This window comes from Cibotium barometz, chromosome 37 (genome assembly GCF_041138505.1).
Source record: "Cibotium barometz isolate CiBa-2024 chromosome 37, ASM4113850v1, whole genome shotgun sequence".
In the NCBI taxonomy this organism is placed as follows: domain Eukaryota; kingdom Viridiplantae; phylum Streptophyta; class Polypodiopsida; order Cyatheales; family Cibotiaceae; genus Cibotium; species Cibotium barometz.
Window position 1 is genome coordinate 45,683,521 of NC_141082.1, and position 72,089 is coordinate 45,755,609.

Below are 72,089 nucleotides of genomic sequence, written 5' to 3' on the forward strand. Positions count from 1 at the left end.
CAGACCGACTACACTTCATTCCCACATGACTAAAGCATGTATTGGGGCACCAATAGGACACATACCTTATGTAGCACATCTACCCCCACCAAGGTTTAGATCAATTCATCCTCATGCAATGCCATGCGCTGCACCTCCACCTACCCCTATAGTTACTCCTATTATGCTAGCACCATCTCTACCCACCATAGACCCAATTGCTTTTGCACATGCCGTAGGAAGAGCAGTAGCGCATAGTGCTTTTTGTTAGAGATAGTGGTTGACATATCCATGGAAAGGCTTCCCAAATAGCCAAGCTAACTCATAAACTCACTAAAGATGGTGAGATGTCATGTGAATCAGGATGTAAATGAATGATATAGGATGGATGTGGATGTATGTGAAAGGATGGATGTGGATGTATGTGAAGAATGAATGTGGATGTATGTGAAGAATGGAAGTGGATGTATGTGAAAGAATGGATGTGGATGTATGTATGTGAAAGGATGGATGTGGATATAGGTGAAAGGATAGATGTGGATGTGTATGTGATAAGTATGGATGTGGATGTATGTGGAAGAATATATGTAGATGTGAATGTGATGAATATGAACGAGAATAGAGGCGATGAGATGTGATGTAAATTAGATAGATATGAATGATAAGGGATGTGAATGAATGATATGGGATGTGAATAAATGTGATGGCATGTGAGTCAGGATGTGAATGAATGATATGGGATGTGAATGAATGTGATGGCATGTGAGTCAGGATGTGAATGAATGATAAGGGATGTGAATGAATGTGATAGCCTATGAATCGGGATGTGAATGAATGATAAGGGATGTTAATGAATGTGATGGCATGTGAATCGGGATATGAATGAATGATATGGGATGTGAATGGATGTGATGGGATGTGAATGGATGTGATGGGATGTGAATCGGGATAGATGTGAATGAATGCGATGTGGTCTAAATGAGATGTGTTGTGAATGAATGTGATGTGGTTTGAATGAGATGTGATGTGAGTGAATGTGATGTGAGTGAATGTGATGTGATCTGAATAAGATGTGATGTGAGTGAATGTGGTCTGAATAAGATGTGATGTGAACACTATATTCGTGAGTTTGGGAATTTCCCAACTCTCATTTTTTGAATGCTAAAAAAGTGGAACCTGGATAACATGCCTATAAGTTTTTCAAAACCATATCATGTGACCTATTGTTGGAAAGCGCTTGGAAAATGGAATCTAGTGAGCTATAGAGCACTCAATTTGGAGTAATGGTATTCAAGTTATGATTAATCCAAAGATTTGACCACATGTCCCAAACTTATGGGAAATTCCCATATTCCCCAATATGGTGTTTGTGAGTGAATGTGATGTGGTCTGAATGAGATGTGACTTGAGTGAATGTGATGTGGTCTGAATGGATGAGATGTGAATGAATGTGATGTGATGAGATGTTTGATATGGGTAAATGCGAGTGGATGAGATCCGATGAGGATAATTGAGGAAAGAAGTGATGAGATGGAAAAGATGTGATTGGATGAGAATGGAAATTTATATGAAATGAATGTGGATTAAGTAATGTTGATCAATGTGGAAAGACGAGAGTTCGTTATAGAAATTGTATTTATGACCTGTTTTTAAATGACTGTTTTATGTCAAGAATACTGGGGAAGCATTTTGACCGTCTTGTGAATGAGGTCGTGTGGAGACCTAGCTGATAAAGTTGCAACAGCTGACGGAGAGTCAACGGAGGACGTCGTTTAGCAAGGTCAGTCGCGAGGTCTTGACCAGCCTCGGTTTGATTTAAATGGTGAGCTTCTGGTACGGTGGATGAGGGACCAAGGAAGCGGCCTATGAGTGAAGTGCTAGGTGACCTGCGAAGGATCCTAGAGGGTGTTGACCATACGGTGCTCGGGCTCTGGGTCGCCGAAGATACCCACAAGTACGTCGGGGAAGATATTGAATAAGGAGTAAGAGTTGTTTTCTGAATTCGGGCATGGATCTGGTTGATTGACCTTGCTGGTCCTCAACGGATTTGTCCATGGCTCTTTTATATGGATCCGCGTTGGTTGATCTTGCGGATCTTGAACGGAGATTCCATTTTGATATGTGAATATATTGCCGGTTAGTATGAGCTAGGAACTATCGAAAAGGCCCCTGAGTGGACTGGTGGTGAGCGTTCTGGTTTTGCCAATGATGCCATAGGTACACCGATGAAGGAATGATTGGAAATAATGATTTAACCAGAGATTTTGTGAATTATGATAAGTGATACAATGGTTTCATTAAATGATTGTTTTTAAAGATAGCTGATTCTGTGAAAAAGGTAATTTCATATTAGGTGTGTAAGTGGTGTGACTAGTTTTAAGTTTGCATGAATATCTGGCTAGGGGACCTGGAAACTCTTTTCCCTGGTACCCGGGACAAAACCTAACTAAATTTCTAATTGGATCCCATCACTACAGTGGCTGGCAACCCATGGGACTGGCTGGACTGATGGATCCTTAAAATGAGACTCAATTCTGTTATGGTACGATAGATGAAGTAAATCTCGGATAAACATTGTTCTATGGACAAGAATCAACGGCTGTGCCTCTCAATGAGGAAAAAAGCATTGGTCTCTATGATCCAAGTGCAATGTTTTCCTTGATCTGACTTTGATACTATGGATTTGATCAGATCAATTCAGTTAGTTGAGGCTTTTGACTACGTTAGAGAAAAGTTATCTTGGAGGAATCACCTGTGCTTTCCGGGCAAGGGAAGTTTTTCCGGTTCGGTTTTGGAAGAACCGATGGATTAGTCTCTTGTTCGGATATCCGTGGGTGAGGCCCCGAGCATGGGACCTTGCCCCGTGCAAGAAGTGCTACTTCTGCTGCTAGCGCCCTTGAATTCATTGCGCGGTGGGGAGACAAGGATCTCACAGTAATGGGAGTCCTTGATGGTGGTACAGGAGTTAGTATAATAGCCAAATAAATGTTAGGAAAAAAATGGCCAAACCTAGGCATGAAGTCTTAGACATTGTGGTTAAAATGGCTGATGGTAATGTTCCCAAAAACCAATGGAAATATTATGCAACCTAAAGATTAAGGTGTCGAAACATCGGGTTAGGCATACATTCATTGTGATGGAATTTTCCAAGCAACCTAGTTCTTATGAAATGATCTTAGGAAGACCATTTATGTGTGAAGCTAAAATGGTCCATGATTAGTCCAAAAACCATGTCTACCTATAATTTGATGACTGCATCCTTAGAGTAGGCCTCATGAGACTAGTCGCATACATCGAATGGGTAGTGGTGGGCTATTTGATTAGAGATCTGATACTACCATCCATTCAACCCCTTTCCAATATTTCTATACTTTTCAGAGAAGAGACTGGTGTAGGGAAGGACCCACCCTTCAAAGATGCTAAAAAAAATCTATTAATCCTAAAGATGATCTAAATTGGATACATATGATGGCTACAATCAATAGCTAACCTGAACTAGAGGATCTGCATAAGTTACACCTGATGGTGAGGAGCTCCCTAAGGTTGTGCCCCTATGAGAATGATTCAGGATCTACCTTCTGAGGCCGAGAGGATTGGTTATAGTAAACTTGAGTCCACATGGGATGAATTAAGCTCAAGCAACAATAGTGGTGAGGAGTTTGAAACAGTGGAGTACTGAAAGCAACACCAACTCCTCAATTACCACAAGAAAAACAAATCTGACAACATCAAAAGAAATTGCACAGAGTAGCTCTGAATATGATACGGATTCCCAATCTGAAGAACGATATGAAGTTCTTTAAAACACCAAGGAGCATCTTTGAAGATGGTGGAGACGTAAACACTATGTAGCCAATCATCATAGAAGGTTGTAAGAGAGGACAACTACTGTCCAATGGCTACAATATGCGGGTGAATTCGATGCACATCACAAGTTTAAATAACAACTAGAGAGAGGAATTACAAAGAATTATGTATTGCAAACCTCCTTCCACTAAGTTGATAGCTAAAAAATGATGTTGTAGATGAACCAAAACTTAATCATTATGCACGAGGCAAAAAAAAAACAAAGAGTTGGCCTAGAAAGAGAGGGAAGTGGAAGTTGCACCTAAGGTAGCTGAAGAAAATCAAGAACCAACACCTAACTCGTGCCCTGCCCGAGAGCATTATAAATCTTTTACAATCGGGGACCAGAAGATAGTGTTTGATAATGCCACACACAAACCAACAAGTGAGGCAGAAGGAGTTTATGATGGTCCTACTGATGTTAAAGAAGTAGACTTGGCTGAACCTGGGGAGACTCTAAGCCATTGTTTATCGAAAAGGAAGTTATTCCAAATTAAGAAGCTGAACTTATTAATCTCCTCAAGGAATATAAGGATTTCTTTGCATGGACTTACCATGATATGAAGGGAATGGACTTACCATGATGTGAATGGAATGTCTACTAAGGTTGTGTACCACACAGTCTCCATATTACCAAACCACTAAACCTGTCCATCAGCAACCTTATCCAATGAATCCAAAGTATGCTAACACTGTTAAAGAAGATATAGACAAGCTCATCAAATGTGGATTTATCTATGAAATTGATCATTTGGACTGGGTGTCACCCATTGTGGTTGTGCCTAAAAAGAATGAGAAATTATGAGTATGTGTCATTCTCAAAAAGGTCACCCTAGTAACAAGCCAAGATTATTACCCCTTGTCATTCAAAACACATACTCAAATGAGTAGCCAGGAATCATAAACCTTCTTGGATGCATATTCAGGGTATAACCAAATTTTCATTACTCCGGAGGATCCAACAAAAACTTCTTTTGCTACACAACACGGAGTTCATGCTTATAGAGTTATGCCATTTGGCTTAACAAATGCACCAGCCACATTCCAATGCTTATGAATACTGCATTTAGAGATTTTTGAAGGACAATTCTTGAAGCTTTCTTAGATGATTTATGGATTCATTTGTCATGGAAGGAGCATTTATCCTGTTTTTATGAAAGGTATTTGAATGATGCAAACTTTATTGCCTATCTTTAAACCCATTTAAATGCTAATTTTGGGTTAAACACAAAGTCATCACATAGGACATATAGTGTCTAAAAATGGGATTTCCATAGATGATATTAAAATTAAAATGCTCTTAAAATTACCCCCCACCAAGGAACTATAAGGGAGTCTAAAGATTTATGGGACATGTAGGCTACTATCCTCTTCTATGTCATAATTGTGTGTCTCTTGTACAAGCTTCTCATTATATTTGAGTGGACAAAAGAATACCAACAAGACTATAACACGTAAAGCAATATTTGGCTAGTGCTCCCATATTGTGAGTGCCAAACTGAGATGTTATCTTCCATGTGCATATTGATGCTTCTAACTTTGCAATTAGATGCATCCTAGCCCACAACTAGGTGAACACAAGCTAGACTACCCTATACATTTTGCCAGTCGACAGTTATGTCAGGTTGAGCTGAATTATACCACCATAGAGCATGAAGGTTTAGGAATGATATATGTCATGAAGAAATTCTGACATTACCTTAGCTACTAATTATTTTTTCTATGCTGATTATCATCAAGACTTGCTATACCTTGTCAACAAACCGTGCTCCACAAGAAGAATCACTACGAGGTTGTTGATTCTTCTCAAATTTGATTTCACAATGGTGGTTTATCTTGGATTTAATGTAATTCCTTTAAGTTCATTGTTGATCACACAATAGCCAAAAATAACTTGCAAAATCAGATTCTTCATAATACATCTCTTACACTTGAGGAAATGTCTTCATCGATGTGCATGTTCATTGGTTTCCCATATTAGATTCATCTCCAGATACCTTGGTAACCAAATCTTGGTACATCCATGGGTCTAAGACCCAAACAATCCCTAGGATTTTTATTTCACCACTTCCGTACTATTTTAGGAGCCATGGGTCATGGCCTTTTTTCCGAGGTCCACATCACAAGACCTCGTTTCTCGGTCACCTATTACTAAAAGCCCTTCTACTCCTGATTATCCTTCATAGAACACATCAGTGTGTTATATAGGAGTGGCATCTTTTCCTTCATTGAATGCGTCAGTGTGTGAGATATAGGAGTGGCGTCTTTTCCTCTCATGGGAGGCTATCCCCACCCAAAATTTCTTTTAATTTGCATACATAAAAGGCAAGGAATATAAACCCTAGTCAGTCATTCCAATGTCTCAGATTTTCACATCTTAAATATTTATTTATGGCTCCATCCCTAGGATAAGAGTCTCCAAGAGTATTCAGCAATGGTTCCTTATATCCTTACTTCCTTTTCTAATCGCATTAGATCTTTATTTGTAGTTCTGTCGTTAGGAAAAGAGTCTCCAAGAGTATTCAATAGGGGTTCCTTATATCTTTACTTCCTTTTTCAATCACATGAGAAATTAAAAAAAAATCCCCTAAGATAATGATTTAGGTTGATAATGATTTAGATCTAAAATAGGTTACGTGCCAGGGACCTACTAGTGTTGCACATGTGTAAGCCTTGTCGCCCCCATTAAGGAAATCTAATCCCCAAATGATTTAACTTAAATTTTAGGATTTGCAAACCGTGCTCACCTCCTTCACTAGTCTTTTTAACATTTATTAAGGCAAGGAGAACCCTCCTTCTCTAGTCTTTTTAAAATTTATTAAGGCAAGGAGAACCCTTCTCATTATAAACAATTATGGATTTGAATCAAAATGGAGACAAAAGCATAGTATTCTAGCATGTATAGACAATTAAAGAAGATAATTTTCTTTTTACTTTCAAACCTACTTAGAAGAAAAGATAATTACTTCTACTTGTACATCAAAGTCTAGTAACATCCTAGCTATAATCTTACTCACACAACCAATCATTAGAACATCTTACATAAGTATGAATAAACCTTCACATGCATAGGCATTGCTTGTATCAGCATACTTATGTATAGACATTGCATGTTTGAGCATACATGTGTATAAACATTGTTGGCATAAGCATACACATGTATAGACAATGCATGTTTGAGCATACATGTGTATAAACATTGTTGGCATAAGCATACCTGTGTATAGACAATGCATATATGGGTATACACACACATAGACATACCTAGAATTTTTCACATCAAGATGATTTCACTCTAAGAAAGTGTAAACTAATTCCAAAGCATGTCTAACTTAAATCATAATAGGTCAAATCGCATTATAGAACCTAATTCTCATTGTCATTATGATTAAGAATTTAAGAAAATCATGGGATTTTTAAATTCTCGTGCTCTTGTACAAGACTTCATTCCCCTACTAGCATAATCCTATAAAAGAGCTACCTTATCACACACTTACTTAAATCCATACACATGTATTGGTCCCACTTACCTAAGAATTCACTTGCATTAACATCACTTACTTAAATGCATACACATGTATTGGTGTCCCACTTACCTAAGAATTCACTTGCATTAACATCACTTATTTAAATGCATACACATGTATTAACATCACTCACATAAGCATATACATGCATTAATATCACTCACATAAGCATAAACATGCATTGGTATCATAAATACAATGCATTGGTATCACTCACATAAGCATATACATGCATTGGTACAATGAAAAACATGGAAAATTATACTTAGAACATATTCAACTAAAGCCAAATTATCACTCTTCTCTCCCACATATATAATCTTGAATAAGGAAGGAAAATCATGGAGGGATCAATTTTCCAGGCCTTCATACATACCAGCATATAGCCCTACTTTGGCTTACACATGCACTTCAAAGAAATAATTAAACACTTACACACTTAATAAGACTTGAATTAATTTTTAATAAAAAAACCTAATCTCATCAAGAAATGGATATGACACCAAGATCTTAACACAAATTAATTCAACTAGGTATATAGAGGTTTTAAAATCTAGAGATAATATGGGGGTACCTTAATGAATTTGGGGTAGAGAGATGAAGGGTGTTCGATGTTGGAAAGAAGCAAAAAGCTGACGAAAGATTGATTTGATCCACCAACAATTATCACAAGTCTTTAATTTTTACCTTAAAAAAGATAACCTTAATTTACCTTATGAATGATCAAGGAGACCTGCCCCTGTACCACATGTACTTGGCAAGATTAGAGAGAGGGTAATTCACTTCTTTTGCTACAACTTTTAGGGATTCTTAGGAGTGATCTAATTAAAATTAATTGAGCCACTTAGCAAGGGTAATTAGCATATAATTGATGAAATCAATTGGGTAAAGCAATTAGCATAGGAAGAGCTTGAGCGAGGCACTCATGTGAAGGATGTTAGCTTTCATGGTGGATCAAACATGATGACGAATTTGATGATGAAGGCACCATTAAGCTAAGAAAAAAGAGGATTAAGGCTAATCACATGAAAAAGATAATCACAACCATGGTACTAGAGATTTTAAACAATCCCGGATTGACTCTTACATTTCCTATTTTACACCTACATAATAGCGAACTTGATCCCACATATGAACTTGGGGTCATTCTAGCCTAGACAGAGTATCACACACACCTACATAGCAACCTTGATCCCACATATGAACCTGGGTCATCCTAGCCCCCCCAGACAAAGTATCACACACACCAAGGTTTAAAAGAAAAGGTTGAATGACATAATTACAAGTTTAATTTCACCAAACATTATAGTAAACCAAGTTTTTTTCTTTTTTATTGAAGGGCTTAGAAATTCTCAAAATATCGCCTAAGCATGCTAAAGCACCTAAAAATTATCTGCAATGAAGGCTTCAACCATAATCCCCTAGATATTCAAGACCTCTCTGGGGAACCTACATCACACAAGACTATATCAATTTCTTATTAAATTCTGGGTAGAGTTTCTAACAAGATTTAGCATTTAATTTAAGCACTATATTTTTAAATTACTAATGGTTCATATTGTCAAGGGGTTACCTTACATGCATTGTCTGAAATATGTGAGCCTTATCACGAAGGACAAAGGCAAGAAGTTCCTTCCTACTACTAGTGGTAAGAATCGTTGTCTTTAAAATGTAATTTTTCTTCTAGGCATAAAGAAGAATCTGCCTTTTAGTGCCCACTCTAGCAAGGGGAAATAGAGAACCTAAGGTTGAACACATTCATGTTTTTGGTTGTTTGGCATATGCTCATGTGTCAGCACCACAAAGCGAGACTAAGCTTGATGATAAGATAGTGAAATGCATTTTTAGTAGCCATAGTTCAGAAACCAATGGCTATTGCCTCTACAATCCTCTTACCAAGAAATCATAGTCAGTAGGAATGTGTCTTTTGCAAAGGATTCTATCTATCCCATGATGAAATTCAATAAACGTACCTATGCCAATTCCTCAGACATGTTTGCTGGTTTGTTGCTAGTGCCAGTGTTTGTTGATACTTAATAGATTTTGCCTATTGTTTCTAATTTCTTGCAAGGAGAAATGCTCAACAAATTGATGCACCAACTTTTGATTAGCTAGAGGATGTAATAAATTCTGAAAGATCAGCTCTAGTGTATATGAAGCTACCTGCATGCTTATATAATGATCTAAAAAGATTTCATTAGAGATTTAAAAAACCAAACTCGTTTTCCACAGTGTTATGGCTCACCCTAACCCTCCTTGAAACACATCCAATAATAGATTACCTAGTGAGCTGCAACTATCGTGAGGATCTTTCCAATGGCCAAGCTCATAACCCTTAAGGTCTCCAAGCTCTACAACTCCTTGAGAAGAAATTCCACCATGCCTCCCACAAGCGTTGTCACACCACCCCATTGCACTATGGGTACTCCTCCCTCCTCTCACCTCACATTAGTCACACACACTCACTATCATGCATTAGGGAGAGGTATTAGCAAGAGGATTAGCAAGAGTAAGACTCAATTGCACAATGGGAGAGTATGTTGTATTATGAGAGATATTCACCTATATACATGGCCATAAGTGTTCACACTCACTTAAACTATGGCCGCCGGCCGAGAACTTTAGGCTCATAAGAGGCCTAATGCTATTACAATGACTACTCTCATAATATATCCATGAAGTACATCACTTAGGACCTCATCCTAACTTGCTACCACACACTCTTGAAGTGGGGATTGCCATAAATACTCCGTCACACCATTATGGGTGCACGTCCAAGTTGTAGCTTTGGACACCATTGCATCATATCTTGAATGTATCACCCTTTGGTGTATCTACCTTGATGTAAGATAATAGTGGTATCTCTTGTTAACCCTAGGAATGGGTTAACACACAATCATGAATAAATACTTGAGATATTCATGTTAAAAAGATGTCAAAATTTTGAGACACAATTTGTTATAATGGTTCACTTACGTAAAAGAAGACGAGATCAAGTTGAAAGGCACTGTACTTGATAACTTACACCGAATGAATAACAAGACTGGTTTTTCATGGTGTGAATATATTAAGATGTTCATGTTTAAAAAATGCTAGCATTCGAAGTCATAAAGAGATTAGAATGGTCATCTAAGTCAATAGAAGATTTAGACAATGTGTAAAGTGTCATTCTTGAATATTTTTCCTGATGTGAAAAACTAGATTGGTTTATCATGGCATGAATATCTTGAGATATTTACATCTAAAAAAATAGTATTTTCTTGACCATTTTCGTGCATGTTAGTATTACATAGATCACTCACATGATGAGGGGAGGTTAGTAGATCATGCAAATTTTTATACTTTTGTGATATGAATAACCAGGGCACTTATTCACGTGTCACTTTTCAATAAACTTATACCTAATGAAAATTAGTATTTTGGTGAAAAATGGTGCTAGATGGATGTGCTAAGGTTAGAGAAGATGAAAAACATGAGATTTGGCTGATTCTTGAGACTTAGACTTGGCATAAAAAGCCAAATTGGTTTTTCATAGTGCGAATATCTTAAGATATTCATGCAAAATTTTTTGTCAGCAAAACAGATAGAAAATACATGTGTATTCAAGGAAATGTAGTGAACTTTACATCTCTTTTTGGGTTCTTTTCGGGGTGAATGATAGTGCAAAGTAGTGTAACAAACATGACATCACATAAGTAACTTCAAAATGCACACCTAGGATTTATGACCCCTTTGACATATACGACCAAGAAGAATGTTAACACTTATTAGCCAGCGTCGACACCATCCACTGGAAACTGTCAATTCATTTGGCGGTTGACATTAAAAATGTTAATATTGTATATTTTACGTGTATGATCATCGCTTTTTTATGAACGGTGCACCATGGGATTATCAATGGAGATTACATGCTTAAGTGTTTGCACAAGCCTAGGTAGCCGTGGATACCATGGATCTATATTTGAAGTATGGCCGGCCAAGGTGTGAATGATGGGGGCCAAGATAAGGGTCAATTTGTATTCTCACCATTCATTCTCTTATGCATTACCAATACAGTTCTCTTCTTCTCTACTCTCTTACTATCTTTCTTGCCTATTTCAATTTGAGCTCTTGTGTGCTCAGTACATGTGTGTGTGAGAGACAATGAGTGTGCGAGAGAGTGAGTGAGAATGGGATCGAGTTGCGTTTAGAGTATGGAGGCACTAGCAAAATGGATCTCTCGAATGCTCTTGCGACGATTGTTAATCCCATTTTGGATTAACAAACATGATCCTCCAATTGAGGACATTAATAAGTGTCATTAAGCAGCACTATAAAGTTGTACATTATGAGATATTGGCCACCCAAGGCCTATTAAGTAAGTTTTAGGCGCCCAAGTATGAATAAAGGCCAAATGTATATAAGGCATTTTCTCATAATGAAAAGACACAATCCCCTTTGTGCTATAGAGATATCTCCCTTGTGTCTTGAGAAAGATTGAAGGAGAGAAAGCATTCTAGAATTGTAACAGTTCCTTTTTTATGCTTGTGTGAGAGAGTGAGAGAGAGAGTGATTACCTTATGATATGGTGCGAGCGACTCTACGGTGATAGTGTGGAGGTGCAGCTTGGAGGTTGGATCTTAACAAGCGAGCTTAGAGACCTCAAGGGACTCAAGTTCAAAGAATTGGTAAGTGCCCTATGACAGTTGTAATCTATTTCTCATCCTTTAGGTGAATGTGTAGAGTTCCCTCTTGGAGGTGTGGTAGCCCATAACATTTTTGGCACCACTGTCAGGGAAACACCTTTGTTTCTTCCATCCTCTTAGAGTTTCATCTCCCATTGCATAGGATTCATTATTGCCCTTGTATTCTAGTAGTGCATTGTGTGGAAAATGAATGGATAAGATGTGTGTGGTAGGAAGAAATCGTGAGAAATTGGTTGTGATGTTGTGTATGTGTGGTGGAGTGGTCTTAGGATAGAGCTTCACTGTTTGTTCTTGTTAATTTTGATATTTGCATCATTGAAAGCACCAATGTGAATGAGGAGGTTGGTGTTCGGGTTATAAAAATAAAAAACATAAGGAACCATTGGCTGTGCCAAGAATTTGCATTCCATTCCTTAGGAGTGGCACAATCAATTTGGTATCAATTGGATAAGTATTACGCACCTAAAATCATAACTTTTAACGCGGGAAGTTCCACGTGAAACTACAGAAAAACGTTCATGCCATGAAATATTTTCTGCAACTTCACGCCGTATATCGCTTGTGAAATTAGTGCCACAATTAACACCGAAAATCACAGGATTGCCTTGCTAAAAATAGGCAACCTTATCCTGACACCTCTGATGTCACAAAGTCTGCCAAAATTTTTGAGCACGTGAAACCTTCTGAAGTTGTTCACGGCGTGAAACCTTCTGAACTTGTTCACGGCATGAAATCCTTTCTTGTTCACGACATGAAACCTTTTGAAATTGTTCACGACAAGAACCCTTTCTTGTTCATGACGTTAAACCTTCTCTGCAGATTCACGGTTGGCCAAATCCAATAGTCAGACCAGACCACAAAGGTCGGTTAAGGAGGGCAGCCTATATCAAAGAGAGGGGATTTGACCCGAAAGGTAAAATTTTTGAGCACATACTATTTCTTATCGGGGTGAGTTTAGCTTGTCCCAATGACACCCAATTGTCTATTGTCATGATGATATAAGTGTAAAATAACGTTCACACCATGAACCTTTTCTGACTTTTCATGCTGTGAACCGTTCTTTGTAGTTTCACGGTTTCAGAAACAGAGCGATAGAATCGGAAGCAAAATCAAATTGGGTCGACAAATAGCTTATCAAATCGTACATACATGCACTTAAGATCTAGAAAACTCATCGGAGACGATCTTACACCTGACGATAGTGCATTGAATCACCCAGGATCTTCCTATCAAAGAAGTGTGGGATCAAGACATTTCGCAAGCACACACCTGAGTGTTTTAAGAAACTTGACCACAGCTGAAACTGAAACTTGACCACCACTGAAACTAGTAGCAAAGAGTCCATGAAAGAACGGCTGAGATACGCTGGGTTTGGGGAGAAGAGAAGAAACCACCCTCCCCAACTAGGTCTAGTGGTATCATTGATATCGCCTGGGGATTTTTTGGTCTCCAAACTAGTCATGAGACGAGGAAGCGCAATCTGTGGGCATGGGTCTGTCAACCAACACTGGACTCTCGGTCCAGACAAGAAGTGGCCATCTAAACCTCGAAATCTAGGTTGTCGAATACCGACACCCCTCGAATAAGATTGGACATAGAAAGTGCAGCCAGCATAGGTAAAATATTCTTCCCCAACCACCGAGGAAGTAGAGTTAGATCTCAAACGGAGTGAGGTGGAATGACAGTTACTACGAGAATTGAGCTTAAGGAAACAAGAGCTCGATGCTCGAAGAACAAGAGCTAAGACCGTATTAGGTATTATGGGAAAAATCTTGCATTATGGGAATTTTGAAATTGATAGGTTCCATGTATTATGGGAATTTCCCACTTAATGTGGGAAAAGTTATTGTGGAATTTCTTAATATATAACGAAGGAAGGTAGTGTTGATAATCACCGTTCAAACCAAAAAAGTGGTATTAGTATTTGTGCATAAACATATTTGAAAGGAGTAACTGTTTGATAATCATGTAGGAAGGTGGTGTTGATAAACACCATTAATAAGAAAGTGGTATTTGTTTCTTTGATAGGACCTGGCAGCACACCAAGTGAGTTGTACACTGCACAAAATTTATGAAACAATTGAACAAATAAAATAGAAACATTATTATATCAAAAAAATGTAGGAGGCACAAAGAAAAATTTCATTCAATAAGTGAAAATAAAACATAAAGAAGATACCAAAGTACATCTCTTTTGGATTTTAGAGTTATAACCTAAAAATCCACATTGTCAATATTGAATCTACAAATGCTACTCCTCATTGAAGGAACCATCAATGTGAGCTTCATCCTCACAAGCCAAGCCTAAGCATGCTTTTGCTCTACGGGCTTCCTTTTCAGGTATCTTGATTCTTTTGTATGGTGGTGGATTCCTTGGTCTCCACGACCAAAGAATTGCATCAGCATTTTCCCATACTTATTGTTTTGCCTCATTAATTTGCCAATATCCCTTCCAACAATTAGCATAATCTTGAGTATTTGTCAAACCTTTCTTCCTTGCACAAGGTCCCCAATATTGAATCAAGATTTTCTTGTAATTTGGTGATGTAGGCTCATCATCAATATCCGATTCAGCCATAGCAAGCCAAACTGGATAGATGTTTGTGTCATCTGGGTGTAGCATGACAAAGTGTCCTTGCTGAACATGTAGCATAGGGTTAAATGCCTCCCTTGGTTTATCCCGTGCAAGCCCACAATAATGATCATTATTTTCTTCAATACCTAAGAATCTTTGTGCCTGCAATTGTTCAACATTCATATCATCTAATTCATGGGATCCTTCAGATGTTGGCTAAAAATCTGTGTACTTTCTTGCCTCTGATTATATTGGTTTTCCAAGCTCTTCGATTACATTACTCCAATAATCTATCACGGGTCTATAATATCTTGGCACAAATGAACCATTACTTAGATTCTGCCAAAATTTTATGTAACCCTTCAATCCTGATATTATTTCTGCATGCATCTTTATATGCTCGGCCATTGGTAGTAGAGGTGGATCTCCTTTTGGTAACCTTGGTTTACCATCACTGTCTGTCTTCCAAAGATGGATACTTCCACTCCAATTATGAATTCATGTGCCTTAAATTGCATTACCGGTGTGTCTCCTTCCATGAAGAACCTGAATAGAAGTGGTTTGGAGTGACCTATAAGTGCTTCTTGCCCATCACAATGTAGCCATCACAATATGCCTTGAAGTCAGGGACCTCTATAAGCAAGAAGGGAGCTGGAGAAGAAGTTGAGTTGGTTCTTAAAGTATCCATTCAAATGTGGTAAAGTAAAGGTTTGCCCCACTCACCTGCTAAACATGGCATCTATATCCTCATGTGTATGTTCGCGACCATTAGAAATCCCAACTGTACAGTTTTGAAAGCAGCCTGTGCAACAAGCAATGACAAATAGGCAAATAAGTACCATTTTTTTTTTCTCCAGCACAATTATCTAGTTGTAGCAACAAGTTTTCTGGCAACTTGCGAAATGAGGAAACCCATTTCATTGTGTCTCCTTGATTTATACATGGTTCAACAATGGGATCTTTACCATCACTCATATTGTGGTTAACTAAAGCTGTCCTTGAATTTAAAGCATGTAGAAGTGAAAAAGGGCGGGATAATTTGAATTTCAAATTGGGCGGGATAATTTGAATGCTCTACCACATGCTAGAGCTGGAGAATTGCATTCTAGCTCTACCACATGGTAGAGCAAGAGTTGAAATGACTTAAACTATGCAAGATGACTTGAAATGCCAAACCATCCATCTAGTATCATACCTCTATCTTGACTTGAAGAGTCAAAAATCACCTACTCTTACCTACTAGGCCTTTCAAGGTTCTATCCTAGAGCATGCACAAAGACCCCTCTCCACCTTCTTCATAGCATAGCTTCTCCCCTCTCTCCTTGCTTGAAATTGTACTTTCCTGCTCTTACACTCTTACCTACTAGGCCTTTCAAGGTTCTATCCTAGAGCATGCACAAAAGACCCCTCTCCACCTTCTTCATAGCATAGCTTCTCCCCTCTCTCCTTGCTTGAAATTGTACTTTCCTGCTCTTACACTCTAAGCATGAGATCTATGCAAGAGAGCTCTCATAATAATGCAAGATGTAGCTCCTATTGCAAGACCTAGCTCTATGCATGAGAGCTCTTTCACTTTTTACATGAGATCTATCCATGGGAGCTCTTATAATAATGCAAGATATAGCTCTATGTATGAGAGATCTTATAATAATTAATGCAAGATCTAACTCTATGCATGCGATCTCTATGTATGAGAGCTCTTAATGCAAGACTTAGATCTATGCATGAGAGCTCTTTCACTCTGAGATCTATCCATGGGAGCTCTTATAATAATGCAAGATATAGCTCTAGCATGAGATGTATGTAAGAGAGCTCTCATAATAATGCAAGATCTAACTCTATGCATGTGAGATCTATGTATGAGAGCTTTGAATACAAGACCTAGCTCTATGCATGAGAGCTCTTTCACTCTATACATGAGATCTATCCATGGGAACTCTTATAATAATGCAAGATCTAACTCTATGCATGTGAGATCTATGTATGAGAGCTTTGAATGCAAGACCTAGCTCTATGCATGAGAGCTCTTTCACTCTATACATGAAATCTATCCATGGGAACTCTTATAATAATGCAAGATATAGCTCTATGCATGTGAGCTCTATGTATGAGAGATCTTAATGTAAGACCTAGCTCTATGAATGAGGTCTCTAATGCAAGACCAAGCTCTATGCATGGGAGCTCTATGTATGAGAGCTCTTAATGTAAGACCTAGCTCTATGAATGAGGTCTCTAATGCAAGACCAAGCTCTATGCATGGGAGCTCTATGTATGAGAGCTCTTAATGTAAGACCTAGCTCTTTGCATGAGAGCTCTAGTGCAAGACCAAGATCTCTATAGCTCTCGTGCATGATATGAGAGATCTATGCATATGAGAGCTATTAATGCATGAGAGCTCTTAAAATGCAAGAGGGATCTCATGCATGAGACGTCTTAGAATACAAGAGGCTCCATGCATAAGATCTCATGTATGATAACTCTATATGCATAAGAGCTCATTGATATGCATAAGAGCTCTCATGCGCATGAGATATATATGCATGACAGCCCTCTATGCATAGGAGCTCTCACAATGAGTAGCACTTGATAATAGCTGATCTATATGCATGAGAGCTCTCTATGCATGCGATTTGCGATCTATATGCATGGGAGCTCTCACAATGAATCACACACAATGATAGCTCTATATTTATGAGATCTATATGCATGGATCTCTCATGGCTGAGATCCACGCTTGAGAGCTTTATGTAAGATCTCTCACAATGCATGAAAACTCTCTATGCATGAGAGCTCTCACACCTTGCGTAGATATATCCTAGATCTATATGCATGAGAGCCCTCTATGCATAATCGATAGCACATGCATCAGAGTAAATAAAAGTATGTAAATAATTCTCTATTGTGTTATTCTCTTGACCTCACGTCCTGACCATGCTTTGGTGTTAGGTCCTCACCACCTACCGAGTTATGGTAAGCTCTAAACCCAATGCTCTCTTTTTTATGTTGCAACCCACAAGGGTGCTATGGGAGTTTTTTATAAGAGCATTAGAGATCTCATGGTTGCAAGAGATCTCTATGCATAAGATCTCTTATTTTCATTTATTTGCATTGAGTGTACGAGCTCTCGTGTGCTGCATGATATCTCTATATGCATGTGAGTTCTCTATCCACCATGAGAGCTCTCATTTATTAAGAGCTCTTTTGAGTTCTCTATCCACCATGAGAGCTCTCATTTATTAAGAGCTCTCATTTTCATGAGTGTAAGCGCTCTCATGCATGAGAGCTACATAGAGTTCACACGCATTGAGCTCATGCATGTGAGAGATTGTTATGCCTAGAGTGATCACTGTTGAGATTCAAGCTCGATGTCAGTGTGAGCCAGCTATGCTATGTGCTGGCAGATTAGGTAGGAACATGTGTGAGACATAAATGACCGCGTGTCCAGCTGGTCATAGTGTGTGGACATTAGCTAGGGTTAGTATAGTGTGGACACAACTCATTGTGTGTTGTGTGGATTATGGATTAGTGCATTATGCTTTGTGTGAGAGTGGACATGGCTTCCCTCTATGGTTAGGGTTTGTAATATACATTAGGGTTTGCTCCTGTGTGTGTGTCTCCTCCTCCTCTACCGTTCTTTCAACATGGTATCAGAGCCTTGTGCTGTTTATTAGGGTTTATGAGTGAGTGAGTGAAGAGGGAGAAGAAGAAGCTGTGAAAAGAAGCTGTGAAGCTTGCCATTGGAGCTGTGAAGCTTGGAGCACACCAAATACTATCAGATCTGAGAGCTTGGCCTACCGGGTAAGGTCTTCTAAACATCCTTGAGCGGATTGCAGGTGATACAGGCAAAAACAAAGCAAATCAAAGCAAATCAAAGCAAAGCAAAATTCTGGTTTTTGAAGCTTTCCATTAAAGCTTGGCAACATTGATGTATGGTGGAAATACATGTAAATCTAGCAAAGCAAATTGCCATAACAGAGTTTCGGATCCAAAATGAGTCCGAATCGCATCTGAACACAACAAGAAAGATCCGGGTTGCTTGCCACACATTTGTCCATGCATGATTCGAATTTCATGCCTCTTCGGTGTCGTTTGGGTCCCTATTGAAAATTTTTGTCATTTGGCACGCTCGTGCATCTTTTTCGAGAACCCGGATTTGGACAGTTAGAAGTTGAGGATCCGGGACCCCATCAGAGAACGGACCACACGAACTTGTGCTAGGGAAGTTGCTCTATTCCACATCACTCCGTGCATGGATTTGGGCATCGCAATCAGTTCTCCCAGCGCGTCAAAGTTGGGTCTCGGGTCCCGGCCAAGATAGTGCAAAATCGCCATAACAGAGTTTCGGATCCGAAATGAGTCCGAATCGCATCTGAACAAAACAAGAAAGATCCGGGTTGGTTGCCACACATTTGTCCATGCATGATTCGAATTTCATGCCTCTTCGGCACTGTTTGGACCACGGTTGAAAATTTTCACCATTTGGCACGCTCATGCATCTTTTTCATCGAGAACCCGAATTCGAACAGTTAGAAGTTGAGGATCTGGGACCCCATGAGAGAACGGACCACACGGACTTGTGCTAGGGAGGTTGCTCGATGTCCACATCACTCCGTGCATGGATTTGAGCATTGCAATCAGTTCTCCCAGCGCGTCAAAGTTGGGTTCCGGCGAAGATAGTGCAAAATCGCCATAACAGAGTTTCTGGTCCGAAATGAGTCCGAATCGCATCTGAACACAACAAAAAAGATCCGGGTTACTTGCCACACATTTGTCCATGCATGATTCGAATTTCATGCCTCTTCGGTGCCGTTTGGGCCACAGCTAGAAATTTCTGCCATTTGGCACGCTCGTGCATCTTTTTCGAGAACCCGGATTCAGACAATTAGAAGTTGAGGATCCGGGACCCAATCAGAGAATGGACCACACGGACTTGTGCTAGGGAAGTTGCTCTATTCCACATCACTCCGTGCATGGATTTGGGCATCGCAATCAGTTCTCCTAGCGTGTCAAAGTTGGGTCCCGGGTCCTGGCCAAGATAGTGCAAAATCGCCATAACAGAGTTTCGGGTCTGAAATGAGTCCGAATCGCATCTGAACACAACAAGAAAGATCCGGGTTGTTGCCACACATTTGTCCATGTATGATTCGATTTTCGTGCCTCTTCAACGCTGTTTGGGCCACGGTTGGAAGTTACCGCCATTTGGCATGCTCGTGCATCTTTTTCGCCGAGAACCCGGATTCGAACAGTTAGAAGTTGAGGATCCGGGACCCCATGGACTTGTGCTAGGGAAGTTGCTCTATGTTCACATCACTCCGCGCATGGATTTGGACATGGCAATCACTTTTCCCAGTGCGTCAAAGTTTGGTCTTAGCGCCATTCAACACACTTGTTTATCTCCTTGGTTCTTGTCATGGTCTCTTCTTGGAGTAATTGGTTTTGTTAATTTGCATGGTACATAGCTAGATCAATGTATTCTAGCTCTACCACATGGTAGAGCTAGACCTCAAATGCAATTCTAGCTCCACCACATGGTAGAGCTAGACCTCAAAGCAGTCTAGCTCTACAATGTGGTCTAGGTTGGATACAGCTCTACCATGTGGTAGAGCTAGATCAAATGCAATTCTAGCTTCTTGGTTCTTGTCATGTGAAGTAGATCTCTTCTTGGAGTAATTGATTTTGTCGATCTGCATGGTACACAGCTAGATCGATGCATTCTAGCTCCACCACATGGTAGAGCTAGATCGGATGCAATTGTAGCTCCTTGGTTCTTGTCATGTGATGTAGGTCTCTTCTTAGAGTAATTGGTTTTGTTGATCTGCATGGTACACAGCTAGATCCGGGTTGCTTGCCACTCATTTTTGTTGATCTACATGGTACACAGCTAGATCCGGGTATTTGACGGCCTCTCTCGATAGCTCCAATGCTACCCCCACAAGCTTTCAAGCTGCAAGCAACCATGACTACATCCCAAAGCATGCCATCCGACAGCATCATGTTCAAACAAATCAGTGCTTTGTCACCCCGATTGTAATCAGCATACCCAGTAATAAGTGCAGTCCATGAGACGACACAATGAACTGGCAGTGTGTCAAACACTCTTGGTTTTGTTGCAAGCCATGCCCACTTGGGAAACATATCGAGCAAAACATTGTCCATGACAGGATCTTATTATAGCCCCTCTTTGACAATCCTTGCATGCACTTGCTTGCCCCTAGCTAGGGCTCCTATGTTACCACAAGTTGGCAGAGTGCAACAAATCGTGTTCGTGTTTAGATGCATTCTCTCACTTTGTACTTGTTTCAAGCAATTTAATGCTGCCTTGTTGAGCCCTTCAATCAACATATCTAAGGATCAGAGCATTCTGGGGAACTACATTCCATACTAATAGTTTATCACCCCCATCTTGTGTTGCTGCAAGGAACCCACATCTGCGGAGAAACTTCTCATCAGTTGATACCAGATCATCCTGACTGTCTACCTCATGAGGGAAATCCGATGAAGTGCTAGAGGCATCCAAGGGCATCACTTGGCTCTTCCGACCTTCGTGCTCCCTCATCCCTCATCCCAACAACCATCCCGTCATCATGGCTAGAAATACTATTTGGATCATCTATGACATTCTGTGGGCTCTTGCATCCACACTGCTTCTCCACAACCTGACTGCTCTTGTCATGTATCTCAGCATATCTGAGACATCATCCACCATGCTCTCCGGCATACCTATCGAAGGGTTGTGCACATGGGAGGGAACCGATGAAGTGCTGGAGGCATCCAAGGGCATCACCTGGCTCTTCCGGCCATCCCATCATCATGGCTAGAAATACTATTTGGATCATCTGTGACATTCTGTGGGCTCTTGCATCCACACTGCTCCTGACTGCTCTTGTCATGTATCTCAGCATCTGAGACATCATCCACCATGCTCTTCGGCATACCTATCGGAGGGTTGTGCACATGGGAGGGCATTTTTGGGATCCCTTTGGCCACACAACTCCTCCACTACCTCACCTTGTACCTCATCCATGGTTGCGTGATGCAACCTTTCCAGGTCAATTATTCGAGCATCCTTAAAAGTGCCAAGACCACTACATCCGAAACAACAACACATGGATTTCCATGCTCTTGGGGAGCATTGGATGACCTTAGCTCTATGGAATGGAGATCACATAGAGCTTTTCTGTGTGCAAGGATGTAGGCTAGATCCCTACCATATCCGCTAGGATTCTTGGCAAATTACATACCCATATCCATGGGGTAATCCAGTTCATTCTCACTTTCATCAAACTCAAATTCATGTTCATACTTGTCACTCAAGGCATCCACTACTTCTTGAAACATTCGAATGCAACGAATGTTGGAGTAGGATTTGTTGCTTTTACCATCATGATCTGCATTCCCAATGCTTTGCCTTATCGTCGAGAAAATCTAAAAATTCTTCCAACTCCTCCTGTACTTCCTCTATTTCGTCATAGTCGGATGCATTCTCGAAGTTCTTCACAATCTAGTACAACTTTTTGCATAAATCCGGCCTGCAAAATTTGATTCATGTTTCTTTCTTGGAACATGGGTCACACAGGTATGGGCAATCTCTGGTGGAATGACCACTGTGCAAGCAAATAGTGCAAGCAAATAGCACACTCCTTCTTCTTGTTTTTAGCCATTCAAGCAAGGCTAGATCATGGCAAGGCTAGGCTACAAACCTTGTGAGGTTATGGCTAAAGGAAAAGGGGACCAAACTTTCTCAGGCACAAAAGGGAAACAAAGGATCTCATGCCTTCCCAGAAAAGACATTGAGCAAGATGAGCTCTGCCAGAATGTTCCCAGTGGTAGGATTCCTGCTATGATGAACTCCTCATAGTGCCAAATGAACGGCCTTGCAACAACGGAAGCGGATGAAAATAGTTGTGATGGGACACTCCTTGTGGTGGTTAATCCAATTGCCAATTAGAACATCCTTCTATGCTTCAAGAAGATTTGTGAGGATCAAGTCTTGCGTGGTATGCTTAGTCCTTGTGAAGGAATGCATCTGGAACATCATGAGTTTTCAATGAAGAGGCATGAATAGAGGCTGACACTTGATGAAAAAGGCTAGGCTATGTCTCTCAAAGCCTTAATACTCTCAAGGAAAAGATTTTCTCAAGTGAATCTGAATGTAGCAGCCACATCATCTTTGAAACTTTTCCTATCATATGGTTTGTAGATAGCATCAACGAACTTTGCCCTTGGTATGGTTGACCTTGGGTGATCTGGGATTGAGAAGTGGTGCTTACTCGTTGGTCGGGAAGGCTTTGCAGATGTAGCCGATTCACGAGCATGTGAGGTGGTCAAGCGCTGGTGTAGCACCTCCTCATCGGTAATGACCTGAGGACTACCTACTCCTATGTCAGAGTGTGGTATCATGGGCCAGCTGCACTATCCCCACTTATGTTGCCTTCACTAATACTAAGGAATGCATCAAGGACATCGCCAAGAACCAGGGCGCACTGAACCCAACTAACCATCTTATTGGCTAATACGTGCCGGCTAGCCGGCCAGCCTATGATTTCTGTCAAAGTACAACCAATTTATAGAGCTAGCAAATGGTCATAGGTTCATATCAAATCTGTCAAGTAATGAGAGTATAGTGGGTGAGAGGGTGTAGTTATCAGGTGGCCAAAAGCAAGGATAGCAATAGCTAGAGAGAGCGATCTCTCAAGTAATTTCTGCTAAATGAGGCTACAAACACATTGGATGCAGAAGCAGAGCTACTGGTGCAAGAAGCAATGGAGAAGGAAGCTGTGGGGAGGATAATCTACTTAAGATTTTGGAGAAAGTAGAGCTTCATCTCCCAAAGGGGTTATGGGTTTCTCTATCGTGGGTCGCCAAGGTCTTAATGGGGAAATGACCTAACAAAGAAACCAAAAAAAAGAAACAGGAAAAAGGAACAAAACACAGAGAAAAAAACAAAGAGAGAAAGAGTCTCCATTGCTGCTTAGTCAAAATCCATGATTCTCAAAATGATACATAAAGGCTCATACAAAAAGTTCCAAGGTAGATGATGGCCCAAGGTAGGTGAAGGGTGCCGGTCGTCAAGGTAGGTGAAGATCTATGGTGGCTAAGGGTGGTTCCCATGCAGTGCACATAGAAGGTCTAACACTTAGCATCTCTCCACCATTACATAAGAGAGATAGCATAATAAGTGTCATCAAATGGCACTATAAATGGCACCATTACATAAGAGAGATAGCATAATAAGTGTCATGAAATGGCACTATAAATGTTGTAAATATAAGAATGGCTGGAGGAAATTCCCAAATCTATGTATCCCCCTTTTTGCCAATTGAGATTAGTCTTATCTTATGTCTATGATGTGAGATAGAGAGTTAAGAGAGAGAGAGAGAGAGAGAGAGAGAGAGAGAGAGAGAGAGAGAGAGCTTCATTTTTGGTGCATGTTCCTCTTATGCTTGTACTCATGAGTGTGAGAGGAGAGAGGATTGAGTGTCCTTGTATGAGGAGAGACATCCTCATGATGAATGAAAACTTGAGGAAGGAGGTAAAGGAGTGGATTTAGCTACTACTAGAAGAGCTTGGAGCTTTTAGAGATACGAGCTTGGATGATGCTGGCAAGTTTCCCATGATGTGTTAAGGTAAGCATTATTTGTTACATTTGGACAAGGGTAGTGCAGCCTATAACATTTTTGGCACCTGTTATTTTTGTTGAAATTTGAGCATAATGATGAGCTATGGTGGATCATACACTAGAATCAACATGATTAACAAAGTGATTAAGAAATGATTAAGACGTAATTAGTGAATAATTAGCAAATAGATTAATGTAGGCATGGATACTCAAAAACCAGCAAATTCTCATTAGGGCTATGCCTCAATTTATAGAGTTTACATCAAGCATCAAATCCCATTGATTTCTCTTCACTCCCAGAATATCTCCACCTTTTGCCCGATTCTCTCCACCTCTTCTCTTTTCCCTGAATATCTCCCAGAATAACTCCACACTCCTAAATTCTCTCATGCTACCCATTATTCTCTCCCATTAGATTCTTCTAACCTTTTCACAGGTTCTTTCACAATTACATCTCCTCTTTTATAGCCTCTATCCAAGAGCTTGTTCCCACACACACCCTATTCACTTGTATATTTCAACACCTCCCCTCAAGTGAATAATCCTAGCACACCTAGACCCTATACCAAGTTTGCCTCCCCTTACTTGGTAGTCCGCGACCAGTGTCTACTCCTCCCCTCAATTTATCTCAGCACACCTGGACCCTGTATCAAGTTTCTTTCTTACTTGACAGTCCGCGACCAGTGCCTCAAGTCCCTAAACTTCATAGTCCTTGACACACTCTCTCTCTATGTGTCCAAGGCTACTATAAGTGCCCCTGACCTTGACTAAAGTGCTCACACATACATCTACCACGTGGCCTACATCATCGGTGGCTCAGAGGTGGTTTTACTTTATTGGGGCAGGTTACATTGGGTTGTGGGCTCTCTCTCTCTCTCTCTCTCTCTCTCAGAGATTTTCACATGGCTCCTCACTCTTTGGAGCCTCACATCTTCTCTTTTCTTCAGTCTTCTTCTCGTGTGGCAGCATCTTTCCACGCGTCCGTCTCTTCTTCCAGTCTTCTCGGGGCAGCTTCTCTTCTTGTGGCAGCTTCTCTTCTCGTGTCCATGTCTTCCTTCAGCTTTTCTTCTTGGTGTGGATCCTCTTCTTGGGAAGAGATATTCTTCTTCTTTCATGGCTGGGGCCATGAGCTCGTCCGTCACACAGGTCATTTTGCTCCATGTGAGCAACATGTTTCAATGTTTTGCTGACAGTTCCTTTGGGTTTTTGATGTTTATCTTTTGTGATTATGCAATGCAAACCCAAATTTATGTGGGAGGTCTTACCTCTTGCCTTAATCTAGACAAGGGCAGTGTCTGTTCCCATTTTTACACTGATAAAATGTGCCCAATACATAATGCGTATAGCATTCATTCTCATGCACATTCCAAATGCAACTCTGGCTCTTGAATTTGAGTGAGATTTACACGCATTAACCAAGGGTTGAATGCAAAATGATGATTTTCACAAATTTATCAGCACAATTTTACCAGAAATTACATTAAATCAAGGGTAACCAATTTGTACGGGATGGTTGGAGTATCAAACCAACTCCGATTTGCAATCTGAAGTTATAGGGATCTGTATCAGATACCTAATGGTTAATTTGAATCCTCAATTGTACCAAAATACAGTGATTAGCACTGATTAATCACTGATTAGCAAATTAATGCTCTGTTTTGTGTGCAGAAAACAGAGTATGCGGGGAGTCCAGATTTGGTGCCTTCCACTTCAAATGAGCTCAAATGCTTTCAAAGGCATCAATAGCAATGAGTCTAGTAGAGGATTAAGCCAAGAAACACAAGATTTGACCAAATAATGAAAGCTTAATCTCTGTTTTACCAAAGTCACCTGCAGATTTGATGAAGAGCTTTGATCTCAATGTAGACTTGATGAAACTCAATTCTGTCTTCACCAGCTTGTAGAGCATGCTTGATTACCCCTTGGGCTAGGAGGAATTGAATCAATTTGAAGTGATGAAGTGTAGATCTACAATTTACTCAGAAAAATCAGCGCTAGAAAAAACGTGAAGTTCTCCTGAACCCGCCGGCGGTTTGCTGCGTTTTCTTGATGGGCTTGAAGCCAAGGAGCTTAGCTAGCTATGGTTAGAAGCTTTTGCCCTAATTTGATGTGTGCTAGGTGCTAGAGATCCTCCACTGGCTGAAGGGGAAGATGAAAAACTCACTAAAAATCGATTTTTTTTGCTAATTACCTACTAATCCTAATTAATTCACTAATGGGCTCATAAATCTGATTGATTCTAGGCATGGCTCTGATACCATGTTGAAATTTGAGCATAATGATGAGCTATGGTGGATCATACACTAGAATCAACATGATTAACAAAGTGATTAAGAAATGATTAAGACGTAATTAGTGAATAATTAGCAAATAGATTAATGTAGGCATGGATACTCAAAAACCAGCAAATTCTCATTAGGGCTATGCCTCAATTTATAGAGTTTACATCAAGCATCAAATCCCATTGATTTCTCTTCACTCCCAGAATATCTCCACCTTTTGCCTGATTCTCTCCACCTCTTCTCTTTTCCCTGAATATCTCCCAGAATTACTCCACACTCCTAAATTCTCTCATGCTACCCATTATTCTCTCCCATTAGATTCTTCTAACCTTTTCACAGGTTCTTTCACAATTACATCTCCTCTTTTATAGCCTCTATCCAAGAGCTTGTTCCCACACACACCCTATTCACTTGTATATTTTGGGGATGGAATCTCTAACAAGTAGAGGGGATGTTAATCCCATTTTGAGGTTAGAATCTCTCTATCACATGAGATAGATAACATAATAAGTGTCATGAAATGACACTATAAATGTTGAGAATGGTTGGCAATGCCCAAACCTATGTATCTTGTAGCCACACATTTTTCCTTGCATGATTCTAATTTCATGCCTCTTCGGCGTGGTTTGGGCCACTGTTGGAAATTTCCGCCATTTACCACACTCGTGCATCTTTTTCTCGAGAACCCGGATTCGGACAGTTAGAAGTTGAGGATCCGGGACCCCATGAGAGAACGGACCACACGGACTTGTGCTAGAGAAGTTGCTCTATGTCCACATCACTCCGTGCATGGCTTTGGGCATCACAATCAGTTCTCCCAACGCGTCAAAGTTGGGTCCCGGCGAAGATAGTGCAAAATCGCCATAACAGAGTTTCGGATCCGAAATCAGTCCGAATCGCATCTAAACACAACAAGAAAGATCTGGGTTGCTTGCCACACATTTTTCCATGCATGATTCGATTTTCATGCCTCTTCGGCATCGTTTGGGCCACTGTTGGAAATTTTTGCCATTTACCATCCTCGTGCATCTTTTTCGAGAACCCGGATTCAGACAGTTAGAATTTGAGGATCTCGGACCCCATCAGAGAATGGACCACACAGACTTGTGCTAGAGAAGTTTCTCTATGTCCACATCACTCCGTGCATGGATTTGGGCATCGCAATCAGTTCTCCCAGCGCGTCAAAGTTGGGTCCCGGGCGAAGATAGTGCAAAATCGCCATAACAGAGTTTCGGATCCGAAATGAGTTTGAATCGCATCTGAACACAACAAGAAAGATCCGGGTTGCTTTCCACACATTTGTCCATGCGTGATTCGATTTTCATGCCTCTTCGACGCCGTTTGGGCCACGGTTGGAAATTTTTGAACTCGGATTCGGACAGTTAGAAGTTGAGGATCTGGCACTCCATCAGAGAATGGACCACACGAACTTGTGCTAGGGAAGTTGCTCTATGTCCACATCACTTAGTGCATGGATTTGGGCATCGCAATCAGTTCTCCCAGCGCATCAAAGTTGGGTCCCGGCCAAGATAGTGCAAAATCGCCATAACAGAGTTTCGGATCCGAAATGAGTCCGAATCGCATCTGAACACAACAAGAAATATCCGGGTTGTTTGCCACACATTTGTCCATGCATGATTTGATTTTCATGCCTCTTCGGCGCCGTTTGGACCCCTGTTGGAAATTTCTACCATTTGGCACGCTCATGCATTTTTTTCGAGAACCCGGATTCGGATAGTTAGAAGTTGAGGATCCGGGACCCCATCAGAGAACGGACCACATGGACTTGTGCTAGGGAAGTTTCTCTATGTCCACATCACTCCGTGCACGGATTTGGGCATCGCAATCACTTCTCCCAGCGCGTCAAAGTTGGGTCCCAGCGCCATTCAACACACTTGTTTATCTCCTTGGTTCTCGTCATGGTCTCTTCTTAGAGTAATTGGTTTTGTTGATTTACATGGTACACAGCTAGATCAATGCATTCTAGCTCTACCACATGGTAGAGCTAGACCTCAAATGCAATTCTAGCTCCACCACATGGTAGAGATAGACCTCAAAGCAGTCTAGCTCTATGATGTGGTCTAGGTTGAATACAGCTCTACCACGTGATAGAGCTAGATCAAATGTAATTCTAGCTTCTTGGTTCTTGTCATGTGAAGTAGATCTCTTCTTGGAGCAATTGATTTTGTTGATCTGCATGGTACACAGCTAGATCGATGCATTCTAGCTCCACCACATGGTAGAGCTAGATCGGATGCAATTGTAGCTCCTTCGTTCTCGTCATGTGAAGTAGATCTCTTCTTAGAGTAATTGGTTTTGTTGATCTGCATGGTACACAGCTAGATCCAGGTTGCTTGCCACACATTTTTCCATGCATGATTCGAATTTCATGCCTCTTCGGTGTCGTTTGGGCCACGGTTGGAAATTTTTGCCATTTGGCACGCTCGTTCATCTTTTTCTCGAGAACCCGGATTCAAACAGTTATAAGTTGAGGATCCGGGACCCCATCAGAGAACGGACAACATGGACTTGTGCTAGGGAAGTTGCTCTATGTTTACATCACTCCGTGCATGGATTTGGGCATCGTAATCACTTCTCCCAGCGCTTCAAAGTTAGGTCCCAAATGAAGATAGTGCAAAATCACCATAACGGAGTTTCGGATCCGAAATGAGTCGGAATCGCATCTGAACACAACAAGAAAGATCCGGGTTGCTTGCCACACATTTGTCCATGCAGGATTCGATTTTCATGCCTCTTCGGCACCGTTTGGGCCACGGTTGGAAATTTCTGCCATTTACCACGCTCGTGCATCTTTTTCGAGAACCCGGATTCAGACAGTTAGAAGTTGAGGATCTGGGACCCCATCAAAGAACGGACCACATGGACTTGTGATAGGGAAGTTTGAAAAGATGCAGGGGGGAAGAGAGCTTGAGCTCTTGCAAGCACACACACACACTCACAAAACACTAATAGAGAACACACAAGGTGAGAGGCTGAAAATCTTCTTCTTCTTTACTCAACACTCAACACACCATATACAAGATAAGAGTACACAATAATATGAAAGGTACTCAACCAATACATACACGGGTTCTCTATAGTATGAACCCGACTAAATGAGCTGGCGCTATAACTATGCCAGTCTCTAGAATGGCTGTCACACAGCCTGTCATCCCACTGGCCACATATCACCCAAGATCTCACCAACCATGCCAGTGGTGTAAGTGTGGGGCCTATCCCCCAGGCGGGTCATCAGTGGCCACCGCCTCACTAGACGAGCTCGATATCTCAACACTCCCCCTCGAGCTCAACTCCATCTCATGTACACCAAGCGAAGCCCTGAATCTGCGGAGCTTCTCTGTACCCAATGCTTTGGTGAAGATGTCAGCTACCTGATCCTCTGTGCTGACATAAACAAGGTCAAGGTCTCCTGCCAAGACCTTCTCTCTGACGAAGTGGTAATGGACCTCTATGTGCTTCGTACGAGCATGAAAGACTGGGTTCCTGGCCAACTGTATACTGCTAATGTTGTCACAAAAAATGACAACTTGTCTATCCACTGATAGACCCAAATCTGCAAGTAGCTTTCTCAACCAAGCTACCTCACATGCTGCCATAGCAGCTCCTCTGTACTCGGCCTCTGTACTCGATAGAGCAACCGTAGGCTGCTTCTTGCTACTCCAAGTCACAGCAGCACTCCCCAAAGAAAACATGAAGCCACTGGTAGATCTTCTGTCTGAGATACTACCAGCCCAATCAGCATCTGTGTACCCATGTACACATATCTAAGTCCCAGTCTCATAGAATAGTCCACAATGCAAAGTAGACCTCACATACCTCAGTATGCGTCTCACTGCATCCAAATGCGGTTTTCATGGAACCTGCATAAACTGACTCACCAACCCAACAGCATAGCTCAAATCTGGTCTGGTGATCGTCATGTAGATCAAACTTCCTACTATGCGTCTGTACATAGTAGGATCCTCCAAGATCTCTCCTGAATCTGCACTCAACTTGCCATTTTGATCCAATGGCACAGAAATAGGCTTACAGCCTGTCATACCATACTTGGACAACATGTCCAAGCCATACTGTCTCTGCAGTAATCCAATACCATGTGGTGACCTAATCACCTCAATGCCCAAGAAATATCTGAGCTCCCCCAGATCCTTCATCTCAAACTTCTGTCTTAGCAAGATCTTTACATCAAAGATCTCTGCATCATGGTCCCCCGTAATGATCAAGTCATCTACATAGATGACAACAAGCACAACTCCTCTATCACCATGTCTCACATACAGCGAGAAATCTGCATTGGCTACATGAAAGCCAATAGTGACAAGATATTCAGAAATCTTGTTAGACCATGCTCTTGGTGCTTGTTTTAAGCCATACAAGGCTTTCTTCAACCTGCAAACATGCTCGGGGTGACCCACATCCTCATATCCAGGTGGCTGCAACATATACACCTCTTCTTGCAAATCCCCATGCAAGAATGCATTCTTTACATCCATGTGATGTAAAGACCATTGCTTTGACGCAGCCACTGCTATCACAACTCTCACCGTTGCCATCTTGGCAACTGGGCTGAAAGTTTCCTCATAATCAATCCCATATGTCTGCGCATATCCTTTGGCTACCAATCTGGCCTTGTACCTGTTTATGCTTCCATCACTGTTATGTTTAACTTTGTACACCCACTTGCATCCAATGGCTTTCTTGCCTTCTGGCAATTGCACTAAATCCCAAGTTTCATTTCCATATAGTGCATCCATATCCTCATCCATAGCTTTCTCCCAACACACATTTCCAACAGCCTCATCAATGCATGTGGGTTCTACAACCTGCACAACCTTTGCCATATATGCATAGTGATGTGCCACATAACCATCATATGTAAATCTCTGCACAGGGTTCTTCACTCTCCCTGATCTTCGCAGCTTTTCATTCATGGCTTCCATAGCCTTCTTTACACCAGGTGTTCTCATAGCTGGGATCCCAAGCTCCTCATCAAGGCTCATATCTGAGCCACTAGACTCTCCATCAACATGAGAATGCCCTGCAGAAATGTCAGGCATACCAAGGGGCTCAACCACTTTCTCTTTTCCTTTACGTGATGTAGTAATCACATTTGCAGGACTGGTATTATGACGCAGCCTGCCACTCCATGGTCTATCAACAGACCCACTAGATGAGGACTCTCCTGGTCCACTCAAAGACTGTGATTGCTGACCTGCATTCTGTGCAACCACACTTCCAGTCACATCAGCCCCAACAGCTTCTTTTTCAGCAGCATACCAGCTGCTCATCTCATCAAAGACAACATCCCTGATTACCCTCAACTCACGTGTAGCAGGGTTATAACACCTGTATCCCTTTTGCTCAAGGGAGTATCCAATAAACACACATTTTTCTGCTTTTGGATCTAGCTTAGTTCTCAGATCATCTGGCACATGCACATATGCAATGCATCCAAAGACTTTCAGATGAGACAAATCTGGTTTTCTGCCAGTAAACCTCTCCTCTGGAGTTACATCATGTATGGCTGCAGTTGGAGTCCTGTTCATGATGTATACTGCTGTAGAAACAGCCTCAGCCCAATAGCAATGCGGCATATTCTTCTCTTCCATCAATGCTTGCGCAATCTCTGCAATGTGCCTGTTTTTCCGCTCAGCAACTCCATTTTGCTGCGGAGTGTATCTGCATGTAAACTGTCTCCGAATACCATTCTTCTTTAAAAATTCAGAGAACTCATTGGAGAAGTATTCTCCCCCTCCATCTGACCTTAGGCACTTGACATATTTTCCTGTTTGCTTTTCAACCAAAACTCTGAAATTCTGAAAGTGAGTGAACACCTCACTCTTCTCTTTCATGAAATATACCCACACTTTCCTTGTGTGGTCATCAATAAAAGTCACATAGTACCTGCAGCCTCCCATAGATATGGTCTTCGTAGGACCCCATACATCTGAATGCACAAGATCCAGTGCATTTCTGCTCACATATCTGTTACGTGGAAACACATGCTTTGTTTGCTTCCCAAATTGGCATGCTTCACATATTTTCTGCATACCTTCCACTTTAAATTTTGGCAGCCCTGTCACAATTCCTTTTGTCTGCATAGACTTCAATCTCTGCACATTTACATGTCCAATTCTTTTATGCCATATGTCTGTGTCTGCAACAACTCCTGAACCATTTGCAAACATCGCAGCACTCATTTCAGGCATGTCTACATTCAATGTAAACATTCTGCCCACTCTGTTGCCTTTTGCAACCAACCTGCACTTGTCTTTAAAATCTTCAACATAACAGCCATCAGGGTTAAACCGAACCTGCAAACCGTGCTCAATCATCTGGCCAACTGAAACCAGATTCTTTGTTATGTTCAGTACATGAAGTACATCTGCAAGGTACTTCACTTTGCCATCCTGCATAGACAATGGCACATCTCCAATGTGGGCAATTGGATGAGCAGTGTCATGCCCTGTTTCCACAAAACCTGGTCTTTCCGGGTTTTTCATCTCCTTGAACCACTCCCCATGACTTGTCATGTGGTTCGAAGCGCCTGAATCCACATACCATACATTATCTTTTTGTGCTGCATCCACATTTTCAGACATGGCATTCACAACATGCTGCATAACAAACAACCTTTCATTATCCTCATTATTTCTGCTTGAGGATGCATAGTTGTTTTGCTGCACTTTCCCATTTTGCATGTCAGCCTGCTTCTTATAACATTCTGACTGCACATGTCCAGGCTTACCACAATAATAGCATTCACGTGCATCATTATATTGCCTTTGCCAATTTCCACGGCCTCTTTGACTCCCCCTGCCTCTGAATTTGCCTCTTCCACCTGCGTGTTGTTGTTGTTGTTGTTGATTTTGGGACTGTTGTTGTTGCTGCTGCTGCTAACCATAATTCTGATTACCTGTTCGGCCACCTCCTTGACCGCGTCCACGGCCTCCTCTACCTCGTCCTCTTCCTGAACTTGTGTAGAAGGCCTGTTGCTCTGAACTGTTTTTGCTTTGTGAAGACTGTTGGTCTTCACCCAAGCTCTTCTCTTCGATAATCAGCATAGACACCAAATCTGTAAAGTTGGGAATGTTTTCCCGAGTCTGAATAGACGTCTTAAACGCCTTGTATTGTGGCCCGAGACCACGTAGACAGACTTCCACCTTGTCATCATCATCTACTGACACACCAATAGATGCAAGGGATTCCACAATACCCTTTATCTTCAACGCATAGTCATTCACAGACATGCTCTTTTTCTCCACAGTATGTTCATTCTTCAACTGTATCTTACGTGCCTTGGTGTTTGTTTCATAAAGCTTTACCAAGGTGTTCCACGCCTCCTTGGGGGACTTGGCATCCTGAATGTGCCCAATCATGGTGTCCTGTATACTAATGGAAAGCCAACACATAACCTTCCTGGCTCCTTGGTTCCAGTCTTTAAACTCTTTCACATCTGCAGCAGTCGGATTTATATCCGGTATCTCCGGTGCCTCTTCATGCTCACCTTCTATGTAGTCCCAATAGCCTTTTCCCATCAGGAAATTCGTCAACCTGAACCTCCAAGCATGGAAGTTATTCTTATCAAGCTTCTCAGCCACAATCTGAGTTATCCCATCATTTGACATCTTGCCAAACACACAATTTTACCAGAAATCGCACTCTGGTTTTTCTGCACAAACTGCTGTATTTTCTACACAGCGGTACTGTCGTACTCTCAAATGTCACAACCAGTGACGTCAATGTGCATACATACACCCAATGGCAACTGTAGACCTCTTTGCAGCACCCACAGTGTCTGCACAGTCAATCTGTCTTCCTGCAGTTCTTAAAACAGAGTTCTGCAGAGAATCGATGACTTACCCGCAGTACTCGAAATCGCCTGCTTTCTGAAAAACGGAGGTCCAGACGCGCCCGAAACGCGTTTTCGGCCCGAAAATTTCAGTCCAAAGGACTACATAGTTGCCCTATAGCTTTACTCCCGCGAAGAAAGCTCCTCAATCAGAGATCCTTGCCGGTGCCTCCCGTAGAGCTCCCGACAAGGGGTAGTCACCAACACAAATAGGGAAGAGTAGTTGAAGCTCTTACCCTCGTACCGCTTCCTGTGGTTCTCTTGCTTGCAGCTCAGCCCTTAGCACGAACCAGGCTCTGATACCATGAAAAGATGCAGGGGGGAAGAGAGCTTGAGCTCTTGCAAGCACACACACACACTCACAAAACACTAATAGAGAACACACAAGGTGAGAGGCTGAAAATCTTCTTCTTCTTTACTCAACACTCAACACACCATATACAAGATAAGAGTACACAATAATATGAAAGGTACTCAACCAATACATACACGGGTTCTCTATAGTGTGAACCCGACTAAATGAGCTGGCGCTATAACTATGCCAGTCTCTAGAATGGCTGTCACACAGCCTGTCATCCCACTGGCCGCATATCACCCAAGATCTCACCAACCATGCCAGTGGTGTAAGTGTGGGGCCTATCCCCCAGGCGGGTCATCAATGGCCACCGCCTCACTAGACGAGCTCGATATCTCAACAAAGTTGCTCTATGTCCACATCACTCCGTGCATGGATTTGGGCATCGCAATCATTTCTCCCAATGCGTCAAAGTTGGGTCCCGGCGAAGATAGTGCAAAATCACCATAATAGAGTTTCGGGTCCGAAATGAGTCCGAAACGCATCTAAACACAACAAGAAAGATCCGAGTAACATTCCACACATTTGTCCATGCATGATCCAAATTTCATGCCTCTTCGGTGCCGTTTGGGCCACGGTTGGAAATTTCTGTCATTTGGCACGCTCGTGCATCTTTTTCGAGAACCCGGATTCGAACAGTTAGAAGTTGAGAGGATCTAGGACCCCATAAGAGAACGGACACACCGACTTGTGCTAGGGAAGTTGCTCTATGTCCACATCACTCCGTGCATGGATTTGGGCATCACAATGAGTTCTCCCTGTGCGTCAAATTTGGGTCCCGACAAGATAGTGCAAAATCGCCATAACAGAGTTTTGGATCTGAAATGAGTCCGAATCGCATCTGAACACAACAAGAAAGATCTGGGTTGCTTGCCACACATTTGTCCATGCATGATTTGATGTTCATGCCTCTTCGGCACCGTTTGGGCCACGGTTGGAAATTTCTGCCATTTACCACGCTCGTGCATCTTTTTCTCGAGAACCCGGATTCAGACAGTTAGAAGTTGAGGATCTGGGACCCCATCAGAGAACGGACCACACGGACTTGTGATAGGGAAGTTTCTCTATGTGCACATCACTCCGTGCATGGATTTGGGCATCACAATCATTTCTCCCAATGCGTCAAAGTTGGGTCCCGTCAAAGATAGTGCAAAATCGCCATAATAGAGTTTCGGGTCCGAAATGAGTCCGAATCGCATCTAAACACAACAAGAAAGATTCGGGTAACATTCCACACATTTGTCCATGCATGATTCAAATTTCATGCCTCTTCGTGCCGTTTGGGCCACGGTTGGAAATTTCTGCCATTTGGCACGCTCGTGCATCTTTTTCGAGAACCCGGATTCGAATAGTTAGAAGTTGAGAGGATCTAGGACCCCATCAGAGAACGGACACACCGACTTGTGCTAGGGAAGTTGCTCTATGTCCACATCACTCCGTGCATGGATTTGGGCATCACAATGAGTTCTCCCTGTGCGTCAAATTTGGGTCCCGGCAAGATAGTGCAAAATCGCCATAACAGAGTTTTGAATCTGAAATGAGTCCGAATCGCATCTGAACACAACAAGAAAGATCCGGGTTGCTTGCCACACATTTGTCCATGCATGATTCGATGTTCATGCCTCTTCGGCACCGTTTGGCCACGGTTGGAAATTTCTGCCATTTACCACGCTCGTGCATCTTTTTCTCGAGAACCCGGATTCAGACAGTTAGAAGTTGAGGATCTGGGACCCCATCAGAGAACGGACCACACGGACTTGTGATAGGGAAGTTGCTCTATGTCCACATCACTCTGTGCATGGATTTGGGCATCGCAATCATTTCTCCCAATGCGTCAAAGTTGGGTCCCGGCGAAGATAGTGCAAAATCGCCATAATAGAGTTTCGGGTCCGAAATGAGTCCGAATCGCATCTAAACACAACAAGAAAGATCCGGGTAACATTCCACACATTTGTCCATGCATGATTCAAATTTCATGCCTCTTCAGTGCCGTTTGGGCCACGGTTGGAAATTTCTGCCATTTGGCACGCTCGTGCATCTTTTTCGAGAACCCGGATTCGAACAGTTAGAAGTTGAGAGGATCTAGGATCCCATCAAAGAACGGACCACACCGACTTGTGCTAGGGAAGTTGCTCTATGTCCACATCACTCCGTGCATGGATTTGGGCATCACAATGAGTTCTCCCTGTGCGTCAAATTTGGGTCCCGGCAAGATAGTGCAAAATCGCCATAACAGAGTTTTGGTTCTGAAATGAGTCCGAATCGCATTTGAACACAACAAGAAAGATTCGGGTTGCTTGCCACACATTTGTCCATGCATGATTCGATTTTCATGCCTCTTCGGTACCGTTTGGGCCACCGTTGGAAATTTCCGCCATTTATCATGCTTGTGCATCTTTTCCGAATTGGGACAGTTAGAAGTTGAGGATCCGGGACCCCATCAGAGAACGGACCACACAAACTTGTGCTAGGGAAGTTGCTCTATGTCCACATCACTCCGTGCATGGATTTGGGCATCGCAATCACTTCTCCCAGCGCGTCAAAGTTGGGTCCCGACGAAGATAGTGCAAAATCGACATAACAGAGTTTCGGATCCGAAATGAGTCTGAATCACATCTGAACACAACAAGCAAGATCCGGGTTGCTTGCCACACATTTTTCGTTACATGATTCGAATTTCATGCCTCTTCGGCACGGTTTGGGCCACTGTTGGAAATTTTCGTCATTTACCACACTCGTGCATCTTTTTCGAGAACCCGGATTCGGACAGTTAGAAGTTGAGGATCCGGGACCCCATCACAGAATAGACCACACGGACTTGTGCTAGGGAAGTTGCTCTATGTCCACATCACAGAGTGCATGGATTTGGGCATCGCAAACACTTCTCCCGGCATGTCAAAGTTGGGTCCCGGGCGAAGATAGTGCAAAATCGCCATAACAGAGTTTCGGATCCGAAATGAGTCCGAATCGCATCTGAACACAACAAGAAAGATCCGGGTTGCTTGCCTCACATTTGTCCATGCATGACTCGATTTTCATGCCTCTTTGGCACCGTTTGGGCCACGGTTGGAAATTTTCATTTTGGCACGCTCGTGCATCTTTTTCTCGAGAACCCGGATTCAGACAGTTAGAAGTTGAGGATCCGGGACCCCATCAAAGAACGGACCACACGCACTTGTGCTAGGGAAGTTTCTCTATGTCCACATCACTCCGTGCACAGATTTGGGCATCGCAATCACTTCTCCCAGCGCGTCAAAGTTGGGTCCCGACGAAGATAGTGCAAAATTGCCATAACAGAGTTTTGGATCCAAAATGAGTCCGAATCGCATCTGAACACAACAAGAAAGATCCGGGTTGGTTGCCACACATTTGTCCATGCATGATTGGATTTTCATGCCTCTTCGGCGCCGTTTGGGCCACGGTTGGAAATTTCCACCATTTGGCATGCTCGTGCATCTTTTTCAAGAACCCGAATTCGCACAGTTAGAAGTTGAGGATCTGGGACCCCATGAGAGAACGGACCACACGAACTTGTGCTAGGGAAGTTGCTCTATGTCCACATCACTCCGTGCATGGATTTGGGCATCGCAATCAGTTCTCCCAGCTCGTCAAAGTTGGGTCCGGGCGAAGATAGTGCAAAATCGCCATAACAGAGTTTCGGATCCGAAATGAGTCCGAATCGCATCTGAACACAACAAGAAAGATCCGAAATGCTTGCCACACATTTTTCCATGCATGATTCGAATTTCATGCCTCTTTGGCGCCGTTTGGGCCACGGTTGGAAATTTTTCCCATTTGGCACGGTCGTGCATCTTTTTCGAGAACTCGGATTCAGACAGTTAGAAGTTGAGGATCCGGGACTCCATTAGAGAACGAACCACACGGACTTGTGCTAGGAAACTTTCTCTATGTCCACATCGCATCGCAATCAGTTCTCCGAGCGCGTCAAAGTTGGGTCCTGGCAAAGATAGTGCAAAATCGCCATAACAGAGTTTCGGGTCCGAAATGAGTCCGAATCGCATCTGAACACAACAAGAGAGATCCGAGTTACTTGCCACACATTTTTCCATGCATGATTCGATTTTCATGCCTCTTCGGTGTCGTTTGGGCCACGGTTGGAAATTTCCATTATTTGGCACGCTCGTGCATCTTTTTCGTCTCGAGAACCCGGATTCGGACAATTAGAAGTTGAGGATCCGAGACCCCATCAGAGAACGAACTACATGGACTTGTGCTAGGGAAGTTGCTATATGTCCACATCACTCCGTGCATGGATTTGGACATCACAATCAGTTCTCCCAGTGCGTCAAAGTTGGGTCCCTACGAAGATAGTGCAAAAATCGCCATAACAGAGTTTCGGGTCCGAAATGAGTCGGAATCGCATCTGAACACAACAAGAAAGATCCTGGTTTCTTGCCACACATTTGTCCATGCATGATTCGAATTTCATGCCTCTTCGGTGCCGTTTGGGCCACGGTTGGAAATTTTTGCCATTTGCCACGCTAGACCTCAAATTAATTCTAGCTCCACCACATGGTAGAGCTAGACCTCAAAGCATTCTTGCTCTACAATGTGGTCTAGGTAGAACATAGCTCTACTGCATGGTTGAGCCAGATCAAATGTAATTCTAGCTCCTTGGTTCTCATCATGGTCTCTTCTTGAAGTAATTGGTTTTGTTGATTTGCATGGTACACAGCTAGATCAATGCATTCTAGCTCTACCACATGGTAGAGCTAGACCTCAAATGACATTCTAACTCCACCACATGGTAGAGCTAGACCTTAAAGCATTCTAGTTCTACGATGTGGTCTAGTCGATGCATTCTAGCTCCACCACATGGTAGGGCTAGATCGAATGCAATTGTAGCTCCTTGGTTCTCGTTGTCATGTGTAGTTGGTCTCTTCTTAGAGTAATTGGTTTTGTTGATCTACATGGTACACACCTAGATCGATGAATTCTAGCTCCACCACATGGTAGAGCTAGACTTGAAATGCAATTCTAGATCCACCACATGATAGAGCTAGACTTGAAATGCAATTCTAGCTCCACCACATGATAGAGTTAGACCTCAAAGCATTCTAGCTCTACGATGTGGTCTAGGTAGAATACAGCTCTACCACATGGTATAGTTAGATCAAATGTAATTCTAATAATTGGTTTTATTGATCAGCATGATACACAGCTAGATCGATGCATTCTAGCTCTACCACATGGTAGAGCTAGACTTCAAATGCAATTCTAGCTCCACCACATGATAGAGCTAGACCTAAAAACATTCTAGCTCTACGATATGGTTTAGGTTGGATACAGCTCGGTAGAGCTAGATCAAATGCAATTCTAGCTCCTTGGTTCTTGTCATGTGAAGTTGGTCTCTTCTTGGAGTAATTGATTTTGTTAATCCGCATGGTACACGGCTAGATCGATGCATTATAGCTTCACCACATGATAGAGCTAGACCTCAAATTAATTCTAGCTCTACCACATGGTGGAGCTAGACCTCAAAGCATTCTTGCTCTAAAATGTGGTCTAGGTTGAATACAGCTCTACCGTGTGTGCTAGATCAAATGTAATTCTAGCTCCTTGGTTCTCGTCATGGTCTCTTCTTGGAGTAATTGGTTTTGTTGATTTGCATGGTACACAGCTAGATCAATGTATTCTAGCTCTACCACATCGTAGAGCTAGACCTCAAATGCAATTCTAGATCCACCACCTGGTAGAGCTAGACCTCAAAGCATTCTAGCTCTACGATGTGGTCTAGGTTGGATACAGCTCTACCATGTTAGATAAAATGCAATTCTAGCTCTACCACATGGTAGAGCTAGACGTCAAATGCAATTCTAGATCCACCACATGGTACAGCTGGACCTCAAAGAATTCTAGCTCTATGATGTGGTCTAGGTAGAATATAGCTCTACCACGTTGTAGAGCTAGATCAAATGCAATTCTAGCTCCTTGGTTCTTGTCATGTGAAGTAGGTCTCTTCTTGGAGTAATTGGTTTTGTTGATGTGTATGGAACAACACAGCTAGATCGATGCATTCTTGCTCTACCACATGGTAGAGCTAGACCTCAAAGCTTTGTACCTCTACAATTCTAGCTCCACCACATGGTAGAGCTAGACCTCAATTGCAATTCTAGCTCCACCACATGGTAAAGCTAGACCACAAAGCATTCTATCTCTACAATGTGGTTTAGGTAGAATAGAGCTCTACCACCATTACATTCAACCTCAGTCGGTTACATTCATTGAAGTCTAGCTCTACCACACATGGTGGAGCTAGAAGAATGCATTCTAGCTCCACCACATGGTGGAGCTGGACCTCAAAGCATTCTAGCTCTACGATGTGGTCTAGGTAGAATACAGCTCTACCACATGGTAGAACTAGATTAAATTCAATTCTAGCTCCTTGGTTCTTGTCATGTGAAGTAGGTCTCTTCGTGGAGTAATTGGTTTTGTTGATGTGTATGGAACACAGCTAGATCGATGCATTCTTGCTCTACCACATGGTAGAGCTAGACCTCAAAGCTTTCTTCCTCTACAATTCTAACTCCACCACATGATGGTAGAGCTAGACCTCAAATGCAATTCTAGCTCCACCACATGGTAGAGCTAGACCTCAAAGCATTCTATCTCTACAATGTGGTTTAGGTAGAATACAGCTCTACCACAGTTACATTTAACCTCAGCCGGTTACATTCAACCTCAGCCGGTTACATTCGTTGAAGTCTAGCTCTACCACATGGTAGAGCTAGAAGAATGCATTCTAGCTCCACCACATGGTGGAGCTGGATCTCAAAGCATTCTAGCTCTACGATGTGGTCTAGATAGAATATAGCTCTACCACGTGGTAGAGCTAGATCAAATGCAATTCTAGCTCCTTGGTTCTTGTCATGTGAAGTAGGTCTCTTCTTGGAGTAATTGGTTTTGTTGATGTGTATGGAACACAGCTAGATCGATGCATTCTTGCTCTACCACACATGGTAGAGCAAGACCTCAAAGCTTTCTACCTCTAGGATTCTAGCTCCACCACATGGTAGAGCTAGACCTCAAAGCATTCTAGCTCTACAATGTGGTTTAGGTCTCGGGGGGGTCACTCGTATAAATATGTAAGTATCACGTGGGTTCAACAGAAGGACATTTTAAATATTTAAAACTTACAGAAATATATTTACAGAGGGGATTTATTTATTGTATTTTTAAAAAAATTTACAGATTTGAATAGGAAAGGATACATTATATTCACTAAAAAATTCACAGATAAGGGACTTTTTAAATAGGCCTTGAACGCACGTGATATAGAGGATTTACATATAGTGACCCCCCCCCCCCCCCCCCCCGAGGTTTAGGTAGAATACAGCTCTACCACAGTTACATCATTCAACCTCAGCCGGTTACATTCGTTGAAGTCTAGCTCTACCACATGGTAGAGCTAGACCTCAAATGCAATTCTAGCTCCACCACATGGTAGAGCTGGACCTCAAAGCATTCTAGCACAATGTGGTTTAGGTAGAATACAGCTCTACCACGTGGTAGAGCTAGATCAAATGCAATTCTAGCTCCTTGGTTCTTGTCATGTGAAGTAGGTCTCTTCTTGGAGTAATTGGTTTTGTTGATTTGTATGTAACACAGCTAGATCGATGCATTCTTACTCTACTACATGGTAGAGCTAGACCTCCAAGCTTTCTACCTCTACGACTCTAGCTCCACCACATGGTAGAGCTAGACCTCAAATGCAATTCTAGCTCCACCACATGGTAGAGCGAGACCTCAAAGCATTCTATCTCTCCATTATGGTTTAGGTAGAATACCACTCTACCAGAGTTACATTCACAGTTACATTCCTTGAAGTCTAGCTCTACCACATGGTAGAGCTAGAAGAATGCAATTCTAGCTCCACCACATGGTAGAGCTGGACCTCAAAGCATTCTAGCTCTACGATGTGGTCTAGGTAGAATACAGCTCTACCACGTGGTAGAGCTAGATCAAATGCAATTCTAGCTCCTTGGTTATTGTCATGTGAAGTAGGTCTCTTCTTGGAGTAATTGGTTTTGTTGATGTGTATGAAACATAGCTAGATTGATGCATTCTTGCTCTATCACATGGTAGAGCTAGATCTCAAAGCATTCTATCTCTACAATGTGGTTTAGGTAGAATACAGCTCTACCACAGTTACATTCAACCTCAGCCGGTTACATTCATTGAAGTCTAGTTCTACCACATGATGGTAGAGCTAGAAGAATGCATTCTAGCTCCACCACATGGTAGAGCTAGATTTCAAAGCATTCTGGTAAATACATTTATTAATCTTTCTCTGCCACCTGGTAGAGATAATATCCATTAAAAAACCAGCACTAGAATACTTTGAAGTCCAGCTAGAATGCATTTATCTAGCTCTACCATGTGGTAGAGAAAGACTAATAAATGTATTGAGAGCTCCAAGATGGAGTAATTGAGATAGAATGCTTTGAGGTCTAGCTCTACCATCTGGTGGAGCTAGAATTGCATTTGAGGTCTAGCTCTACCATGCTAGAATCATAGAGGTAGAAAGCTTTGAGGTCTAGCTCTACCACAGTTACATTCAACCTCAGCAGGTTACATTAAAGTCTAGCTCTACCACATGGTAGAGCTAGAAGAATGCTGTCTAGCTCCACTACCATGTGGTAGAGCTACACTTCAATGAATGTAACCGGCTAAGGTTGAATGTAACTGTGGTAGAGTTGTATTCTACCTAAACCACATTGTAGAGATAGAATGCTTTGAGGTCTAGCTCTACCATGTGGTGGAGCTAGAATTGCATTTGAGGTCTAGCTCTACCATCATGTGGTGGAGTTAGAATTGTAGAGGAAGAAAGCTTTGAGGTCTAGCTCTACCATGTGGTAGAGCAAGAATGCATCGATCTAGCTGTGTTCCATACACATCAACAAAACCAATTACTCCACGAAGAGACCTACTTCACATGACAAGAACCAAGGAGCTAGAATTGAATTTAATCTAGTTCTACCATGTGGTAGAGCTGTATTCTACCTAGAGCACATCATAGAGCTAGAATGCTTTGAGGTCTAGCTCTACCATGTGGTGGAGCTAGAATTGCATTTGAGGTCTAGCTCTACCATGTGGTAGAGCTGTATTCTATCTAGACCACATCGTAGAGCTAGAATGCTTTGAGGTCCAGCTCTACCATGTGGTGGAGCTAGAATGCATTCTTCTAAATCTACCATGTGGTAGAGCTAGACTTCAATGAATGTAATCGGCTCAGGTTGAATGTAACTGTGGTAGAGCTAGACTTCAATGAATGTAACCGGCTGAGGTTGAATGTAACTGTGGTAGAGCTAGACCTCAAAGCTTTCTACCTCTACGATTCTAGCTCCACCACACATGGTAGAGCTAGACCTCAAATGCAATTCTAGCTCTACCACATGGTAGAGCTAGACCTCAAAGCATTCTATCTCAATTACTCCATCTTGGAGCTCTCAATTTATTTATTAGTCTTACTCTACCACATGGTAGAGCTAGATAAATGCATTCTAGCTGGACTTCAAAGTATTCTAGTGCTTGTTTTTCAATGGATATTATCTCTACCAGGTGGCAGAGCAAGATTAATAAATGTATTGATCAGAATGCTTTGAAATCTAGCTCTACCATATGTGGTGGAGCTAGAATGCATTCTTCTAGCTCTACCATGTGGTAGAGCTGGACTTCAATGAATGTAACCGGCTGAGGTTGAATGTAACTATGGTAGAGCTGTATTCTACCTAAACCACATTGTAGAGATAGAATGCTTAGAGGTCTAGCTCTACCATGTGGTGGAGCTAGAATTGCATTTGAGGTCTAGCTCTACCATGTGGTGGAGCTAGAGTCGTAGAGGTAGAAAGCTTTGAGGTCTAGCTCTACCATGTGGTAAAGCAAGAATGCATCGATCTAGCTGTGTTCTATACACATCAATAAAACCAATTACTCCAAGAAGAGACCTGCTTCACATGACAATAACCAAGGAGCTAGTATTGCATTTGATCTAGCTCTACCACGTGGCAGAGCTGTATTCTACCTAGACCACATCGTAGAGCTAGAATGCTTTGAGGTCCAGCTCCACCATGTGGTGGAGCTAGAATGCATTCTTCTAGCTCTACCATGTGGTAGAGCTAAACTTCAATGCATGTAACCGGCTGACGTTGAATGTAACTGTGGTAGAGCTGTATTGTACCTAAACCACATTGTAGAGATAGAATACTTGGAGGTCTAGCTCTACCATGAGGTGGAGCTAGAATTGCATTTGAGGTCTAGCTCTACCATGTGGTGGAGCTAGAATCGTAGAGGTAGAAAGCTTTGAGGTCTAGCTCTACCATGTGGTAGAGCAAGAATGCATCGATCTAGGTGTGTTCCATACACATCAACAAAACCAATTACTCCAAGAAGAGACCTACTTCACATGACAAGAACCAAGGAGCTAGAATTGAATTTGATCTAGCTCTACCATATGTGGTGGAGCTAGAATGCATTCTTCTAGATCTACTATGTGGTAGAGCTAGACTTCAATGAATGTAACCGGCTGAGGTTGAATGTAACTATGGTAGAGCTGTACTCTACTTAAACCACATTGTAGAGATAGAATGCTTTGAGGTCTAGCTCTACCATGTGGTGGAGCTAGAATTGCATTTGAGGTCTAGCTCTACCATGTGGTGGAGCTAGAATCGTAGAGGTAGAAAGCTTTGAGGTCTAGCTCTACTATGTGGTAGAGCAAGAATGCATCGATCTAGGTGTGTTCCATACACATCAACAAAACCAATTACTCCAAGAAGAGACCTACTTCACATGACAAGAACCAAGGAGCTAGAATTGAATTTGATCTAGCTCTACCACGTGGTAGAGCTGTATTCTACCTAGACCACATCGTAGAGCTAGAATGCTTTGAGGTCCAGCTCTACCATGTGGTGGAGCTAGAATTGCATTTGTGGTCTAGCTCTACCATGTGGTAGAGCTGTATTCTATCTAGACCACATCGTAGAGCTAGAATGCTTTGAGGTCCAGCTCTACCATGTCGTGGAGCTAGAATGCATTCTTCTAGCTCTACCATGTGGTAGAGCTAGACTTCAATGAATGTAACCCGCTGAGGTTGAATGTAACTCTGGTAGAGGTAGACCTCAAAGCTTTCTAGCTCTACGATTCTAGCTCCACCACATGGTAGAGCTAGACCTCAAATGCAATTCTAGCTCCACCACATGGTAGAGCTAGACCTCAAAGCATTCTATCTCAATTACTCCATCTTGGAGCTCTCAATACATTTATTAGTCTTACTCTACCACATGGTAGAGCTAGATAAATGCATTCTAGCTGGACTTCAAAGTATTCTAGTGCTGGTTTTTCAATGGATATTATCTCTACCAGGTGGCAGAGCAAGATTAATAAATGTATTGATCAGAATGCTTTGAAATCTAGCTCTACCATATGTGGTGGAGCTAGAATGGATTCTTCTAGCTCTACCATGTGGTAGAGCTAGACTTCAATGAATGTAACCGGCTGAGGTTGAATGTAACTGTGGTAGAGCTGTATTCTACTTAAACCACATTGTAGAGATAGAATGCTTTGAGGTCTAGCTCTACCATGTGGTGGAGCTAGAATTGCATTTGAGGTCTAGCTCTACCATGTGGTGGAGCTAGAGTCGTAGAGGTAGAAAGCTTTGAGGTCTAGCTCTACCATGTGGTAGAGCAAGGATCTAGCTGTGTTCCATACACATCAACAAAACCAATTACTCCAAGAAGAGACCTACTTCACATGACAATAACCAAGGAGCTAGAATTGTATTTGATCTAGCTCTACCACGTGGTAGAGCTATATTCTACCTAGACCACATCGTAGAGCTAGAATGCTTTGAGGTCCAGCTCTACCATGTGGTGGAGCTAGAATTGCATTATTCTAGCTCTACCATGTGGTGGAGCTGGGCTTCAACAAATGTAACCGGTGGCTGAGGTTGAATGTAACTGTGGTAGAGCTATATTCTACCTAAACCACAGTGTAGAGATAGAATGCTTTGAGGTCTAGCTCTACCATGTGGTGGAGCTAGAATTGCATTTGAGGTCTAGCTCTACCATCATGTGGTGGAGTTAGAATTGTAGAGGAAGAAAGCTTTGAGGTCTAGCTCTACCATGTGGTAGAGCAAGAATGCATCGATCTAGCTGTGTTCCATACACATCAACAAAACCAATTACTCCACGAAGAGACCTACTTCACATGACAAGAACCAAGGAGCTAGAATTGAATTTAATCTAGTTCTACCATGTGGTAGAGCTGTATTCTACCTAGAGCACATCATAGAGCTAGAATGCTTTGAGGTCTAGCTCTACCATGTGGTGGAGCTAGAATGCATTCTTCTAGCTCTACCATGTGGTAGAGCTAGACTTCAATGAATGTAACCGGCTGAGGTTGAATGTAATTGTGGTAGAGCTATATTCTACCTAAACCACATTGTAGAGATAGAATGCTTTGAGGTCTAGATCTACCTTGTGATGGAGCTAGAATTGCATTTAAGGTCTAGCTCTACCATGTGGTGGAGCTACAATCGTAGAGGTAGAAAGCTTTGAGGTCTAGCTCTACCATCTACCATGTGGTAGAGCAAGAATGCATCGATCTAGCTGTGTTTTATACACATCAACAAAACCAATTACTCCAAGAAGAGACCTACTTCACATGACAAGAACCAAGAGCTAGAATTGAATTTGATCTAGCTCTACCACGTGGTAGAGCTGTATTCTACCTAGACCACATCGTAGAGCTAGAATGCTTTGAGGTCCAGCTCTACCATGTGGTGGAGCTAGAATTACATTTGAGATCTAGATCTACCATGTGGTAGAGCTGTATTCTATCTAGACCACATCGTAGAGCTAGAATGCTTTGAGGTCCAGCTCTACCATCCAGCTCTACTATGTGGTAACCTTCTGGATGGACATCACTGAATGTGTGGGAGAAGCTCTCATCCACAATATGATTGTGGCATTCCGTAGCTACTTCACTTGGTGCTACTATCTCAATTTCGGGATCTAAAAGAAAAAAAAGTAACATTGACTCAACAATCTTTCAAACTACAAGAATTTACAATTGTAACACTCACTCTTAACACATGTTTATTGGTGTAATCTAAAAGGAAATCATGTTTGGATACCAATTATCAATTCTACTTGCTCACTCTAGAATTGGAGGGTTTAAAATGGATTTCCAAATACACCCATTATTCTAGCTCTACCATTTAGTAGAGCCAGTTTGCAAGGGAGCTCTTGTTGGAAGTAGGCCTTGAGATCCACCCTTGAGCTCCAAGAGTAGGTGGAGGTGAGAAACACAAAACCACTCAACTATATAGTAAAAATAAAATTTTAGATGTTTTAGATTTTCCATATGGTAGAGCTAGAATTTATAAGTCTTGCTTTACCACGTGGTTGAGTTGGGGATTAAGATAGCTTCTTTATGGGTGGAGCCAGTAGACTTCCATAGGTTCTAGGTCTAGACTTCAATGGGTTCTAGCTCATCGCACGTGACAAGAACCAAGGAGCTAGAATTGCATTTGAACTAGCTCTACCATGTGGTGGAGCTAGAAATGCATTGGCCTAGCTCTACCATATGGTAGAGCTAGACTTAAATGGATGCTCTGTAAAAACTATCTTTGGGGGGGTGCATTGGCCTAGCTCCACCACTTTGAACAGGTAGCTAGACTTTAATGGATTCTTGGTCCACCACTTTGAAGAGGTAGCTAGCTCCACCAAATTTTGGACCTATTGAAATCTAGATCTACCACAGGGTAGGATTGAAGTAAATGAGAGGATCTCTAGCTCTATCATCTTAGATTTATAAGCTAGATTTTCAGATTCACCAGCTGGCCATTGTGCGACCACTAAGTAGGCTTTCCAAATTCACTAATTAGTTATGTAAAAAGTGAATTTGTCAATGAACATGTTAGGATCCATAACTTGGTGATTCTAGATTCCAAAGCCTAATTTGGAGAGAGCTACAAAAATAATAAAAGCATTGTATAAAATCAAAAGAACTAAATACTACTAAAAAATGAACCAAGGATATAACAAGTCAAAACATCACCAAATCAAAGTATTGAAGATACAAGGAAAGCCCATTAAGAAGTTACATACTATCTTCAAAATCTAAAAAATCTTGAGCTAAATGAACTTCACCATGTCTCGATCTTTCCGTGGTATTCCTTTGATTGTTACTAATAGGCAGAACTGGTTGCTCATTTCTTGACTTTGCAAAGTCAAGAAGCCTTGTTCCCATCTTCCTTTGATCTTCAATACTCTCCACTAGGCAAATCACTTCCATATTTAGTGCTAGCCCTAGCTCGATGATATAGCCATTACTGAAAAGATCAACAAGCTTGCAGCCTTCTCTGCAATACTTCCGAACCTAGCATTGATCTACAGGGATCTCATACTCTTTGTACTTGAATGGAAAATACTTAGAGTATTTTCCCATACCCCCTGTATCACTCTTTAGTGCCTTTTGCACCTCATTTTTCAAAACTTTGGGATCCACAAATCTTATTCTTGTTGAATTTTCCAAGCCTGTTTTCTCTACTGTAGATTTAAGAACTGCTTCATCTACATCCATAAGACCTGTACTGCTTTTTGCCCTCGGGGGGGTCACTATATGTAAATCCTCTATATCACGTGCGTTCAAGGCCTATTTAAAAAGTCCCTTATCTGTGAATTTTTTAGTGAATATAATGTATCCTTTCCTATTCAAATCTGTAAAATTTTTTTAAAATACAATAAATAAATCCCCTCTGTAAATATATTTCTGTAAGTTTTAAATATTTAAAATATCCTTCTGTTGAACCCACGTGATACCTACATATTTATACGAGTGACCCCCCCGAGTTTTTGCCTTTTTTTGAATTGGATTTTTAGAGGACATTTTCTATTTTTTTTGTTTGCCTTTCACACAATAAGCAATGGAAGCTTGCAACTCTTCAAGTTATTTCTTGACTTGCACAATCTAACTTCTACCCTCCCTCGAGAGAACATAGTATCTTGTTTATCTCTTACTAGTCATTCAATAATGAATGCCTTGGGATCTAGTTGATACTCATGGATCCTAGGTACCCCAATATTTATGCATTCAATATCGGGATGAGAATCAACTACAAAAATATAAGATAGAGTCATTGGTCCTAGATCCTCAAAAGTATCCACGCCCACATCACTAGCAACAAATAGATGAATTTTGTTAAATTGTGAACCCTGAAGACCCCAAATATCTAAGTACCACTGTCGTCGTTGATCAGCAGAGGTAAAGTTAACACTGACTGGAACTTCCACCACTTTTCTTTTCTGAGACATCTTTCACCTGCAACAAAAACCACAATTGTTAATTATAGTTATTGTATTCTTACACTTTTTAAAAAAACTTAAAATATCATATTCAAAAATCACAATATATATCCATGAAAACACAATGGAGGAGATGAAGAGTATTTCCATCTTGGAGCTCTTAATACATTTGTTAGTCTTGCTCTACCACATGGTAGAGCTAGATAAATGCATTCTAGCTGGACTTCAAAGTATTCTAGTGGTTTTTCAATGGATATTATCTCTACCGGGTGGCAGCCAGAGCAAGATTAATAAATATATTGACCAGAATGCTTTGAAATCTAGCTCTACCATGTGGTGGAGCTAGAATGCATTCTTCTAGCTCTACCATGTGGTAGAGCTAGACTTCAATGAATGTAGCTGGCTGAGGTTGAATGTAACTGTGGTAGAGCTGTATTCTACCTAAACCACATTGTAGAGATAGAATGCTTTGAGGTCTAGCTCTACCATGTGGTGGAGCTAGAATTGCATTTGAGGTCTAGCTCTACCAGGTGGTGGAGCTAGAATTGTAGAGGTAGAAAGCTTTGAGGTCTAGCTCTACCATGTGGTAGAGCAAGAATGCATTGATCTAGCTGTTTTCCATACACATCAACAAAACCAATTACTCCAAGAAGAGACCTAATTCACATGACAAGCACCAAGGAGCTAGAATTGCATTTGAGGTCTAGCTCTACCACGTGGTAGAGCTGTATTCTACCTAGACCACATCGTAGAGCTAGAATGCTTTGAGGTCTAGCTCTACCATGTGGTGGAGCTAGAATTGCATTCTTCTAGCTCTACCATGTGGTAGAGCTAGACTTCAATGAATGTAACCGGCTGAGGTTGAATGTAACTGTGGTAGAGCTAGACCTCAAAGCTTTCTACCTCTACGATTCTAGCTCCACCACATGGTAGAGCTAGACCTCAAATGCAATTCTAGCTCCACCACATGGTAGAGCTAGACTTCAATGAATGTAACCGGCTGAGGTTGAATGTAACTGTGGTAGAGCTAGACCTCAAAGCTTTCTACCTCTACGATTCTAGCTCCACCACATGGTAGAGCTAGACCTCAAAGCATTCTATCTCAATTACTCCATCTTGGAGCTCTCAACACATTTATTAGTCTTGCTCTACATGGTAGAGCTAGATAAATGCATTCTAGCTGGACTTCAAAGTATTCTAGTGCTGGTTTTTCAATGGATATTATCTCAGGTGGTAGAGCAAGATTAATAAATGTATTGACCAGAATGCTATGAAATCTAGCTCTACAATGTGGTGGAGCTAGAATGCATTCTTCTAGCTCTACCATGTGGTAGAGCTAGACTTCAATGAATGTAACTGTGGTAGAGCTGTATTATACCTAAACCACATTGTAGAGATAGAATGCTTAGAGGTCTAGCTCTTGGAGCTAGAATTGCATTTGAGGTCTAGCTCTACTAAAGACAAATGCTGACAATGAAATTGGGATACCTAAATCTCCAACAAATGAAGCAATGGGTGAGAGTTTCCAGCCCGAAGAAGAAGTACCAAGAAGTACCAACACTGCTATCTCTAAGAAATCAGTGTTGACAATTGTGTTGTGGACCTAAATGGTCTACTACTGAAACGTTGTCAACAACAACCATCTTCAATACATGAAACTATTCAAATAGATTCAAAATGATATATTGTACTAAGGCCAGGATGTATCCAATTCTTGAAGATTTTATTAAAAAATATTAATGTTGGGATCTGGTCAACAAGGACAGAGAGTAATGTTCTTAAAATATTGAGAATATTACAAGACAGAGTAGGAGAGATATTGCCTTTTTTTTAGTTTGGGCTCAAGAGGCTTGCGATAAGGATAAAAGTGGTAAAATAGCTAGACTTGATAATCCAACAGTTCTCAGGCAATGTTCAAGCCATTGTCAAAAATCGCTTCGTGTTTTGATTGTGATGCTCATAGAACGGTTCTTATTGATGACTCTCCATACAAGGGATGTGCTTCTCCTGATAATAATTGTATATATCCTGCAAAGTTTGATGAAGAAAAGATGGTCGAGAAAAGATGGTCGACAATATTCTCATTGATGAGCTGCTCCCTTGCTTATTACAGCTTGATGAGAGTGAAGATGTGCGTGAGATCATTGGCTCTAATTGCTACGAACAACCTCCAATATCCAATGAAAATGGATACAGAGGTGTGGTAGATTTTTGGAGAAAACGCAATTTAAATTGGTCATAGAAGACAATCTACACTGATAGGCTACCACTATCAGAGATTATACAAAAGTTTGTCGACAATCAAGAGGTATTAGTGAGACAATATGAAAACAAAAGAGAAGAGATAATAGAAATTATGGCAAAAGAATGAGTCAGTATTGCTAGCATGAGGGGACCACAAGTGATTTCTCTAGCTAGAAAATTGGGTTCTACCACAACGCAGTTGAAGGCAGCCAATGCAAGGGCTTTCATAAACAAGGTGTTAAATGAGTACAATCTTCTCCAATGGGATAGAAATAACTAAGGTACTACCCAACATAAATGATAATTATAAGCAAATACATGATTTTGTATAACAATTTTGTATTCACAATGAAGAAACTTAATTTAATATGGTTTCTTACAGATTTATTTCAAGGATATTGTTCCAAGGAGTATTCACTTAAAGAAGCCATTTGTCACAAGGATTGTATTTTTTTGGAGGAATTTTATCTTTTTGTAATCATAAATTGATGGCAAATGTATTACTCTTCAGATAATTTTATAAATGTTGGAGTGCACTCTACTATAAGGGGCCTCCTAATTTGAAAATGTATGGAAGCTTGATCTTTGTCTTATGATTTTAATTCCTACATATTTGGACTATGGTAGAGCTAGATCAATGCCTTCTAGCTCCACCTCATGGTAGAGCTAGACTTCAAAGCATTTTAGCTCCACGACATGGTAGAGCTAGACTTGAAAGCGTTCTAGCTCTACCATATGGTAGAGCTAGATCAATGCATTCTAGCTCTTCCACGTCACCATGTGGTTGAGGCTGACTTCAAACCATTCTAGTTCTACCATGGGGTCTAGCTAAAATATTTTGATACAGCTCTACCACGTGCTAGAGCTGGACTTCAAATATTATTTCTAATTTTGCCATGGGATCAAGCTAGAATACTTTGATATAGCTCTATCACATGGTAGAACTAGATTTAAAAATATTCTAGCCCTACCACATGGTTGAGCTAGAACAGTGCATTCTAGCTCTACCACGTGGTTGATCTAGATCAATGCATTCTAATTTCACCACATTCTGATACCTGCTAGCACATTTTGTCGTTTCTTTTTAGAATCAAATGGAAAGAGTCTTTGCATCTTGGGTCATTTTGTAATGCAACTAAAGTCAACATTTTGGAACAGTATATAGTTTAATGTTAGCATGCATAGTCACATTTGTTTTGTAATTGTTTAAAATCTATTTTTGCATAAGAGTAGTTGTAACATGCCTTCCCCCACATGCCCACCTTTATCATTAACCATGCTCATTTTTTTCCAGGTCATGTGATTGATTCTAATTGGCAGAGGAGACTTCTTTGTCTCACAGAGCATTAGTACGTCACATGTCCAAGAAAAGCCAGAGTGTATGAAGACAGTTGGTTCAATGCCATCTTGACCGCCTACGAGAAATTGATGCAAGGTTGCGCTTTGTGCATTTGGAGAAGCAAGTCAAACAGACTGGGAACATAAGCTAACAGCAGTCCTCTGGGCCTATCGTCCATCATATAAGGTAGCGACCGGATATACTCCCTTCAGTCTAGCTTATGGTGTTGAAGTAGTTATGCCTATGGAATATCTAGTCCCAAGCTTAAGGATTGCCGTACAAGAGCATCTCACGGAGAATGCATTAGCTGAAAGGCTAATTGACTTGGAGAAATTGGATGAGACTAGACTGATAGCATCACATGGTCTCATGGTCAAAAAATTATGCAGAAAACATTGGTTCAACAAAAACCTTAAGCAAAAAGAACTAGAGATGGGGGACCTTATCCTCATGTATGGTGTTGGAAGCGCCAGGAAAAAGAAACTCAAATATTGAGGCTTGGGACTATTCCGAGTATTGGACATCACACCACCTTAGGGGTCTATTTGAATTGAGATAATTGACAGCATCCAAATGGAAGTAAATTAAAAAAATACTTTGGACCACTGACCCAAGAGATGCTCTCACAAGAATATCTCTTAAAACAGCAAAAACATCTTGCAAAAGAAAAAATCTAATAAGCTCTAGAAGAGGCTAAGGCTAGGGAGGCCAAAGCCCAACAATTACGACACAAAAGACTAATACATGTCAACATGGCTTTTGTGACTCTTTTGGAAAAAGGGGAACTAAACATTGAGCCAGCACAACTCAAGGTTGGACTTACTACAACTAAGGCCCATGCAACAAGCATTGCATTGATCGATACGGGATCGTCATAACTTGATCTCATATGAAACCTAGGTAGCATTAGATAAACCACACCTTGAACCGGCCACACTGATGCGTAAGTTTGTAGTGTTCACTTGATAACCACAAAAGCTGAGGGATATTTAAATGTTAACATTTCCATCAGAAATAACTCCTTGGTCGGTGTTTGTCATGCCTGCAAGTTCCATGGAAGAAGAGATTATTCTAGGACGATCCTGGATCTGTGCCAATAAATGCAAGATCCAATGGGAAGAAAGAACAGCATTGCTAAGCACAGGCAAGAAGGTCATGTCCATACCCTTATGGAACTTGACAAATAGAGGGAAGCACATCATAACTAATAAACAAGCAATGAGTGTAGTGGCAACACCCCAGAGAATAGAACCAGCATCCATTCTGCGAAGCTTGCCCACACAATACCCAACATCTAAGGGTACACAGAAGTGGGTGCCCAAGAATCAACTTAAAGATCAACTAGACGAGAAGGACACCATGAATAATATAAAGACCACAAGAAGAACCTTCTAAGCATGATCGACTCTGCACTTATAGCATGTGCCCCCATAAGGAACGACCTTGGGGTTGGGCATGAGAGTCATAGTGCTAGGAGCTCAGGGGATTTGGTGCAGGATCTTTGGAGGGCTTCACAGGCACAAAATGCCAGGACTCCACTCTCAAGCTTCAAAGAGCCATAGCTCCATCCAAACTCTATCTACCAACACTGGCACTAGGAACAAACCAGCAAACATGTCCGAGGAATTAGCATAGGTATGTTTATTGAATTTCATCATAGGATAGACAAAATCCTCTGCAAAAAAGACATTCCTACTGACAATTATTTCTTTTGGTAAGAGGATTGTAGAGATAATAGCTATTGGTTTTTGAACTATAGCTACTAAAAATGCATTTCACTATCTTATCATCGAGCTTAGTTTCGCTTTGTGGTGCTGACACATGGTAATATTCCAAATAACCAAAAACATGAATGTGTTTAACCTTAGGTTTTCTGTTTCCCCTTGCTAGATTGGGCACTAAAAGGCAAATTCTTCTTTATGTCTAGAATAAAAAACACATTTTGAAGACAATGATTCTTACCACTAGTAGTAGGAAGGTAAATCTCACCAATACCTTTGAATAGATAGGAGGCATTGTTGGCATACATAACAGTGTGACATCCTACGCAAATTACATATTATTGACCAAACTTCTTTGAGAAGTAATGTGCTTGGAAGCAAGATACTAAAACTGAACACTACGACATGAATCCAAATTAGGATTAAAGTTGTAAACAACCATAATAAGTGAGAAGTCTTCAATGAAGACAACATTCACAGAGTCCTCTTTCTTGGAAATTTGGTTATCTGGGGTAAAATTGGTAAAGCCTTTGTCAGATTTCTTACTCTTCTTTTCTTTAGCCCCTACAATTTATAGCAATGGGTTTAAAGGGACTTACTCTGCGAGCACAATGATACTATCAGGGATTTCACTGATGTAAACGAGAACATGTGAACATGTTAATAACACAAAAAATCTTGTGATCACATGTTATATTCACAAAGCTTTCACAAGGGCCTAAATAAATTATCTTTGTCGGGCATAAAAAATCTTCTTAGGTGGCCACTGACCTACTATTATGTGAAGATGGTAACATGAGAACATGTGAATAGCTTATTCCCATGTGTGTGTAGCCAAGCTTTTAAGGGGTTCCCAAATGGCAAGTGACCTGTTATTTTGTGAACGGTAACATGAGAACGTGTGAATAACTTGTTCACATGTGTTATTATCACAACAAATCTTGTAATCACGTGAATATTAAATCCCTGGATACTATCAAGGAAATACGGGTACCCAAACCCCACTTAGTGGCCAATACAAACAGTTTGAATCATCAAAAAGAGGGTGTAAGAGCATGCAACATCAACTCCTAACTCAAGCAAGAACCACGCCAACCCTTGTGTGGAGGCAGAAGAAAACTCAGCCAAATGGGTTAGGAATTGCCAAAGAAACAAAAGTACCCACTCTGGCTACAAGACTGAACAAGGTACCTAAAGGTAAAAACAAAGAAGTTTACCAAGGAGATGCACATAGAAGCCCTCCATAACCAGGCACAGTGACAACATTTTTCAATTCGGTGGAAGGCACAATAAAAAACTCCCACATGGAACTAAAACTACTGCATCAACAAATTCCCAAAAGTGCCTAGGTGACCCCTTGGTTCTCATGGCAATAAAACAAAAGGTGTCCAATGATTGTACAATGGGTATGAGGTAAGCAAGGGATCATTCACTCATCATGTGCATGTTGACTTCTTGACTCATCATGTATTCAATCTTATGCATTCCACATGAAAGTTCAGAAATTTTGTTCATGCCATGAACCTTTTTTTGACTTTTCACGTCGTGAACAAAATTTCAAGTTCCACGTGAAACTATAGAGAAAAACGTTCACACTGTGAAACGGTAATTTCTCATGGGCCAATCGCACAATGCCATGTGGCATTCTTCATTAAGGTAGCCGCCTTGTCCAACGACTGATTATTAATTTGATTTTCTTTCCTCTTTTCGTCATTTTGCATCGTGTGTGAATCGCTTCAACGTGCATCTCCCAAGCTCGCCTTCTCCTTAAAACCTTCTCGACTATACCCTTCGAGGTGGGAGCTTGATCTTCTTCTTTTCTTTTTGTTTTGTTTTGTGTTCTTTCAAAGAATCATGAGAATATACACATTAATTGGTAAAACAAAGGACTTGTAGCCCTTCACGTATGCATCATTCAATAAAATCCTCATACTCCAAACAATCATAATCAAACGATTAAAAATACGACCTGCACTTCCACAAAAACTGTGTTTTCATGCCTGACCTTTTCACGGCCTGTAATTTCATGGCCATACACTTTCATGCCTCACCTTTTCATGGCCACACCTTTCACAAAAATTGACCTTTTCATAGCCTGTGTTTTCACAGCCATACACTTTCATGCCTCACCTTTTCATGGCCACACCTTTCACAAAAATTGACCTTTTCACGGCCTGTGTTTTCACTGCCATACACTTTCATGCCTGACCTTTTCATGGCCTGTGTTTTCACGGCCATACACTTTCACACCTGACCTTTTCATGGCCACACCTTTCATGAAAACTGACCTTTTCACAGCCACACCTTTCACGAAAACTGGCCTTTTCACGGCTACACCTTTCATGGAAAGTGACCTTTTTACGACCACACCTTTCATGGAAATTGACCTTTTCACGGCCATACACTTTCACGCCTGACCTTTTCACCACCTGCACATTCACGTACTCACTCCTACCTTGCTCCTCTACACCATGAACTGAATATTACCACCCATGAACTGACTATTAACACACCAGAGGATTTCTCCTACACTAATGAACTCTTCAATTAAACTAACCTATTTCCCATTAAAAAAAAGAAGACCATATCAACCCCACCAATGGTTAGACTGATCCTATGTGCCTAATACAAATGTCAGCCCTCGAAGTCCAAATCCCACAAGACCCTAGCTACAACTCAAGCATGCAGTGCTACTGGATCCCAAGCTATTCATAAAAAAAGGACAACACAAAGACCGAAGATGAACTTCTTGGGGATCCTTATGCCCAAACCTTCCATGGGACCATCATCATCAGCAACAACAAAGGAAGCTCACACATCCCATGGCAAGGTAGCCCTCTAGTACCACAACCCAAAATGTCTACAAATACTGGAAGAGGCTGAAGTTAAAGCAAAACTAGACAAAGTCAGTCTAGGTAAGATTGCACAGATACTCCCATGAAGTATCGACATAGAGCTCTACGCGAAGTACATAAAGACCTACGACAAGGGGACCAAAAGAGGACAAATCGCCAAAGCAGACGGCACTACGGAGAAACTCCTCATCATAGAGGAACTCATTAGGGAGGCTCTGCAACTTCCAGTAGTAGCAACCAAGGTCCACCAACACATTATTGACAAAATGCCTCTAGAAGCCATGCTCAAGAAGAATTCATACAATTCGAATGCTGTCAAGTGCGAGAATATCCAAGATGGGGCTACAAAGAAATCTTGTAGGGCCATGTCCTTGATGAGGCAAATAAAGCCAGTAGACAGATACAACAGAGTCGGCTCAACAGGATTGCAAAAGTACATGAAGAGAAAGAAGACGATTGGGCATACTATCTACATATATAAGGATATGGAGAACTTCTTGAAATCCCACCAATCTAAAATATGTAACCCATACCTTCTCACATAGGTTCTCAATCATGTAGCAAAGATACCTCTCAACAAGGAGCCCGAACCAAAGGAACATATGCAGTCAGCACTGCTCTACCAGACCAGCCCACGTTAACAACTAAACAAGGACAAGCTATCTTGATGGAGACCAAAGATATACAGATAAGAAGATGAGGGGAGTGCTTTTACAGATGTTGCTGCTGAGTCACAAAGACTAGAGGGGGAAGTGGCTAGAGAAATCTGCACTAAGAAGTACTTCAAGAGAATATTCTCAGCCATACCACACAGGAACCTCGACAACAAATAACTCCTCCAACAAGCCCAACACAACTCATATTTATAGACCTATCTCCTCTCAAAGAATCAAGTCTGGCAGACACGCCAACAGAGACAGCTCCAAAAAAAGCAACGCTAGTACAAGCTGAGGAAAGACAAGATGTGAAGGCAGCCACCACAGCCCTGGCATAGGAACTAGAGGCCCCCATGGAAGCAAGTAAAAGAAAAAGAACTTCAGAACCATCAAGTCCAAGCAAGAGGAGAAGATTAAAAGATGAAGAAAGACTATTCCAGCTGGCCTCCCTGTAGAACATCGACTATCAACAGGAGACCATGGAAGGACTTGATGAGCTGCTCCATGGAAGCCGACGAATAAAGCACAACTGCAATATGGGAACAAAAACAAAAGGTTTGGCGATGTCACCTCTTGACAACACATATGCTCCACGATCATGGAAGTAGGTAAAAGATGTATCCACGCAGGTATAGAGGTTAAAAGCTAACTTGGAAGCAGTTGAGGCTACCCACAAAGATGTCATCATAAAGAGTTTGAAAGCTAACTTGGAAGCAGCTGAGGCTACCCACAAAGATGTCATCATAAAGAGTTTGAAACCTACGAAGGAGCAGGAGAAAAGGTACAATGCCCTGGAGAATAATAACATAGTCTTAAGCCAAACAATAGTACAAAGGATCAAGGAGAATGTTGACCTCAACGCCAAATTGGAACAAGTGAAAGAACAGCTCCAGAAAGAAGTCATCCACACAACAGAGAAACGTCAATTTCAAACCTCCTTAGCAACACAGACTCCCCCCCTACAAGCATTAGATTTTCCTCTATCCCCCTCTTGCTAGGAGGCAGTGTCCTTAACTCTTTTCCCCCTCACCCCCCCATTTGCATGGACTTTAGTAAGAGGTTTTAGCCTTAAGAGAGGGTTCATACGCTGTGGTCTTTTGCTCATACGGTGAGCAAAAGATCTCAGAATTGATATCTAACTGGAGCGTTTCGACCGCGACAGTGAGCCCTACAAGACGACGTCCAAGATGGCCCCTTCCCGAAAACGTCAGAATATTGCCTCGAGAGGAGCGCGCAACAAACGAGATTAGAGAAGATGCTCCCGATGCGGCTCCAACCCTCCCTTTACAAGCTCCTCAAGGAAATGGTGGCCAGGTTAGCTTGGTTATCTTTTAAATAAGAGTTTTTTTAAAAATATTAGTGTTAATAAATGTGTATCTTTTCCTTTTAAAATAATGACATAAAATTGTATGAAGTTACGAATTGAGTGATGCTGTATTCAATGAATTGCATTGAAATTGTTATCTTTAAAGAGTGCAAGTTTTTCATGGCTTTGACGCTAACTCCGTTCCATGCTTGTGTAGCCGAGTAGCGTTGTTAGCAAAGCCCAGGAATGGCCCAAGGTATCCCTCATACCATTGGGAGAATAAGATTTGCCGATTGAGGCGAGAGATTATACTCTTTCTTTGTTTTTATCTACACTCTCTCTCTACTTCAATATGACATAAATCTATCTGAAGATATAGGCCTAGGAGAACTAACATTAATAAAAAAAATAATAAAAGAGACGTTGATCCTACCATAATAGTGATCCGAAAAGGTTTCATTAGAGATGTAAAAAACCACACTAGTTTCTCGTACTCGTGAATATCTTGAGATATTCATGTTAAAAAGATGTCAAATTTTGAGACACAATTTGTTATAATGGTTCAGTTATGTAAAAGAAGATGAGATCAAGGTGAAAGGCACCGTACTTGATTACTTACACCAACATGAATAACAAGACTGGTTTTTCGTGGTGTGACTATATTAAGATATTCATGTATAGAAAATGTTAGCATTCGAAGTCATAAAGAGGTTAGAATGGTCATCTAAGTCAATAGAAGATTTAGACAATGTATAAAGTGTCATTCTTGAATATTTTTCCACTTGTGAAAAACTAGATTGGTTTTTCATGGCATGAATATCTTCACATCTAAAAAATAGTATTTTTAAACCATTTTCATGCATGTTAGTATTACAAATATCAATCAAATGATGACGGGAGGTTAGAAAATCATGCAAATGTTTAGACCTTTGTGGCATGAATAACTAAGGTGGTTTTTTACGTGTGACTTTTGAAGAAATGCATGCCTAATGAAAATTAGTATTTTGGTGAAAAATGGTGCTAGATCGATGTGCTAAGGTTAGAGAAGATTAAAAACATGAGATTTTACCGATTCCCGAGACTTAGACGGTATAAAAAACCAAATTTATTTTTCACAGTGCGAATATCTTAAGATATTCATGTAGAACTTTATATTAGGAAAACAAATAGAAAATACATGTGTATTCAAGGAGATGTAGTGAAGTTTACAGTTCTTTTCGGGGTGAATGTTTCGGGGTGAATGATAGAGAAAAGTAGTGTAATAAACATGACATCACATATGTGACCTCTGTAAGATTCCTCTCTCCATCTTTTGAGGTGTACAGGTGTAAGAACCTCCCCTTTTGATCTTGTAATTATTCCTCTCTTTGAAATAAAAGAAAGATTTTGTTTTACCCTGTTTTGACCTAGAGAGAGAAAATGTCTAGAGAGAGGTAATCCAAAATTAAGATATTTTTGGATATAAAAATCCTCCTAGTGTCTAAAATGGTTTCCCCTGAAACAAAAATTTAAAAAGAACTTTCCAATGTGCAATTGGGATTAATTGAAAATAGGTAAAAAGAACCTTAGCCTAAGGATCCAAATTTTTGAATGATGCTCCAATTAAGGTTCCTATGGACCAATAAGATTAATCCAAATGTAGGGAGGAGATAAATTTAAGAATAAAAGAAAAACCCCCCAAAATGAGTAAATGCCTACATAAGATGAAGAGTTGACTAAGGACAAGGTTTATTAATAAAAAACTATGAATATTACTAAAAAATGAGATATTTTGGGTATAATGATTCAATTTTGACACCTTGGTAAGGAGAAGGGGGCTCTTCAAGGAGGCACCTATTTCACTTGTGTGGTGGAGTTTTAAACTCAAAAATATTGTGATATTTTTATCTCTCCTCTCTCCTAGATCAAACCAAATCAAAAGGGAGCCAAACTAGGTCCAAATCTTGTCCAAATTCAGCCAAACTGAACTTGGAAAATTCTAGAAACTAGTTGGACTTGGTTAGAGGCCTCCCTCACCTATAAATAGAGGCCTCCCTCACCTATAAATAGAGGGAGGCCTCTAACCAAGTCCAACTAGAAACTAGTTGGACTTCGTTAGAGGCCTCCCTCACCTATAAATAGAGGCCTCCCTCACCTATAAATAGATCCTTAACCCTTTGTAAAAAAATATGAGAACTATACCATGCCAGTAGTATATTGAAATAATGATATTTTCTATTATTCTCAAATCCTCTACAAATTGAAGAGCCAAACTAGGTCCAAATCTTATCCAAATTCAGCCAAACTGAACCTGGAAAATTCTAGAAACTAGTTGGACTTGGTTAGAGGCCTCCCTCACCTATAAATAGAGGCCTCCCTCACCTATAAATAGAGGCCTCCCTCACCTATAAATAGATCCTTAACCCTTTGTAAAAAAATATGAGAACTATACCATGCCAGTAGTATATTGAAATAAACTAGTTGGACTTGGTTAGAGGCCTCCCTCACCTATAAATACAAGCCTCCCTCACCTATAAATAGAGGCCTCCCTCACCTATAAATAGATCCTTAACCCTTTGTAAAAAAATATGAGAACTATACCATGCCAGTAGTATATTGAAATAATGATATTTTCTATTATCCTCAAATCCTCTACAAATTGGAGAGATTGGAGTTTCTCTCTCTCTTCAGTCTTCCTTGGAGTCTTCATCAACATACCAAAACAATTGATTGGTTGGGGGCCTCTACATTGATTAAAGAATCAAGCAATCTAGGAGGTAAAGTGTGGTTTATGGTATTTTTTTTAAATCTCCAAATGTTCTCTCTTCTCAACCCCTCTCAAGCTTGAGAAGCATTCAATTGAATGGTTTTTTAATACAATTGAAGTTCTTTAATGAATTGTAGTGATAAAACACATAAATTTTCATTTATACTTAAATTAAATGTTTTTTTAAAATCATGTCTCTTTCTCCCCAACAAAGAATGGTCATTCCTATGACCTATTCTATATTCAAATGAAGCTTCTCATGAAGCAATTCTCTAATCTAAAAGTAATTTCTATGCTTGTCAAATTGAGGCCAAATAAGTGACTTTTTAATGCTTTTATGCTATTTAATTCATGGAAAAATTAGGAATCAAGTCCATAATTAGATATCCATCCAATTAATGGTTATTCTATTATATGATATTACTAAACTTTATGTTTTCAAAATTATTGAGAATTATCAGTAACAGTACGCGAAGCTATGGAAAAAATTTAAAAAAATTAACACATAAATCATTTTTATTTATAATATGAAAAGAGGACTTCCTACCATATTCTAGCATTAATCATTCTAGATTAATTGAATGATTCTCATTATAATCATGAAAAAATTAATTTTTATGTTTATGCATAAATAGTTAATTAGAAAAAAGAGAAATTTCTAGTAATTCATTTTTATGTTAAAAGAGTAATCCCCATGACAATGGAAATCCATGTATTCCAATGAAGTAAGAGAAAAATTGGGATGCTAAAATAATGTATATTTTATTTAAAAATTGAAGAAGGATTTTAGTTAAATTTATCTTTTAGTATAGATAAATTTAAATGATGAAAGAGAAATTTCCACCATATTGGAATTCAAATGAGGAAAGTGTAATTTTTAGCATATTGAAATTATAGGATATTTTATTTAAATTCAAAGATAAATTTTATATAGATTTATATTATCTATGAGAAATATTTAAATGGTAAAAGAGAAATTCCTATGACATTTGGAATTCCATCATTTAGATGGGAAAAGAGAAATTCCTAGCATATTGAAATTAATGGATATTTTATTTAAATTAAAAGATAAATTTTAGATAAATTATTTTATCTATGATAAATATTTAAATGGTAAAAGAGAAATTCCTATGACATTTGGAATTCCATCATTTAAATGGGAAAAGAGAAATTCCTAGCATATTAAAATTAATAGGTATTTTATTTACATTCAAAGATAAATTTTAAATAAATTTATTTTATCTATGAGAAATATTTAAATGGTAAAAGAAAAATTCCTATGACATTTGGAATTCCATTATTTAGATGGTAAAAGAGAAATTCCTAACATATTGAATTAATGGATATTTTATTATGAGAAATATTGATGATAAAAGAGAAATTCCCATGACATTGGAATGCAAATAATTAAATGGAAAAAAAAGAGAAATTTCCATGGTATTTGAGATCCAAAAAAATAAATGGAAAGAAGAGGAATTTTTAGTATAATTCAATTTATGATTATTTATCAAAAGTGAAAATATGGGTAGAATTGATTTCTATAAATCCCATGAAATCTTTTATTTAAAAGAATTGATTTCTATAAATCCCATGAATTCTTTTATTCAAAAGAGGAATATTGAATATAATTCAATTGAGTAATTGAGAAGGAATATAGAAATAGTTGTTCGAGAAAAGGAACCTTTAAGTAGGCCAAGCAATTGGTAGAAATTTAGAAAAAATCCCATTATCAGAATCAAACTAGAAAAAGCTACTAAATGGGAATAGCATGTGAAATGGATGTGACAAGATGTAAATAGGATGCGATAAGATGTGAATGGATATGATAAGATATAAATAGGATGCGATAAGATGTGAATGGATGTAATAAGATGAAAATAGAATGTGATAAGATGTGATGTAATGGAAATGGATGTGGATGTGTATGTGAAAGAATGGATGTGGGTGTAAGAGAGAATGGATGTGGATGTGTATGTGGAAGAATGGATGTGGATGTGTATGTGAAAGAATGGATGTGGATGTGTATGCGAAATGATGTGAATCGAGATAAGAATGAATGAGATGAGATGTGAAATGAATGTGATGAGATGTGATGTAAATTGAGATAGATGTGAATGAATGATATGTGAATCGGGATAAGAATGAATGAGATGAGATGTGAAATAAATGTGATGAGATGTGATGTAAATTGAGATAGATGTGAATGAATGATATGTGATTTAAATGAATGAGGTGTGATGGGATGTGAATATGGGTAGATGCGAGTGGATGAGATGTGATGAGGAAAAATCAGTAAAGATGTGATGAGATGATAAATGATGTGATTGGATGAGAATAGGAATACATATGAATTGGATATGGATTAAGTAATGTGGATAGATGTGGAACAATGTGAAAGACAAGAGTTCATTATAGAAACTATATTTATGACCTGTTTTTAAATGACTGTTTTATGTCAATAATGCTAGGGAAGCATTATTGACCGTCTTGAGAATGAGGTTGTGGAGACCTAACTGATAAAGTTGCAATAGTTGACGGAGAGTCAACGAAGGATGTCTCGCGTAGCAAGGTCGACCAGTCTCGGTTTGATTTAAATGGTGAGCTTCCGGTACGGTGGATGAGGGACCAAGGAAGCGACCTATGAGTGAAGCGCTAGGTGACCTGCAAAGGATCCTAGAGGGTGCTAACCATACGGTGCTCGGGCTCTAGGTCGCCAAAGATACCCACACGTGCGTCGGGGAAGATATTGGAACAAGGAGTAAGAGTTATTTTTTGAAACCGGGCATGGATCTAGTTGATTGACCTTGCTCGTCCTCAATGGATGAGTCCATGGCTCTTTTATATGGATCTGTTGGTTGATCTTGCTGATCTTCAACGAAGATTCCATCGTGATTTTCATAAGTGAATATATTGTCGGGTACTATGAGCTAGGAACTATCAAAAAGGCCCCTGAGGGACAGGTGGTGAGTCTTCTAGTTGCCAATGATGCCATAGGTACACCGATGAAGGAATGATTGGAAATTAGGATTCAACCGGATATTTTGGAGGATCATGATCAGTGACACTATGGTTTCATTAAATGATTGTTTTAAAGATAGCTGAATCTATGAAAAAGGCAATTTCATATTGGGTGTGTAAGTGGTGTGACTGGTGTTAAATTTGCATGAATATCCACCTAGGGGGCCTGGAAACTCTTTTTCCTAGTACCTAGGACAAATCCTAACCGAATTCCATCAAGTTGCGGTGTTGTCTCTTTTCTTTTTATGTGCTGTCTTCTTCTATCATTGGAGCTCTAGGATACTGTGTTGATAGGAGTGGTAGTTGATGTCAAGGATCCATAGGCGTTGAGCCAAAAAAGAAGTTTTAGGTAGGATTTTTTAGACATGAAGCGCACTTATTTGGGTGCAGTAGGGTGATCAAGAGGATTCAACACCTCTCCAGGGAACCTACATCACACAAGACTATATTAAATTGTTATTGAATTTTGGGTAGAGTTTCTAACAAGATTTAGCATCTAATTTAAGCACTTCTCCAGGGAACCTACATCACACAAGACTATATTAAATTGTTATTGAATTTTGGGTAGAGTTTCTAACAAGATTTAGCATCTAAATTAGATTTAACAAGATTTAGCATCTAATTTAAGCACTTAAATTTTTAAATTACTAATGGTTCATATTGTCAAGGGGTTACCTTACATGCATTGTCTGAAATATGTGAGCCTTATGACCAAGGACAAAGGCAAGAAGTTCTAACAGGAAAGCAATTCAAACCAATCTTATAAGGTTAAGGATGACTCCAACACACAAAATAAGGTTACCTACTAGTATTGGAGGAAGCATGGCCATGCACTTGAACATTGCTATAAATTGCAGACTAAAGAAAAGAAGAGAAAGAAATCAGACAAAGGCTTTACCAATTTTACCCCACATAACCAAAGTGCCAAGAAAGAGGACTATGTGAATGTTGTCTTCACCAAATACTTATCACTTATTATGGTTGTTTACAACTTTAATCGTAATTGGGATTCATGTATTAGTGTACAGTTTAGTATCTTGCTTCCAAGCACGTTCCTTCTCAAATAAGTTTGGTCAATAATATTTAATCTGTGTAGGATGGTCACACTGTTATGTATGCCAACAATGCCTCCTATCTAGTCAAAGGGATTGGTGAGATTTGCCTTCTTACTACTAGTGGTAAGAATCGTTGTCTTCAAAATGTACTTTTTCTTCTAGGCATAAAGAAGAATCTGCCTTTTAGTGCCCACTCTAGCAAGGGGAAACAGAAAACCTAAGGTTGAACACATTCATGTTTTTGGTTATTTGGCATATGCCCATGTGTGAGCACCACAAAGCAGGACTAAGTTGATGATAAGATAGTGAAATGCATTTTTAGTAGCTATAGTTCAGAAAACAATGGCTATTGCCTCTACAATCCTCTTACCAAGAAATCATTGTCAGTAGGAATGTCTTTTTTTTGTAGAGGATTCTGTCTATCTGATAATGAAATTTAATAAACATATCTATGCCAATTCCTCGGACATGTTTGTTGGCTTGTTGCTAGTTCCAATGTTTGTTGATACTCAGTAGATTTTGCCTACTGTTTGTGATTTGTTGCAAGGGGGAATTCACAACAAATTGATGCACCAACTTTTGATCAGCTGTGGAGGATGCAATAAATTTTGAAAGATCAGTTGCAAGTGTATATGAAGCAATTTGCAAGCTTATATAATGATCCAAAAAGATCTCATTAGAGATTTAAAAAACTAGACTAGTTTTCCACAGTCGTGAATATCTTGAGATATTCGTGTTAACAAACTGTTGAGACACAATTTGTTATAATGGTTCAATTTGTTATAATGGTTCAGTTACGTAAAAGAAGATGAGATCAAGGGGAAAGGCACCGTACTTGATAACTTACACTGACATGAATAACAAGACTGGTTTTTCATGTGTGAATATATTAAGATATTCATATATTAAAAATGTTGGCATTCAAAGTCATAAAGAGGTTAGAATGGTCGTCTAAGTCAATAGAAGATTTAGACAATGTGTAAAGTGTCATTCTTGAATATTTTTCGTGATGTAAAAAACTAGACTGGTTTTTCATGGCATGAATATCTTGAGATATTCACATCTAAAAAATTAGTATTTTTTTAACCGTTTTCGTGCATGTTAGTATTACAAAGATCACTCATATGATGAGGGGAAGTAGATCATGCAAATTTTTAGACTTTTGTGACGTGAATAACCAGGGCACTTATTCACGTGTGACTTTTTAAGAAACGCATACCTAATGAAAATTAGTATTTTGGTGAAAAATGGTCCTAGATGGATGTGCTAAGGTTAGAGAAGATGAAAAACATGAGATTCGATAGATTCTTGAGACTTAGACTTGGCATAAAAAACCAAATTGGTTTTTCACAGTGCGAATATCTTAAGATATTCATGCAGAATTTTATATCAAGAAAACCAATAGAAAATACATGTGTATTCAAGGAGATGTAGTGAACTTTATAGTTCTTTTTGGGTTCTTTTCGGGGTGAAAGATAGTGCAAAGTAGCGTAACAAACATGACATCACATAAGTAACTTCGGAACGGACACCTAGGATTTATAACCCCTTTGACATATACGACCAAGAAGAATGTTAACCTCATTAGACACCTCTCCAACATCGACACCATCCATTGGCAATCGTCAATTCATTTGGCGGTTTACATTAAAAATGCTAATATTGTTTATTTTACGTGTGCAATCATCGCTGATCTATGAAAGCAACACCATGGGATTAACTATGGAGATTACATGCTTAGATTAAGTGTTAGCACAAGCCTAGGTGGTCGTGGATACCCATGGACCTATATTTTAAGTATGGACAGCAAGGTGTCAATGATGGGGGCCAAGATAAGGGTCAATTTGTATTATCATCATTCATTCTCTTATGCATAACCAATAGACTTCTCTACTCTCTTGTTGTCTTGCTTGTCTATTTGAATTTGAGATCTTGTGTGCTCATTACATGTGTGTGAGAGAGAGAGTGCACATGCGAGAGAGTGCGCATGCGAGAGAGTGAGATCAGGATCAAGCTGCATTTGGAGTACGCAGGCACTAGCAAAATGGAGCCCTCAGGTGCTCTTACGATGATGCAACCTACAAGGATCCCAAGCACAAGTATTCACGAGTTGAGAGGCACACCCTGCCCCTACATTTGTGAGCTAGGTCATGGAACATTGCCTTCTTGGTTGAGTTGATTTATGCTCCCAAGTGTGGTTGGGCAAAGCCCACGAACTTGGTTTGTTCCTACACTTTTTCTATAGTGCAAGGGCTTTCAATAAGTGGCACTGTTACCAAGAAACAGCCCCACCGCATACCCACAATGCATTTTGAATGCTTATGTGTGGTTCATTTTTGTGAAATTTTTGTTTAAAAAATGTTAACATTTAAAGTCATAAAGAGGTTAGAATGGTTGTCTAAGTCAATAGAAGATTTAGACAATGTGTAGAGTGTCATTCTTGAATATTTTTCCTGATGTGAAAAACTAGATTGGATTTTCATGGCATGAATATCTTGAGATATTCACATCTAAAAAATAGTATTTTTTTAACTATTTTCGTACATGTCAGTATTACAAAGATCACTCACATGATGGGAGGTTAGTAGATCATGCAAATATTTAGACTTTTGTGACGTGAATAACGAGGGTGGTTATTCGTGTGTGAATTTTGAAGAAACTCATGCCTAATGAAAATTAGTATTTCGGTGAAAAATGATCCTAGATGGATGTTCTAAGGTTAGAGAAGATGCAAACATGAGATTCGGTTGATTCTTGAGACTTAGACTTGGTATAAAAAACCAAATTGGTTTTTCATAGTGTGAATATCTTACGATATTCATGTAGAATTTTATATTAGGAAAACAGATAGGAAATACATGTGTATTCAAGGAGATGTAGTGAAGTTTAAAGTTCTTTTCGGGGTGAATGATATTGCAAAGTAGTGTAACAAACATGACATCACATATGTGACTTCTCAGAACTCAGACCTAGGATTTATGACCCCTTTGACATAACCAAGAAGAATGTTAACCCTCATTACACACCTCTCCAGCATCGACACCATCCATTGGCAACTGTCAATTCATTTGGCGATTAACATTCTCTTGACATTAAAAATGCTAATATTGTATATTTTATGTGTGCAATCATCGCTTGTCTATGAAAGGTGCACCATGGCATGAACTATGGAGATTTCATGCTTAGATTAAGTGTTTGCAATAGCCTAGGAGGATATGGATACCCATGGACCTATATTTTAAGTATGGCCGGCCAAGGTGTGAATGATGGAGGCCAAGATAAGAGTCAATTTGTATTCTCACCATTCATTCTCTTATGCACAACCAATAGAGTGCTCGTCTTCTCTATTCTCTTGCTGTCTTGCTTGCCTATTTCTATTTGAGCTCTTGTGTGCTCATTACATGTGTGTGATAGAGAGTGAGAGCGGGTTGAGATGCATTTAGAGTACGGAGGAACTGGCAAAATGTAGCTCTTGGGTGCTCTTGCAACAGTGCAACCTACAAGGATCCCAAGCACAATTATTCATGAGTTGAGTGACACACCTTGCCCCTGCATTCGTGAGCTAGGTCATGGAAGATTGGCTTCTTGGTTGAGTTGTTTTATGCTCCTGAGTGTGGTTGGGCAAAGCCCCACGACCTTGTTTTGTTCCTACACTTTGTTATAGTGCAAGGTATTTCCATAAGTGGCATTGTTTCTGGCGAATAACCCCACCGCATACCCACAATGCATCTTGAATGCTTGTGTGTGGTTCATTTAGAAGAATCTTCCTTTTACTTCCCGCTCTAGCAAGGGGAAATAAAAAACCTAAGGTTAAACACATTCATGTTTTTAGTTGTTTGGCATATGCCCATGTGTCAGCACCAAAAGCGCGACTAAGCTTGATGATAAGATAGTGAAATGAATTTTTAGTAGCTATAGTTCAGAAACCAACAATTATCATCTCTACAATCCTGTTACCAAGAAATCATTGTCAATAGGAATGTCTTTTTTGTAGAGGATTTTGTCTATCCTATGATGAAACTCAATAAACATACCTATGCCAATTCCTCTAACATGTTTGCTGGTTTGTTACTAGTGCTGCTAGTGTTTGTTGATACTTAGTATATTTTGGCTACTGTTTTATCATTTCTTGCAACAAGGGGGAATGCTCAACAAATTCACGCACAAACTTTTGATCAGCTAGAGGATGCACTAAATTCTAAAAGATCAGCCTGCTGTGCTGCTAGTGTAATGAAGCTATCTCTACAGGCTTATATAATGATTTGAAAAGGTTTCATTAGATATTTAAAAAACCACACTGGTTTCTCACAGTCGTGAATATCTTGAAATATTCATGTTAAAAAGATGTCAAAATTTTGAGATACAATTTGTTATAATGGTTCACTTACGTAAAAGAAGATTAGATCAAGGTGAAAGGCACCGTACCTGTGATGATAACTTACACCAACATGAATAACAAGAATGGTTTTTCATGGTGTGAATATATTAAGATATTCATGTATAAAAAATGTTAGCATTCGAAGTCGTAAAAGAGGTTAGAATGGTCGTCTAAGTCAATAGAAGATTTAGACAATGTGTAAAGTGTCATTCTTGAATATTTTTCCTAATGTGAAAAACTAGACTGGTTTTTCATGGCATGAATATCTTGAGACATTCACATCTTAAAAAATAGTATTTTTTTAACCATTTTCATGCATGTTAGTATTACAAAGATCACTTTGATGATGCTGAGAGGTTAGTAGATCATGCAAATTTTAAGACTTTTGTGACGTGAATAACCAAGGCAATTATTCATGTGTGACTTTTGAAGAAATGCATGCCTGAAGAATATTAGTATTTTGGTGAAAAATGGTGCTAGATGGATAAGCTAAGGTTAGAGAAGATGAAAGACATGAGATTTGACAGATTCCTAAGACTTAGACTTGGCATAAAAAATAAATTTATTTTTCACAGTGCGTATATCTTAAGATATTCATGTAGAATTTTATATCAAGAAAATAGATAGAAAATACATGTGCATTCAAGGAGATGTAGTGAAGTTAACAATTCTTTTTGGGTTCTTTTCGGGGTGAATGATACAGC